At 35.8% G+C, this 60,948-nt stretch overlaps 4 protein-coding genes and 3 pseudogenes across 4 annotated transcripts; 6 read left to right on the forward strand and 1 right to left on the reverse strand.

Annotated features, from left to right (window-relative positions):
- Positions 1–10,199: 10,199 nt before the first annotated feature.
- LOC127904424 (scarecrow-like protein 26) lies at positions 10,200–15,683 on the forward strand (annotated as a pseudogene).
- Positions 15,684–16,959: 1,276 nt separating this feature from the next.
- Positions 16,960–50,313, forward strand: LOC7460390 (lectin-domain containing receptor kinase VI.3). The gene is made up of 2 exons (XM_052448065.1): positions 16,960–17,060; positions 47,805–50,313. Exon 2 carries the CDS (start codon positions 48,160–48,162, stop codon positions 50,140–50,142), a length of 1,983 nt encoding a protein of 660 aa, XP_052304025.1. The 5' UTR covers positions 16,960–17,060; positions 47,805–48,159; the 3' UTR covers positions 50,143–50,313.
- On the forward strand, positions 17,410–19,554 carry LOC18109690 (probable L-type lectin-domain containing receptor kinase VI.1). Its single transcript, XM_006387914.3, has one exon. It carries the CDS (start codon positions 17,416–17,418, stop codon positions 19,396–19,398), a length of 1,983 nt encoding a protein of 660 aa, XP_006387976.1. The 5' UTR covers positions 17,410–17,415; the 3' UTR covers positions 19,399–19,554.
- On the forward strand, positions 30,153–37,730 carry LOC18106326 (ABC transporter C family member 10-like; annotated as a pseudogene).
- On the reverse strand, positions 39,672–43,211 carry LOC18106328 (uncharacterized). Its single transcript, XM_024587429.2, has 3 exons — positions 43,149–43,211; positions 42,324–42,739; positions 39,672–39,897 (listed from the first exon to the last, which is right to left on the reverse strand). Exons 1-3 carry the CDS (start codon positions 43,209–43,211, stop codon positions 39,792–39,794), a joined length of 585 nt encoding a protein of 194 aa, XP_024443197.1. The 3' UTR covers positions 39,672–39,791.
- Positions 43,210–44,457, forward strand: LOC7493194 (protein NODULATION SIGNALING PATHWAY 2-like; annotated as a pseudogene).
- Positions 50,314–56,352: 6,039 nt separating the features above from the next.
- Positions 56,353–57,006, forward strand: LOC112324489 (protein NODULATION SIGNALING PATHWAY 2). Its single transcript, XM_024587430.1, has one exon. The coding sequence runs from the start codon at positions 56,353–56,355 to the stop codon at positions 57,004–57,006; it is 654 nt and encodes a 217-aa protein (XP_024443198.1).
- Positions 57,007–60,948: the final 3,942 nt, after the last annotated feature.

Raw genomic sequence — 60,948 nt, forward strand, 5'->3', positions numbered from 1 at the left:
GAAGATATGCCAGGTTTGGATACAAATATTGTAGTACACAAGATACCGTTGGAAGAAGGTTGTAAGCCAGTCAAGCAAAAGCTGAGGAGGGCCCACCCAGATGTCTGGATCAAGGTCAAGGCAGAACTTGAGAAGCAATGGGATGCTGGCTTCCTAGAAGTTAGATATCCACAATGGGTATCTAACATTGTTGTGGTGCCTAAGAAGGAGGGGAAGATTAGAGTTTGTGTGGATTTTCAGAATTTGAATAGAGCTAGCCCTAAGGATGATTTTCCCCTACCACACATAGATGTTTTAGTGGATAACGCTGCCCGGAGTTCCACTTATTCCTTTATGGATGGTTTTTCAGGATACAACCAGATAAAAATGGCTCCGGAGGATAAGGCGAAAACAACTTTTGTCACACCTTAGGGGACGTTCTGCTACAAGGTCATGCCATTTGGATTGAAGAATGCAGGAGCAACCTATCAAAGAGCAATGGTGACTTTGTTCCACGACATGATGCACAAGGAAATTGAGGTGTATGTAGACGACATGATTGCCAAGTCTAAAAGGGGAGAGGATCATGTTGAAGTTTTGAGGAAGTTGTTTGAGAGGTTGAGGAAGTATGAACTAAGGCTTAATCCTGCAAAATGTTCATTCGGAGTTAAATCGGGCAAGCTGTTAGGATTTGTGGTAAGTGATAGAGGTATAGAGGTGGATCCAGATAAAGTAAGGGTCATCCAAGCTATGTCATCCCCTAAGACGGAGAAAGAAGTAAGAGGATTCTTGGGAAGGTTAAACTACATTGCTCGGTTCATAGCTCAGTTAACAACGACGTGTGAACCTATATTCCGACTACTAAGGAAAAAGAATCCTGGAACCTGGAATGAGGAGTGTGAGGAGGCATTCAATAAAATCAAGCATTATTTACAAAATCCACCTTTACTGGTTCCTCCGGTATCAGGAAAACCTCTAGTACTATATCTAACAGTAACTGAAGCAGCCATGGGATGTGTATTGGGTCAGCATGATGAAACTGGAAGGAAGGAAAGAGCTATTTATTACTTAAGTAAGAAATTCACTGAATGTGAGTCTAGATACACGGAGATAGAAAGGCTTTGTTGTGCGTTGGTGTGGGCGGCAAAGAGGTTGCGACATTATATGTTATACTATACCACTTGGTTGATTTCAAAAGTGGATCCTCTGAGGTATATTTGTAACAAGCCCTTTCTCTCAAGTCGAATTGCAAGATGGCAAGTTTTATTAGCAGAATATGACATAATATACATGACAAGGAAAGCCGTAAAAGGAAGTGCAATCGCGGACCATCTGGTCGATAATGCTGTTGAAGATTACGAACCTTTGGATTTTGACTTCCCTGATGAAGATATATTGTCAATAGAGAAAGAAGAAGAGAAGACAGATTGGTGGACAATGTTTTTTGACGGTGCAGTGAATGTATATGGTAACGGGGCCGGTGCGGTAATAATCTCTCCTGATAAGAAACAGTATCCAGTTTCGGTTAAACTGCATTTCGAGTGCACCAACAATACAGCTGAGTATGAAGCTTGTATCCTCGGTTTAGAAGCGGCATTAGAGTTGAAGATAAAGAAGTTAGATGTATATGGAGATTCAATGTTGATTATCTGTCAGGTTAAAGGGGAATGGCAAACCAAGGAGGAAAAGTTGAGGCCGTACCAGGAATACCTATCCACGCTAGCAAAGGAATTTGAAGAAATTAGATTCACCCATTTGGGAAGGGAGGGGAACCATTTTGCGGATGCTTTGGCCACGCTAGCTGCTATGACTACCATTGATCTCAAGTGTAAGGTACAACCGGTACACATTGATATTAGAAATGACCCAGCTCACTGTTGCTTAGTTGAAGGAGAGATAGACGGACAGCCTTGGTATTATGATATCAAGAACTTTATGCAAAATCATGAATATCCAGTGGGAGCCTCCAAAACGGATAAGAAAACCTTAAGAAGGTTAGCTACAGACTTCTATTTAGATGGAGAGATTTTGTACAAAAGATCATTTGATGGAACCCTGCTAAGGTGTTTGAATGAGGCAGATGCTAGGAAGGCATTACGGGAGGTCCATGAGGGGATTTGCTCAACCCATGCTAGCGGGTATATGATAGCGAGGAAAATCCAGAGGGCTGGTTATTTTTGGATGACACTAGAGAAAGACTGTATCGACTATGTCAGGAAATGTCATAAATGTCAAGTTTACAGTGACAAGGTCAATATGCCACCAGCTCCTCTATTTAATCTAATATCTCCTTGGCCATTTGCAATGTGGGGAATCGACGTGATCGGACCTGTTAACCCAAAAGCTAGCAACGGTCATAGATTCATCCTCGTGGCTATTGACTACTTTACCAAATGGGTGGAAGCTAATTCGTATGCCCATGTAACACAGAAGGTAGTGAAGAGGTTTATAGAAAAGGACCTGATTTGTCGATATGGTCCTCCGGAAAAGATAGTGACCGATAATGCACAAAATTTCAATGGCAAAATGATAGTGGAGTTGTGTACCAAGTGGAAGATCAAGCATTCGAATTCCTCGCCATACCGGCCAAAAATGAATGGCGCAGTAGAAGCCGCCAACAAGAACATCAAAAAGATTATTCAGAAAATGGTAGTCACATATAGAGATTGGCATGAGATGTTGCCGTTTGCTCTTCATGCATATCGCACTACTGTCAGGTCCTCGACAGGAACTACTCCATATTCTCTGGTGTATGGTATGGAAGCAGTGATGCCTTTGGAAGTAGAAATCCCGTCGTTAAGAGTGTTGATGGACTCCGAATTAGAAGAAGCCGAGTGGGCCAAAGTGAGGCACGAGCAACTGAACCTGATCAGTGAAAAGAGGATGGCTGCAATATGTCATCACCAACTTTACCAAAAACGAATGGCCAAGGCATATGATAAGAAGGTTAGACCGCGGTTGTTTCGAGAAGGGGATCTAGTATTGAAGAAAATATTGTCACTACCTGGAGACGATCAAAGCAAATGGGCACCGAATTACGAGGGTCCTTATGTAGTAAGGAAGGCATTCTCAGGAGGAGCGCTGAAGTTGGCTAGAATGGATGGAGAAGACCTAGCTCGACCTGTGAATTCTGACTCTGTAAAAAGATATTATGCTTGATGTAGGCTCTTAAATCAATAAAGCAAAGTTTGGCCATTGACTTCTTTCTTTTTTGCATTGATCTCACAACAATCATTTTTGCATTAATCCCAACAGTGCATGTCTTGTTGTTATCGCACCTAAAAAAGTTTAGCATCGGCTGAACGAATTCCTTCTCTATACAAAAGCCTAGACTAAAATCACACCCCTACACTGGGGGCAATAAGAGATGTTTTCATGAAAAGTTTTACGAAAACCTATAGATTTGAAAACCAAGATAAAGTATTTGACAAAAGCATGACAAAGAGGCAATGACAAGTCATACATTTTGGGAAAAAGGACTACATGAAGAAGGTCAGAGACTTCTTCTCCAAGAATATGATAGGAGGCAACACGAGAGATGAATCCAGCATACGACTTCAAAAGCAAGCTCATGTTAAGAGGGAGTCTCATGAATTGGAAGAAGAGGATGGGGCCTATGTTTCAAAACCAGGTACGAATGCATGCATGGCATCTAATCATAAATCATTGCATATATGTTTTTTTTGGATCGTTACAGGAGGAGACCTTAGTGCATTCCAAACAAGATTGTGGACGAGGAAAGAATCATTGAGTTGATTTTAGAACAACGAGAAGAGAAATACAAATTTTCAAAACCCTGTTGAAAAGGGAATCGCCAGATGGGATTCCAGGTTGACCGATTTACAAAAAAAAGATTTTTTTTGGTTTTTGATTAAAAGAGATCGCCAGAAGGGATCTCATTATTTCAGCTTCGAATAAAAGGAATCGCCAGATAGGATTCCAAGTTGTTTGAGATCGCCAGAAGGGATCTCGTATTTCAATATTGGTCAAAGGAGGTCGCCAGAAGGGACCTCGTATTTCGTTTGAATAAAAGGAATCGCCAGATTGGGATTCCAAGTTGATAGAGATCGCTAGAAGGGATCTCGTATTTCGCTATTTGGAGGTCGCCAGATGGGACCTCGTATTACCTGTTGAATAAAAGGAATCGCCAGATGGGATTCCAAGTTGGATAAAGGAGATCTCCAGAAGGGATCTCGTGTTTCACTATTTGGAGGTCGCCAGATGGGACCCGTATTACCTGTTGAATAAAAGGAATCGCTAGATGGGATTCCAAGTTGGATAAAGGAGATCGCCAGAAGGGATCTCGTGTTTCACTATTTGGAGGTCGCCAGATGGGACCTCGTATTACCTGTTGAATAAAAAGAATCGCCAGATGGGATTCCAAGATTGAGGAGATCGCTAGAAGGGATCTCGTATTTTGCTATTTGAAGGTCGCCAGATGGGACCTCATATTTCATGTTTGTTAAAAGGAATCGCCAGATGAGATTCCAAGTTGAATAAAGGAGATCGCCAGAAGGGATCTCGTGTTTCACTATTTGGAGGTCGCCAGATGGGACCTCGTTTTCCAAGTTGATTAAAGGAGATCGCCAGAAAGGATCTCGTATTTCGATATGCATCCAAGGAGGTCGCCAGAAGGGACCTCATATTTCAACATTGATTACAAGGAATCGTCAGATGGGATTCCAAGTTGAGGAGGATTGTTGTAAAAGACAAGTTTTCAGATCAATCAAGCTTCAACCAGATCAGTTTCAGGAATTCCGTTTTGGGTTTATCTTTATAAAACTTACTGCGCAAAACCTCTGCTCCGTAAGCATTATAAAGAGGGGGCATCTGTTGTAACCCATTTTTGGGTCCCCACAAAATATATATAAAAATATATAGCCAAAGGAGGTTAAAAAAAATAAATAAATAAATAATAGGAGGCAGAAGCGCTCAGAAAATGGTTGGAAAAGTGGTCAATAAGGTTAAAAATACAAAGATTGGATTTTTGACAGTATAGTCTTGAAGGAGGAGAACCCTGTTGAGAAGGAAAATTTGAAAGTTGAGGAGAAAAGCCCAAATTTGGATGTTTATGGACTTAATTGGATTTTTAAATGAATTTATAGGAGATTTGATTGTAAGAAAAATTGATTTTTAAGTCAATTTGGGCTTTAATTAGAAGAAATTTAAGTTCTGGGGCCAAAATATATTTTTTAGGAATTTATTAGGTCAAATCAGGGGCCTAATTGCATAAATATTGAAGTTTAAGGGCCAATTGGGGACTTAATTGAGAAAATCCGAAACCAGGGACCAAATTGGAAGAGGCGCGTAAATGGAGGGGCTGGAATTAATTGATTCAGGGGCCTAATTGAAGAAATTGGAAGTTTTTGATCAATTAAGGGCTCAATTGCATAAATCAGAGGCCAAGGACTAAAGTGAAAAACGCGGCTAACAAGAGGGGCGGAGACCGAAATTGGCAGGGATGCAATTGAAGGAAAAAAGATGATTAAGGGCTGATTTGGAATTTGGCGCGTTCTGGCGCCACATTCAAATGAAATGGCGCGTTTTCTCCAAAACGACGCCATTTCATACATTCAAGAAAAAAAAAGAAAAAAAGAAAGAGCAGAACGGTGTCGTTTTGAACGACACTGTTCATCTTCTTCCCCCGATCACGCAGCGGGGAAGAAGGAAAAAGTTTTGCTTTAATTTGAATTTTTGCCGGCCACTCTCTCGCCTGGAGCCCACCGACCGGACACAATGGCCGACCACCCACCGCGCACCTACCAGAAAGCCGGGGAGGGGGGCCGGACCTTGGCAGTCGCGCCAATGGCCGACCAGCCGGCTGCTCCCCATGAGAGCAGTACAAAGCCACGCCCTTGGCTCTATAAATAGGACCCCAAGAGCGCTGGTGAGGAGGACCGGAGAGGGGAGGAGACGGAGGAGAAGGAGAAAACAAAAAAACAGAGGAGAGAGAGAGGAAGAACCGAAAGAAGAGAGAAACCGAGAGGAGAGAAAAACATAAAAAAAAATAGAGGAAAGAAAAGCAGACTGAGAGAAGAGAGGGAAGGGAAGAAAAAGAGAAGACCGAAACATAGGAAGAAAAGGGAAAAGCTGGAAACGGACGTTCGGAACAGCTGCAGCGCCGCCTGGAGCCGCCGTCCGTGAGCTACGACACCGCCACCAGCCTCTGCCGCAGCACCGCCAGCGACGCACAGCCTCCTCCGCGCCAGGTAACTTTTCTTCCCCCTCTTTCTCGCGTTTATTTTTTTCGTTTCCTTCTCCGCATGCAGAACGAGTAGCGTTCTGCATGCAGGGGTGGGGGGGGAAAATAATTCCCCCCTGCCCCGTTTTGGCTTGGGCCAGGCGGATCCTGGCCCAGCCCTCTCTTCTGGGCCGGGTCTGGCCCAGAAGAGAATGTTAGTTTTTTTTGGGCCGAGATCGGCCCAACCCATTTTGGGCCGAAATTGGCCCAACAATTTTGGGCTGAGTCCGGCCCAGTCGGTTGGGCCGGACCAGCCCAGCCCATTTAATATTATATATTATATATATATATATATATATTATATTTTGTATTATTTATATATATATATATATATAAAAAATTATAAAAATTTTGCAAAAATTATAAAAAAAATATATGTGATTTTGTTGTAATTTTATTACTGTATTTTGATTAATATCGGTTGGTATTTTTATACTGTAAAGATACAAATCCGGTATTAACATACCCGGTTTTCATCAAAACATCAAAGATTTTCAAAATAAAAAATGTCTTTTGCTTTCAAAAATTTTCTAAAATATCTTTGAAAATATTGTTGTTTTTTCTGCATTTGTTTTATCAAAGTGGATTAATATTTGGTTGTATTTTTATACCGTAAGGATACAAACCCAGTATTAAAATACCCGATTTGCGTCAAAACGTATAAAAATACATATTTAAAAAATGTTTTGTTTTAAAATACGGCCTAGTCTCTCCAATATATACATATAAATATTATAACATCATCTTTTTCATATAACAAAGAAAATTTCAAAACAATATATGTATTAGCATGCATTTTGGCTTTAATAACCAGTTTATTCAAGCCATGAGAACTAGGCCAATATTTCAAAAAATTCTAAAAAATATTTTTGTCCTCTTTTAGTATTTGGGATTACGAATTTATACGTAAAACGTATTCTTGATATTAAAATATGAGTTTTTTTTTACATAGACATTAGAACGGTTAGGCTTTACCCGATAAGATAAGGACCTCCTTATTGAGGAGGACTTTTCTTGAACCATAGACGAACCAACAATTAGGAAACACAACGAAACCTTGAATTTTATCAGACAAATAAACCATGCAGCTTACCTTAGGTAGGGCGTATTTGGGGTGCTAATACCTTCCCTTTACGCAACCAGTCCCCGTACCCAATCTCTGAGACCAGTTAGGGTTCCTAGTGACCAAAATACTAGGTGGCGACTCCCATTCCATTTTCCACCAATAAAAGACTGGATTTTCTTATCCCTCATATTGGCCAAATAAATAAAGATAGATACCATATACACTTCCTAGATTTTTAAAAGTGGAATTTTCGCCGCGACGTCGCTCACGTGCGACAATTATTGAATAATTTTTTGAATTGTAATTGTTAATGTTGAATTTACCTTAGTATTAGTAATTGAATATTTTCGAATAATTGTTAATTTTACTCTATTATTGCATGATTTATGTTTAATTTTTTCCATTAATTTTAATTGTTAGTCTACAATTTTTATTTATTTATTGAATATATTTTATTGTTGTATTGACATAATTATTCAATAATTTATTGAATTGTAATTCTTAATGTTGAATTTACCTTAGGATTAGTAATTGAATATGTTGGAATAATTAGTATAGATTGGGTCAATTGGTTGTGGCTTTTGTTAATATGTGCAGGTTTGTGGATTTGGGTAGTATCCAGTATAGGGGAGGTGCTGTCGAATTTTTTTTAACATTTGAATTTAATTATATAATTATTTGTATAAAATTGTGTAGATGCGTAGAATGAAAACCAGAGCTGGTTGCTTACGTACGGTCGCAACTAGTTCATCTAGCAGCGATGATGATATTTCCTTAGGTGCCTCTCAAGAAGAGGCACCTACACCACCTGCGCCGTCAACCGATGCTGCCTCTTCCAACGCTACTTCACAGCGCAGAGGCGGGGTGCCTTCGCAGCGAAATCAATTTACCCGCAAGTACGAGGCACAGTGGAAGGACAACCTTTCAATGTAAGTTTGTTAAGGTTTTAATTTTTTTAAAAAAAAAATTACAACATAATTTATGAAGTAATCACTATTTAATTTATTTCATTTATTTTCAGGTTCACAAACATTGAGGCCGCCCGAGTAATATCATCGGCGTTTAAATCGTCGATGGAGATTCCATTGTTTCAATGGAGTCAGATATCCAAGCATCCTGAATGGATGCCTCAAATCAATGCATGGTTTGACAGATTTCAGGTTGGTGTTAATTTATAATTTTCAGCTTATTTCTAATAAATTATTAATATAATTGTAAATAAATTATTATTTTTATTTAAACTTGTTTATTTATACACAACACAAACTCTGCTGGGACAATAAGCATAACACTGTTGTGAGGAGGGTGTGGGAAAATCACGCGACAACTAGGTAAGATAAAAAACAATACAAGATTTTTATTAGACAAAAATTTATGTTTTGAAATGTAATTTTTGGTTGTGTGAAGTAGGTTGCGTGATTTTTTGTATGAAGAACAAAAAAGGACAAAAAAACCCGCGAGGGATAGGGGTTTCCAAGGCTGGAACGATGTTGCAGTTTGGAGGGATTTCAAACCGATATACATCTCGGAAGATATATGACCGCACTATCTTGAGCACGTGACGTCTGAGCGGTTCACACGACGCTCACAGTCCGGTGCTGGCAACTGGAATCGGCCAATTCATGGCTCGGTGACAACGCACACTGGCGGCTCTGTTCCGTTTGCTGCACATGCGAAACAGATGGTAAGATTAATTTAAATGGAATATATCGTTAAATTAAGTTTGTCGCACGTCAAAAAATCAGCGCGACGTCCGCTGGCGATTTTTCTCTTTATTTGTGTTTTTGCTTGGTTCTTTGGAGTCGCCACCTAGTATTATGGTCACTAGGAACCTATGGTCTGCGAGAGTCTGAGTAAGGGACCGGTTGTGCAAGGGGAAGACGCATTACCCCCAGTGCACCCTACCTAAGGTAAGCTGCATTGTTGTTTGATTATTTTTTCTAGGTCGAGGTTCTATTCATTGGTCTTTTCTAAGGTTCAAGGCAGATCTCCCTTCATGAGGGAGTCTCTACCTTATTGGGTTAAATCCTAACCATTCTAAAGTCTGAATTTTAAAATTGCTTTTATTTACACCTTGTATCTTTAATACCCGAGAGTGTACTTTATCGTGTAATTTTACACCCCACAAATATTAAAGTCTACATCTGAATCCTAGAAAAAAAAAAGTTGAAATAAAAGTTTTTGACATTTTGGCCAAACCCTAACAGATGATCATAAACTAGTTATGATATCCATTTTTTTTTTATTTTTAAAACGTGAGAAAGATGTAAATTCTTTAGGACTTGGCCGTATGCAAAAATTTTTTTTTTGAATATTTCAGAGAAAACCGGGTATTTTAATACCGGACTTGTATCTTATCACGTAAGTATACAACCCAATATTAAGCAAACTTGGTAGAAAAATATTTAAGAAAATCACAAATTTTTTGAAATGATTTTTTGAAATTTTTTGAAATTTTTTGAATTTTTTTTTAATACATAATAATTAATTAAATTTATTAAATATGTGGGCCGTTCCGGCCCAAACAGTTGGTCCGGTCCAGGACCCTTGGGTTGGGCCGGTCTCGGCCCAACAGATCCTTCTCTTTTTTTTCCGGGCCGGGCCAGAACCGGCCCGACCTCTTGGGCTGGGCCAGAACCGGCTCGGCCCAAGCAAGTGGCTAATTAATTAGCCGCTGCATGCAGAAATGAATTCTGCATGCAGCCACGGTGAAAGGAAAAGGAAGGCGCAGCAGGGGAGGGGCGAGTTACCTGGCGTGGAGAGAGTCGGCGGCCTAGCTGGTGGTGCACGGTGTAACTGAAGGTGGTGAGGCCGGCGGCTTGCACTGTTCACGGCTGGAAGAAGAAGGAGCAGATTCCTGCAGAGGAGAAGGAAAGCTCACAGCTGGAGCTGTTGGTATGACTGAGGAAGGAGATGCTACTCTGGCTGCTGCTGGTAGGAGTGGAAGCCGCTGGAAAGGGTGGTTGCCGCCGCTGCTGCTGCTGGAGTTGCGGTGGTGGAGAGGAAAAAAGTTTTGCGGAGAAGAGAGGTAGAGAGAGAGGTACTGTGACTATGGTGAGGTTGCTGGGTGATGGATGGGATGTGGTGTTTCGTGGGAAGGACGGTGGCGAGATCAGTGGTGGCGGCTGGAGGCCACGGCGGAGAGAAAAAGGAAAGAGAAGGCTGGTTGCAGGAAAACCGGGCAGGAAAAGCTGATTTTTTGCCAATTTTGAGCTCAATTTTCTCCTCTCCTTTAGCATGAAATTGGCTCCTATTTATAGGGCTGGAAAGAGGGTAATCTTGTCTTCAACGGGGAAAAAGTATCAGCCCTTGATTCGACTCGAGGAATCCAAACCGTTGGTTCAAAGTGTGCACCTCGAATTGCCAAATTTGGCAATCCAAGGCTGCAGACTGAACGAGGTGGTCACTTTGGGCCAATAAACGGAGTCGTTTCAAAGTTTTTCTGCCCGACCGGACCATTCTCGAGGATAAAGGTGTTTCAGGTGGACATGTTGGTGCATGCTTTGTCGAATTTGCGGTACAAACGAGGCAGAAGACAAGGCTTGAAGTCGGCCACTCGGGCAGCTCAGTGGAGAAGAAGATGAACAGTACCAGGCGACGCGTCGCCTGGTCCTGCCCCTTTTTTTTTTTTAACGCATGAAACGGCGTCGTTTTTCCCAAAACGCGCCGTTTCATTTAAATGAAAACTGGCGCCAAAGTGCCAGATTTCACATCAATCCTTCCTCTTGCGCGCGGTTTGCGTTTTGGTCCTTGGTCTCAGATTGCTTCAATTAAGTCCCTAATTGGCCCCAAAATTTCAATGTTCTTGCAATTTGACCCCTGATTTTGTCAATTAACTTGGTAAAAATTAAATTTGATCTCTTAAAATTCCAATCTTCTCCATTAAGCCCAAATTAGGCTCCCAAACTTAATTTTTCACCAATTAAGCCCCAAATAAAATTAATTTGACCCATTTAAAGTATAATTAAGTCCTTGCACTTAATTAAATCCTTTATTTGGACCTAAATTAATTCTTAAACATAATTAAAATTTAATTTGGCCCATGATTAAATCAAATTGGCCTATTAAAAATTTAATTATGTTATTGGACTTAATTTTTATGCAAATTTATCCAATAATCATTTAATTTGACCTTGAATTTGCATTTTTTCTCCGATTTTGGGCACAATGGGGCGCCGAAAGGCCTTGAATTTCCTCCGAAAATTGCGGATTTATTTTTACCTATTTTGCCTATTTTTCTTGATCAGCTTTCTCCACATTGCCAGCCTGTATTTTATTTTTTTGATTTTTATTTTGAAAAAAGATGAATTTTGGGTCATAACCCAGAATTGGGTTATGACAAAGTTGTTGTTAATATATCTTTTTTCATTATATGCTGCGTCTCTTGGACGTGAGCGGAGCCCGATAGAGCTGTTTGTGGAGACGCACGTGCAGAGTCAAGACCGCCAAAAGGGGGCGCAACAGTTCGTTGATAACCGTGCTCAACATTTCATGGTATGTTTGTTCAACCATTTTATTTTGTAAGTTATTATGTTTATTGAATTGAATATGATGATTACTTTTTTTTATTTTCAGGAGACCTATAATAATCGGTTAAGGGAGAGATACGGGGATGATATTTTGACCCATTCGGAATTCGATCCGGATTTGTGGATGGAGGTTGGATCGTCAGGTGGACCCAATAAAAATCAGGTTTACGGGCTCTCCAACACTACGGCCGACAACTTGCGGTTGACCCGTAGTGTTTCAACCGTTGGGAGCTCCCAATCAATATCAAGCTCTCAATCTAAGGAGTTCGTAGCCTTGCAGCAACACACGGCTCAGCTCACCGACAAATACGACCACCTATCAGCGGAGTATGCACAACTCAAAGCGTCTCATGTACAACAAAGAGCGGAGTCTGAACAAATCAAAGTGTCTCAAGCACAATAAAAAACGGAGTATGAACAACAAAAAGCGGCTTATGAACAACAAAAAGCGGCTTATGAACAGCTTCGCGAAATGGTCATGAACATGGCAACACATAGTGGAACATGTGCGTCTAATCCTTTTTGGCCGTATAACCACCAGCCTCCTCCTCCAGGATCTCCTCCTCCTCCTCTAGCTCCACCTTTATATTAATTTGTAATAAACATTATTTACCTTTAAAACTTCATTTAATATTTTTTTTGAAACATATTCAGTTTGTAATGAATATTATTTAACTTTGAATTTTTTTTATGTTTAATATAATTTTTATTTGCATAATTGGTTTTTATTACCATTAATTTATATAGTTTTATATTATATATTCTAAATAATTTTTTAAAAACAAATTTAGAAAAAACTATTACCAAGGGTTTTACCGACGAAATGAATTCGTCGGCATCTGACAGTAGCATTCACCGACGCATTTACAGACGGATATATTCGGTCGGTATTTTAAACACTCGCCGACAGCCTTACCGACGGACTTAATCCGTCGGCATTTGACAGTAGCTGCCACACTTACCGATGAATTTACAGACGGATATATTCGGTCGGTATTTCATACACTCACCGACAGCTTTACCGACGGTAAGTAGCCGTCGGTCAATCACGATATCACCGACGGAATAAAAATCCGTCGGTATATTTCAAGCGGGAATCTTTTTTTTTGGCACGCACATTCCGTCTGTAAAACCATCGGTCAATGATTTTTTTGTTTTTCCGACCGATATAGCGACGGAATGGGGAATCACCGACGAAGGGAAAGCCGATGGATAGAATCCGTCGGTGAAGATGTCGGTAAATAAATCACCGACGAACTTCTAATCACACACCAATAGAATATTTTCGTCGGTAAAACTGTGAAATCTTGTAGTGAATGGAGATAGAGAAGACATGTCTCCATGAACTTCTATTTTAAAAGAATAAATTCATACCCAAATTATCCTAGAAAAATATTTATTTTAAGTTTTTGTCTCCTTCATTCCAACCAAACATGTTGTATTCCTTTTATCTTGGGATATTAATCAAGCATAATCATAATCAATTAAAAGATATATTTAGTAGTTTAATCTTATTAATAAGTGATCATCAAGGGTGGCAAATCAATCACAAACTATTTGTCTTTTAAGAGAACAAGAAGAAAACAAACTGGACATGAAATTTCAAATTTGAAACCCAAATTTGAGATTTTGGTAACAAATTTTTATAACAATTCGACTCTTTTTGTTTTGGCAATGATGCTCGATCTCAAGGGTTGAGATAGGTAGTAATTAATTTGGATATGAATTCAGGTCGTCCCTTATGAAAAAGAAAAGCATAATATATAGTGAATTTTGCATGCCTAAATATGTTGCCTGAACTTTTGGTAACTAAGATAGAAAAGGCCAAAGCATGAATCTACCTACCTATACCTACACGTTAATTAATTAGCAAACATAAATTTAGTGTTTTGAACGTTGCATGAAATCTTGAGAAAAATCCTTTTGACAATATTATTTTACAAGGAAGGACAACTTGACTAAAGTTAATATTAACCTTAATTCGATTGGATAACCATCAATCACAGTAAAGAAAAACAACAAATTAATTAACTTTGTGAGATTAAGATGTGTTTGCTTTTGCTAAGACAGTGCTGGATAAGGTGCAAAATTTCAATTAGACGGGAGATCGATCGAATTCCTCAAGGGAATGAAAATTTGTTTTCCTTTATTTTCTATATATAATCCAACTCCATAATTATAGTTAATGTTCTCATCATCATCCAAGTTGTCAAATAAGGTGGTTTAATTGATATCAGCCCTTCTTAGTTAGCCAATCAATATGAGAGACTCTGAGTTCTTTCAGCTTCCAAGCCCACAATGCTACTCTAACAACATATAAAGGCATGACTATTTATATTTTGAACCAGCCATGGATGCTGATATACACCCTTTTGAGTCCTCTCCTCCTCTCGCAACAATTGATTCCACTTCCAATGAGTTGGTAGATTTTCCTGTTGATTCTGATTTAATGAATATTGATGAATATTCACCGCTTGATTTTGAGGAGTTTGAGCTCATTTGGAGGGACCAAAATGGGTACTTGTCAAAGGGGCTCGAGGAAAGTTGTTCTTTTCAACCATATATATTCTAGTGAAGGAAAGGTGACCGAAAAATGCAGCCCTAGACCATCCACTATTTGGAGTGCTGGTGCAATATCAATATCAACCATGGATGCTTCTTTGATCCAGCAACCGCTAACCTTGCCAACAGGAGACATAGAGATTGATAATCAACTTAGTGTGCATCATCTAGTCAAGGCTTACAAAGAAGCCATGGAGAACAAAGAGGCAGAACTTGCAGAAGTGCTCACGAGAAAGATTAGTAAGAAAGTTGGTCCAACGGGGGAGATAGATGAGCACCTTTTGTTTACTCATTTCAACCCTTAGACAAGGAAACAGATTATCTTACACAAGAATCTGCTAAGAACTTTGATAGGAAGATTTTCCCCGATGGGATGATCTCTCATTTCACAGCTAACTCGGTCATTCTTGAGGCTAAGCCTCGTGATACTGACGTTCTACACATAATAGACTTTGATATGGGAGAAGGGATGCAGTGGTCTTCAATGATCATGGCTCTTGGTCGAAAACAAAAGGAGCTACAAACACACAACACTATGGTCATATTCCACACTACACGACCCTAAAATTCACAGCAATCAAGTGGAAAGATGAGGGTTCTGGTCATCTTGTACCTTCATGGAGAAAGTTCGAGGAGACACAAAAAGGAGGCTACATGATTGTGCAAACCCCTTTGGTTTAATATTGGAAGTGGAAGAGGTGGAGCTACAAGATTTGGCGAGGAAGATAAAGGGAAAGAGAAAAGGTGGAGAAAGAAGAGAATGGCTGGCCTTCAATTGTATGTGGGCTCTTTCCCAAATGGGGAGAAAGAGGAGTAGAAGGCATGTATTGGACTTCGTTAGGATGGCCAAGGAAATATTAGCCAGTATTTCTGTCTATAGCAATACTAGTAATGGAGGTATATTAACATTTGGTGATGGAGGAGCATGGGAATTATTCAAAGACTGTCCTGGTTTGGATTTTTCTTTGACAATTGTATGCAACATTATCAAGCCCTGCTGGAATCAATCGAATGGAAGTTCCCTAATTGCTTTATAGAGGCAAGGATAGCTATGGAATGCCTCTTTGTTGCACCTTATGCCTCTTCTAGGGCTTGGATACAAGAGTGAGAGGAAATAGAACAATGTTGCGATTTTAAGACAGGATTTAGGCTTGAAGGGTTGCGACTAAGCAATGAGAGTTTATTGGAAGCAAAAGAAATGGTGAGAGAAGGAGAGGCCCCATATGCAGTGAGGATTGAAGGAGAGAATTACATTGAGATGGTCTGGGAATTTAGAGGAACTCAGTTGATCAAATTCTCTGCCTAGAAGTTATGATGTACTTTAGTATAGGGCCTAAAGTATATATAAAGTCGACCGAATTTCTCAATTTCAATATATTAAGAGATTAAACAAAACAAATAAAATGTACTCCATTCAGATTTTAGCAAGGAAAACTTTAATTTGCACCCTCAAATCTCAGTTTATCTATTAATTGGCCCATGTTGTTTTAACATTTTTATTTTGATCTCAAACTTTATTTTTTTATATTTTAATCCTTATATGTTAAGAGATGAAAAAGAAAAATTTTAAAAAATATTAAGACTAGAGAAATTGTTGGATGGCTGCATTTTAATCACTAAAAAAACTAATCTTTGTGTTATTAAATTTGTTTTCTTGGGCAAAGGAAGTAGTGTCGTCCTTTCATCATACTTAAAAAAGTAAATAGATGTTCTTAAAGTAAATATGCTTAAAAAAATAAATTGAGGTTCTTAAAGTTTTTTTATTCATTTAATTCTTGCATTTAGAGACTGTGAAAAGGATTGAAAATTGATTTATTAAGATTTTAAAGTTGTTCTTAAAGTCTTTTTAAGTGAAAACAAATTAATATGTCATTGTTTTGGAGAAAAAAAAAAGCTGGAGTGGAATTCAAAAAAACATTAATCAACCCTTTGAATCTTAGCCTGGCATTTAAAAAAAAGACTTTTGATTTTTTTATTTGAGATTTTAATTATTACCATATCTTTTATTTATTTATTTTTATTAGTTTTTTTTAAAATTATTTAATATATATCCTCTCACTTATTTTTTTAAATTTTTTTAGTTAATCTTTCATAAAATATATAGTAATTATTTTTTAAATTTCATAATATTTCAAAGAGATTAGTATAATTTATCTTTATTGTTTCTCTTATATTTAATATAAATTAATTATAATTATATGACGGACTTATAAAAATAACAATCATTTATTTTTAGCAATCAAAATTAATCTCTAAAAAAAAAAAACAAGATTATATATTTGAATGTGCATGTATTTATTGCAAGTATGTTGAGATTACGGTATATGATATTTTTTATTCAAAAATATATTAAAAAAAAAATTTATAGATTTTATTTAATTTTTAATATTCAAACATCAAAACCGTTGAAAATGAATTAATATCTTGTCAAAAGTATTACAATGTATCGTCATTTTCAAAAACCTCTTGAAACCGTACGTGTCAAATGTGCTAACAGGAACATACCCTCCTCCCTTCATTTATTCCCTACAAGACTTTATGCAATTTAATGGAACCCTAATATTGTAGTTCTAGAAACAGTAGAATCAATGATTTTACTTTTAGGAAGAAGGAAGAGTAAGAGAATTAAGTTGCTTGTTGGGCTATCTTACGTGTGGTTCTTGTTGTCAATCTTGCTTGAAAGGTTTTTGCTTATTCACAAGTGTCGAAATCACTTTGAATTTCCTACACTCCATGGCCGGCTCTCGAGGTTGACGACATGAGAATTTTCAAGTCTTTCCAGCCAGCCAAAAATGCCACGAATAATCTTCTTTGGGTGTACTGTGTTCATGCATTCCATCCTTTTGTCTAGGCAGCTTTGATATTTGATTTATTCTTTGCCTGTCCTACGCCACATGTTCTTGAGATAGGCTTGGACAATTCCAAGTCTTTATATCTTCCCAGTCATCTTGGGGGGTTCTCACGAGCTCCATCTTTTTGCTTAAACACTATTCTTGTCTCAAAAGTTAATTTCCCAGTTGCAAGTTTATCAAGATTCCATGGCCTCCACGATTTGTTTGTTTTTGTTGTACTTGTTCATTTCTATGATTGTTGAGGCTCAAAGTGTAGAGTTCATCTTCAATGGATTCAATGCAAGTGAAAAAGACCTCTCAATTGATAGAGCTTCTATTATCAAGCCTAGTGGTTTACTAAGGCTCACCAACAAAACACAATATGCTGTAGGGCATGCATTTTATTCCAAACCAATACAGATGCTTGACACAAGTTCAAATTCTTCTCCAAATGCTTCATCTTTCAGCACAACCTTTGTCTTTCAGATAGTCTCTCCAAAAGGAAAAGGAGGCTTCGGCCTTGCTTTCGCCTTAGCTCCCTCCAACCAGCTTCCCGGGGCTGACGCGGAGCATTACCTAGGTCTTTTCAACTCTTCAAATGATGGTAATAGCTCGAACCATATTTTTGCTGTTGAATTTGACACGGTTAATGGGTTCAACGAGAATTCAGACACTGAAGGAAATCATGTCGGAGTCAACATTAACAGCATGCGTTCGAACTCATCGAGGGCAGCTTCCTATAGCAAGGATGACAACTCAAACCTGTTTGAAGATTTGATGTTGGAGAGTGGTGAACCTATTCAAGCCTGGATAGAATATGATGGCGTGGCTAAACTTGTTAATGTAACAATAGGTCCCATGGGGCAAGGCAGACCGATTCGACCACTCATTACTGCTACCGAAGATCTAAGCGCAGTTGTTAAGGATAACATGTATGCTGGTTTCTCTTCCTCTACTGGTAAAAAGACAAGCTCTCATTACATACTGGGATGGAGTTTTTCCACTGAAGGACCAGCCCCTCAGCTCGATCTTTCTCGACTTATTCCCGTCGCACCAATATCTGAGGAAAGTTCATCCTCTTTCCAACCCTCAGAGATTGCTATTATCGCTTCTTTATGCGGTGTGACCACTATTCTGTTTGCAATACTGTTCTTTCATGCTGTGTACAGAAAGTGGCCTCAGTCTGAGGCTCTTGAAGACTGGGAATTGGATTGTCCACACAGGTTTCGCTATCAGGATCTACATACGGCAACTAAGGGTTTTAAAAAGAGTGAGATAATTGGGGCTGGTGGGTTTGGTGCGGTGTACAAAGGTAGATTGCCCACAAACGGAAATGAAGTTGCTGTTAAGAGGATCACTACCAATTCAATCCAGGGTTTGAGAGGATTCACTGCGGAGATCGAGAGCCTGGGACGTTTACGGCACAAGAACTTGGTGAATCTCCAAGGATGGTGTAAGAGAAATAATGACCTCCTCGTGGTTTATGACTACATCCCAAATGGATCCCTTGCCGGTCTCCTTTTCAGTCGGGGAAACAACTTTGTACTGAGCTGGGAGCAAAGATTCAATATTGTTAAAGGCATTGCAGCAGGGCTTTTGTATCTGCATGAGGAATGGGAACAAGTGGTGATTCACAGAGATGTCAAGTCAAGCAATGTCCTGATAGATGCAGGAATGAACGGGCGGTTAGGAGACTTTGGTCTAGCCAGGTTGTATGATCATGGCACCATGTCGCACACCACAAATATTGTTGGCACGGTAGGGTATATCGCACCTGAATTGACACGGACCGGTCAGGCTTCTACCAGTTCCGATGTGTACGCATACGGTATTTTGCTCCTTGAAGTGGCTTGTGGCAGAAAGCCCGTTGAAACGAGTAACTTCATCCTGACAGATTTCGTGATTGAATGCCGTCAAAAGGGTAGAGTTCTTGATGCAGCTGATCCAGAGCTGAACTCTGCCTTCGTGGTCAAGGAAATGGAGGTGGTGCTGGGGTTGGGTCTTCTGTGTTCTCATCACAAGCCTGAAGCCAGGCCAACCATGAGAGAAGTCATACGGTATCTCAACTGGGAAGACAAGCTCCCAGTGATTGATGATCTGGGCTCTTCTGATTCTCCATGTAGGAGCTCAAGATATATGGGAGAGGTTTCCATTGAAATGATGACAAGTTCCATAGATGCTGGCAGATAGCAGAATCCATCTTCCTCCTGTTTCTTCCTCGTCAACAGCCTTTTTAGCTTACAGTTTTATGTACGTTGACAAGGGTTAATTTTCAAGTCTTGTATTGCTTCCATCATTAACCATTTATTCCCTCTCAATAATGCAGAACAGAACATTGATTCTTGACTTTGTCATCATGATTTTAATTTGGTCTGAACTCAACTTGCATGGGTTTACCAAAAGCGCCAACACGTTGTTACCACCGGTATAATAGAATATTAGAATATTTATTCCGGTTGGCTTTGTATTTTAAAAATATTTTAAAAAAAATTAAATTTATTTTATTTTTTTGTTTTAATATAAATTTTTTAGTGTTTTTATATTATTTTGATATGCTAATATTAAAAATAATTTTTAAAAAATATAAAAATATTATTTTAATATATTTTTAAATAAAAATTATTTTAAAAAATAATCACTACTATATTCTTAAAACAACTTAAATTCATGACTCAAGGAAGCCCTTCGTCCAGTATTTTAATAATCACAATTCACAACAATTGCTTCTGTCTTTTGCCAGAATTTTATGTTGAATTGGAAGTCACACTGAAAATAAAATATATACGACCAAATCATAAATAGAATAATATTTTATTGAGTAAAATGCATTAGTTCCTGGTCTAAAATACTGAAAAATAAATTTATATTGGTTTGGGAAAACACAGATTTTCAATAGTTTTTCTTTATGAAGTTTTCATTTTTTCAAAAAAAAAGCGTAAAATGATCAATAATAAAATTTTAATATGTACATATACAAGATTGTTAAAATTACAAATTAACTAGTAAAATTATATGATTTTACAAGTTAACATATATATATAATATATAAAATCAAGTTAAAAACTTAAAAATCTGCAAACTCAATTAAACTCGTTCCAATCAATAAACTCGGATTGAATTTACGAGTTTACCCAAAGCAAAAAAATTAATTGACTCCCCTTATAAAATAAGGATCAGGGCTCTCAAGTAATGATGTAATATTTATTCCTCTTCCTCATGTACGGGTTTTTGCTTCTTTTTCTCTGCAATGATCGATCAGCATCATTCTTGCCACTTTCTTTCTCCGACAAGTTTACTCTGCACATAAATTGTTGCGCCCAACTGTTGTGTTAGCTAAAGGTGATTAAAAAAACCAAAAAACAAATTAAATTAAAAAACTAAAAAAAAATAATAGAAAAAATCGAATCATGAAAAAAAATCGATTAAACTGATTAGAATTTTTAAAAACTGACCGGTTCAGTTTTGGTTTTATAAGCCTGAAACCGAAAAAAAAAACTGAATCCAAACCGAAAAAAACTAAAAAAAAAACAAGTCAAACAAAAAAAACAGAGTTAAACTAAAAAAACCGAGTCAAACTGAGAAAAACCGGTTTTTGTTCTAAAATAACCGAACCAAAACCGGTCGGTTTGAAACAGTTTCGGTTCGATTTTGGTTTTTTTTTAAAAAAAACTGGTTTAGTTATTTTTTTTTGATAAAAATCAAACCGAACTAAAAATAATCACTCCTGGTTTAGCTGTTGTGTTGCCGTGAAAACTAGCAAAAACCAGAGTTCTAATATCAAATGTCTAGATTCCAGGACAAAACTATGTCTTTTGCAAGAGGAGAGGGACTGGAATGTAAGTTGTTGCATACAATTTCTGCACTTCTAGAACGCTTCTCAACGCCCAAAATCACCTAATAGATATTCAATAACCATAAATATTTTACCTTATCCCAACCCCTTTTTCTAATGAAATATTCATTACTTTTTTCGAGCTAAAATTAGTCATCAAACTAATCCACAAAACGAACACTCCTAGAAACTAATTCATTACTTTTTCTAATGAAATATTCATTACTTTGAGATGTGTAGCACTAATTAGTAAGTTATAGCATAATTTTTAGATTAGGTAAACGTTTTTGTATACAAGAGAGGAAAATAATGGAGATAGACAAGACATGTCTCCATGAACTTCTATTTCAAAAGAATAAATTCATACCTAAATTATCCTAGAAATATATATTTAGTCTTTTAATAAGTGATTATACAATTTGTATTCTTTTTATCTTGGGATATTAATTAAACATAATCATAATCATAATCAATTGAAAGATATATTTAGTCTTTTAATAAGTGATTATACAATTTGAGGGTCTCAAATCAAACACATACCTAAAGCTTCATGTTTGTGTATTCTGCATGCTGATAATGTTTTCCCTTTTCCTTTGCATTCTAATCATGGAGTGCACATTATTTAATGCGTCTGATATGTGTGCACTAGCTACTCTTTGGGTGTATTTGGCAACGTGATGTTGATTGTATTCTTAAAAATTTTAAATTTGATTTTTTATTAAAAATTAAATTTTTAATATTTTAAAATCGTTTTGATATGCTGATATTAAAAATGGCTTGTAAAAATAAAAAAATTATTTTGATGTATTTCTAAGTGAAAAGTAATTTGAACTGTCACCACTACTATAATTGGCAAAGTGATGTAAACCATATTCTAAAAAATTAGAATTTTGTTTTTTACTTCAAATGATTTTTTTTATGTTTTAAAATCGTTTTGTTGTGCTGATGTTAAAAATAATTTTAAAAAATAAAATAAAATTATTTTAATATATTTCTAAGAGAAATATATTTTAAACCGTCACTGCTACCACAATTCGAAACAGTCTCTTTAAGGCTATGTTGTGCTTTTTAAAATTTTATTTTTATTTTAAAATTAATTATTGTGAGTATTTTTGAATTTTTGGAGTTATTAGAAATAAATTTTTAAAAATAATAAAAAAATTATTTTAAAACAATTTGAAATAAAAAAGCATTTTTAACAGTGTGTCAACAATTGTTACAATAGTATTCATTGTTTGTTTTCTGCTTACCCAGCTCAGTCGCATAAAGTAATATTTGACTGAAATCGTGGTAACTTTGAATTCATTAGAAGAACAGCCCAGTAAACAGCTCAGGGACTGCGTCGTGAAAAGAGCAAGGGCTCCTTTTATGTTCAGTCCACGAGTTGTCCATTTTTTTGCCCTTATTTTTATCAAAACTATTGACTGGATTTGATGAAGCTAGTGTTGGTTTCTTAATATTCATATAAGCAGTGGAAATAATGAAAAAATTATTTTAGATTTTCTATGATCTTGATATATTTAGAGTGGTATAAAATTTACCTGAAGATATAATTTTCAGCTTTGATTAAATTTTTAGGATTACGTTGTCGTAAATTACAAGTTGTCTAATTGTTCGGTCTCGAATGATAATCCACACAAATCACCAGTAAAAAATAAAAAAATTTGATAGATCTAGAGTGCTAACTCTAATTTTGTGTTTATATTGTTTTTCTTAAAAATTGTCTAACATAACTTTTTCTCTCTCAAAATAATAGACTTAGTTTTATATTTATAGGGAATTCTAAAAACCATATAAATAACAAAATATCAATTTGTCCATTAAATAATATCTATGTATTATTTAAAGATAATTCTAAAAATTTAATCAATCAACTCCCATGTTAATTAGTTTAGAACTAAAATTATAATATTTGAATTAAATACATTATAATGCTTAATTTCTAAACTTATTTTCAATCAAGTCACACTTGATTAATTATTCCAGTTTAATTTTTTACTAATAGTTCTTAATGAGTGTGACCCATTAGGTTCTAATATGTTGACTTAAATATAAATTATAATTTTAAATAAATAGAGTTAATAAATAAATAAATTTTAAATATCAAGTGCATCATTTAACAACATGTCATAATTTCTTAAATATTAAGAAAATCATAAATAATTTGACTTAACAAGAATAACATTTGAGTTAAAGTTGAGTGTTTGTTTAAGTGTGCATCTAACATAGTGGTGGTTTTTGCGGTTGTGATTTGAAAGAATAAATTTTAAAAAAAATTATAAATTATAATTTTTTTATAATCAAGATTTTAAAAGAAAATTTTCAATAAAATCTATATAAAATTATAATATATATTAATTAACTAAATACCAGAATTGTGATAGTAAAGGCAACTCCAATGCAGAGCTAAATAGAGAGCAAAAAATAAAAAAGTTATATTTTAGCTTTCCTTTGCTTGTTTTTTATGCTAAAGGGAAAAGTTAAACAAAATGCTAAAATATCTTTTCTTTCCATAAATGTTATTCCTACGAGTATGTTTGAGATTGTGGTAGCGGTGGCGGTTCAAAGTATTTTTGGTTTAGACATGCATCAAAATAAAGTCCTTTCTATTTTTTAAAAAATATTTTTGATATCAGCACATCAAAACAATCCAAAAATAAAAACAAAATTGAATTTTGAGGGAACACGGTTTGCACCGCGTTCCCAAACGGTGCCGTACATATCTCTTAAAAAGCCAAAACCAACAAAGTGGGGCCAATAAAAAAAATAAACCAATTAAATGTAGCCATGTGAAAAAAAATGACATCAAAATCATTAAGAAAAAATAAAACACTTATTTATTCCATTCCAATACAATTAGCTTTTCAAATAGCTTTTTTTCATTGGAATATACATGGCAAAAAATTCTATATTTATACTATTTAAAATGTTATTTTATCAATTTATTTCTTAAAAATAACATTTTCCATTAGAGATACTCTAATAAAACACAGTTGAAAGCATCGCACCGCACTCTCTTGAATAGAACAACGTGTTTGGGAACACGGTCCAACTCATGTCCCAAAAAATTTTAAATTTTTTTGTTTAAAATTAATATTTTTTAATGTTTTTGAATTATTTTGATACGCTAATATAAAAAATAATTTTAAAAAAATAAAAATATATTATTTTAATATATTTTAAAATAAAAAAATACTTTAAATTACAACCCTTATCATAAAAAGTAAAATCTGATGGGATTGATACCAGAATCTGACGCCAGGGTAAAACTTGATTCGCCCCAGGAGACTCATTCAAACTTTGATGGCATATTTTACGAGTGTTATGCACAATTCTTCGATGACAATGATCAATTCCATCACAAAGAGACACAATAATCATGATGCAATGCACTAAGACCAATTCTGACGATGCATCACAAAGAGACACAACTACTTTTCTAGATAATTTATTAAGTACAATTATTTCACCTGGGAATGCGTTATTATTTGTTTTATACAGTGTTATAAAACCCGGACTGGCCCGGCGGGCCGACCCGGAACCTGGCCGACCCGGGTAAGATAAAAGACCGGCCAAAGGAAAAAACCGGTCAAACCCGGTCAACCCGGTAGATCGACCCGTGAACCGGTCGACCCGGGCTAACCCGAGTGAGACCCGGTATATATGTTAACTTTATTGAAAGATCACTGACTCAGGGAAAGCAAAAGGAAAGCTAGAGTTTTTGCCCTAATTTCTTGCAGAATAGACAACAACCAAGAGATTTACTTCTGTTGGTATTTCCTGCAGAATAGACAACAATCAACAGAGAGTTCATTGGAGAAATCTACAGGTTCTCTATCTCTTTTACATTGATATTGTGTCCAAGTTAAATTATTTGTTTTTATGATTTTCGCATCTGCAGCTCTGCTACTTGCTTTTCACATTTGGGTTTTTTTCTTTGAATCTTCTAGCCCCTGTTGGATCTCCCATTTCACAACTTACATCATTCCCTTTCTGTCATTGATTTATTATTTGTTAAATTCATGTTTTTTTTTAAACTTTCTCATAACAAACATTCTCAGGACAGTTTCATAATAATTTGTTAATGAATATACATTATAAAAAACATGCTCCTCTTGGTTTGTGCTCTGTATGATAATCTGGAATAATTAATGTTTTTACAAGTCTTTTATCTGATAATGTTTTTACATTATAATCTGGAATAATCCAATTTGTGCACATTCATTTAAACCAATTACTGCCATACATGTCTATCATTACTCTGTACCATGAATCAATTATTACTCTGCCGAATTGAAATTGCCTGTATGCTTTTTGGCAAGATGAATATCAAATTATTATGATGATGAACAGTTATTCTCATTGCTTCTATGAGTTCCATATTGCAAGTTTTTTAATTTTGTTATTTGAATTAATACTGAGTAAGAAGTTGATTCATGATGCAACAATAATGGGCATGATGTTGAATACAACATAGTGATTTCTTCTCTCTACATTCCCAGTCTATCATAGTCCCAGTTTCCCTAATTTCTCATCTTGGTTTATTTGATTGCTCGTCCTGTAAGGGGAGGGGGAAAAAACAAAGAGAATATTGTTTACACGGGATGCTCCCGTGATTAAAATTTGAATTTTTTTTAAGAATATATTTATCTTAAAAAATTATTAAATTAATATTTTTTTAAATGTATTTCAATAATTTTGATCTTTTAATATAAAAAAAATTAAAAAAAAATTAATCATATCCTATACTACAATACAAAGACACGCTAGTACTATAAAAATTTAGTTAAGGATAAAAATGAAAAGATTGTTAAAAAGGAACGACCTTCTCAATTGAATATAAAAAACTTCAGTAAATATTTTAATTTTAATTGAATGAATCAACAAACAAAAACTATTTTAAGATTCTGTCAAAATCATATGCTTTGGAATTAATACATTAGGTAAGAACAAATTGTGGAGGTGCTTTTTATATACATGCATAGATTTCAATAAGATTTTGTTTAGCAGTGAAGTTATGATTGCGATTTAAAATATTTTTTATTTAAAAATATATTAAAATAATATTTTTTTTATTTTTTAAAAATTATTTTTAAAATTAACACATCAAAAACAATAAAAAAATATATAAAAAAATTTAATTTTTAATCAAAAAAATTAAATCTTTTAAAAATACAAGTTCACCCATGTTTCCAAACAGGCGTATTTTATACTTTTAGTCTAAAATGCCGTCTGTCTATATCTATCTAAATCATGCATTCCATGTCTTGCAAGTCTTCTCAAAATAATTAAGTAATATTCTAAAAGGCATGGGAAAGCACTGTAGCTTTCCCATGCCTTTTAACTTTCCCCATCATTTCCTCATTATTAATATATTATATTATTATAATTATTATATTATATTATATTATATTATTCTATTTTATTGTAACATATCCTAAAAAGTAATGTAGTTGTCTTTTTTTTTTAACGAATTTTTTTTGTTTAATTTAGTTTGTTAATGTTAATTTTTTTATTTAGTTATCAGATTTTTATGATACAATTTTCAGGTTTGGTGGGTTAACCTAGTTTGATGAGTTAACCCGGAATTTTTTTTTCTTTTTAATTAATTTTTTCGTTTAGTTTAGTTTGTTAATGTTAAATTTCTTTATATTTAATAATCAGATTTTCATGACACGTATTCCGAGCTTGACGGGTTAACTTGGTTTGACGGGTTAACCCAGTTAATTCTGGGTAAACCCGTCAATTTTTTTTTCTATTTAGTTATCAAACTTTCATGACACGGATCCCAGATTTGACGGGTTAACCTGGTTTGAAGGGTTAACCCGATTAGTTGAGATTTTTTTTTCTTTTTCTTCATTAGTTTTTTTCTTCCTATTGGTTTTTTTTCTTTGTTTTTTTCTTTTTAATTAATCTATTTAGTTATCACACTTTTATGACACGACCTTATAGCCAAACTCACATTCAATGCTCTTGGGTTCGGTGTTGCAGCCAGACTCACTTAAACTTAAGTTACATAAGTTTAATATTATTATTAATATTATAAATATTACTCTTGGATCAAGCGTTGCAGCTAGACCCAAGACTTTTGGGTATATCTTTGCAGAAAGACCTAACACTCTTAGATCTTAGCCTTTTTTGATATTTTTTATACACGAAAAAAATTAACCCGTGGCGTATGCCTTTGGTTTTTTTTCCTTTTTAAGCCTTTTATTGTGGACTGAACAGTGCAGTCCACAGTGAAAAATCTTATGCCTTTAGTTTATTTATTTTTTCTATAGTTTCTTAATATTAATTTTTTTCTTCATTAGTTTAGCCCAGTTGATTCAGATTTTCTTTTTCTTTTTCTTCATTAGTTTTTGGCTTCCTGTAGGTGTTTTTTATCTTTGCTTTTTCCTTTTTAATTAATCTTTTTTTTTTAATTTAATTCATTAATATTAAATCTTTTTTCTATTTAGTTATCGCACTTTCATGACACGGATCTCAGGTTTGACGAGTTAACCTGATTTGGCGGGTTAACCCAGTTGATTCAGATTTTTTTATTTTTTCTCATTAGTTTTTTTCTTCCGATTTCATCTTTTAATATTGCATGCAGTCAATAGTGAAAAGGCTAATGCCTTTACTTTTTTTTTTTTATGCCTTTCACTGTGGACTGCACAGTGCAGTCCACGATGAAAAGGTTGATGCCTTTTTTTCTTCTTCTTTTTAATTAATTTTTTTATTTAGTTTGTTGATATTAAATGTTTTTCTATTTAGTTATCAAACTTTCATGACACGGATTCCGGGTTTGACGGGTTAACCTGATTTGACGGGTTAGTCCAATTAATTATGGGTAACCCATCAGTTTTTTTTTTTTCTATTTAGTTATCAAACTTTCACGATGTGAATCCAAGGTTTGACGGATTAACCTATTTAGAAGGGTTAACCCAGTTCATTCAGATTTTTGTTCTTTTTCTTCATTAGTTTTTTAAAGAAAAACTTATGGATTACTACAATGTTTCCCTACATGGCTTTTTTTATGAATTGTTTCTTCTTCTTTTTTTCCAAAATAGTCTTTGTCGATTTTGTTTCGTAGTTTTTAAAAAAAAAAACACTGTGAATTGTTGCAATAATTCCCTATATTATTTTTGTTTTACTATAGTGTTTTCCCACATGTTTTTTTAAAAAATTATCTTTGTCGATTTTTTTTTAATATTGAGCTAGTTAAGAATTCAGCTTTAATTTTCCCACATGTTTTTTTCTTATTTTTTTCCATTTTTTTATTGCTTTTTTTTTTTCCAAAATTGTCTTCTTCTTTTTTTATGTTTTTTTATTTTATTTTTAAAATATCGAGCTGGTTGAGAATTTAGCTTTGTCGTTTTTTCTTTAAAACATTGTAGATTGCTACAGTGTTTCTGCACATGGTTTTTTTTTCTTTTTTATGATTTTTTTTCCAGAATAGTCTTTGTCGATTCTATTTTTTTCATATTGAGCTGGTTGAGAATTTAGCTTCGTGGTTTTTTTTCTTAAAAACACCGTGGATTGCTACAATGTTCCCCCACATGAATTTTTTTTTGTTATGATTTTTTTTAAGATTATCTTTATCGATTTTATTATTTTAAATATTAAGCTGATTGAGAATTATAACTGTAGATTTTCTCATGAAACACTATAGATTGCTATAGTGTTTCCCTGCATGTTTTTTTTTCCTTCTGATTTTTTTATGATTTTTTCAAAATTTTCTTTGTTTAATTTTGTAAATATTAATCTGGTTGAAAATTTAGTTTTGTAGCTTTTTCCTTGAAAAGATTGTGGATTGCAACAGTTTTTCTACATATAATTTTCCAAGACTATTGGGTCTGGTATTGCAGACAAACCCACTTAAACTTGGGTCATGCAAGTTTAATGTTATTATTAATATTATAAATATTACTCTTAGGTCATGCGTTACTGCCAAACCCAAGACTTTTGGGTATAGCTACGCAGAAAGACCTAACACTTTTAGATTTTAGTTTTTTTTTTTATATTTTTTATGCAAAACAAATTGACCCGCAGCATCTCGCAGGTCATGTAACTAGTATATTTCTATAATTGATGGTTTAGATAGGACAATCATGATAAGGCCAACAGTTTCTCTATACAATCTTTTATTGTGTATTATTTTTTACTTATTTTTGTCATAGATTCTCAATTTTGTTAAAAAAAAAATAAATTTTATCAATTTCTTCATCAATGCATTAGAAACTTCATGATAATAGCATGCGAGAAGTGTTATTTTGTTGTATGAAATAATATTTTTTATTTAAAAATATATTAAATTATTTTTTTAAGTTTTTAAAATTTATTTTTGATATTAACATATCATAATAATCTCAAAATATTAAAATAATTAATTTTAAAAAAATTAAATCTTTTTTAAAACATTTTTACTTCACAAATAAAACAAAACCATGGAGAAGCCAATTGGAATATGAATATGAAACAAAAGTAGAATAAAGAGGACGAGTAATAAAAAGGAAAGAGACTGGTCGGCCAGCAAGATCGGCCTCTTTGTTCGAAAGCCAAAACAAGGCATCGAGGCTTGTGGCCAAATGATATCGGCAAGCTTTCCTTACCTATGCATCATGTATTCAAGTCTTAGTGTGTATGTTTGTCATTCTTATAGTGTTTTATTTGTCTATTAAACTTACAGGGTGTTCAGTGAATCCAAAAATTAATTGTAGTGTGTATATACTAGCCCGAAAATTCCAGATTATATATAAAAAAAAACAGGTACATGTCAACATACCGATCTTACGTGAGCCATGACGATTAAAGAAAAAAAAGAGATCCTTTTTCTTCTTTCTTACCTGTATATCGATATTCATAGAAATTGAATTCGTATCATAATCATGAAATAATAGAATATTTAATTATTTTTCCATCCCATGCATGCCTAGCAACATCACAATTCCTCCCTCCTTTTCCTATCTTGCAACACTACTAATATATCCAAGTATTTGTTAGTGGAAGCTCTACAGGTTATGTTTTGAATTTACTCTTATTTTAGCCACTAAAAATTAATTTTAAAGTTTGTTAAATTAATCAAAATACATACAAGTGGGCTAATATTCATATTAATAATAATAATAAAAAAAGGTATTTAACAACACTGCAGCATCACTTTCTCTCTGAAATTCTGGTTCCACTCCGTGTCCTAAACTCTTAACACAGAGGGAGAGACCTCAAAAACTCTGAAATGGAACATTAATAAATCTTGGCTTGTAAAATTTGAGGTTTGGTGCAATTTTCAGGTTAATCTTCTTATTCTTTTAAATGTTATCCAGGTGTGCCATACCGCTGGTTGAATGAATGCAAACCTGAATTCTTTTATTTCTTATGAACTCAAGATTGGCTGACAAGCTTGTTTTCTTTAATTTAATTATGATAATAAGGTTTGATTTTTTATAATATCTTTAGCAAGACTTGCTTGTTAAATATTTTTGAGGATCTCACATCGTCTGTTGGTCATTAAGAAATATTATTTTATCGTGTATTAAAGGTAGACATTTTTTTTTGCCCAAAAAGAATTGGTAATGAACTAATGATGAATTTTTTATCTTTTCGTAGGATTACTTCTCTACCTTTTGTTTCTCCTTTCTTGCTTTTTTATGATCACATTTTCTTTAATCTTTAGTTCTTTGTGAGTGATGGTACTTGTTATTGTGGGGTGTGTGTAAAAAATGCTTCTTCTTCATTAAAAAATCACTGATAATTAGCTAGATATTGTTAGATGGTTTTAAAGATTTGATTAATTGATGATTTTTCTTGTAACACATAGCATTGTTTTTTTACATTGTATGCCAAAGCAGGAGTTGAAAAGTAAGCAGGAAAGGAAAGATAATGGAAGACCTGTGGACGTTGTTTTGTGGGGAATCTGTCAATTCGGATACAAGTGGAAAGCCATCTGGTTCTAGCTTGGTATTTCAACCAACTTCATGTATCAATCACGCGCTGATCATTTGCTTCGATGTTTTGCTTCTAATCGTGCTCTTGTTCACTTTCATGCGAATATCTTCAGAATCTTCAAAAATATATAAAATAACACCTCGATTTAGAGGCTATTCGAGTCTACAGATAGTTTCTGTTATACTCAATGGTGGTATCGGATTTGTGTACTTGTGTTTGGGCATATGGATTTTGGAAGAGAAGTTGAGGAAAAACCAGACTGTCTTGCCATTGAGAAGTTGGTTAGTGGTGCTGTTTCAGGGATTTACATGGCTTTTGGTGGGTTTGACCATAAGCCTTCTAGGGAAGCATCTTCAAAGAACACCATTGCGGCTATTGTCCATTCTTGCTTCCTTGCTTGCTGGTATTGTCTGTGCTTTGTCCATATACAATGCCATTTTAGGTGAAGGAATGTTGGTTAGGATAGCTTTGGATGTCCTCTCCTTTCCAGGAGCAATATTGTTATTGTTATGTGTTTACAAGGTTTATAAACACGAAGGGAATGAAGAAAGGGACATGTATGCTCCATTGAATGGCGAGGCCAATGGTGTAAGTAAAACCGATTCCGTTGACCAAGTTACTCCATTTGCTAAAGCAGGATTCTTCAATAAAATGTCATTTTGGTGGTTGAATCCACTGATGAGAAAGGGTAAGGAGAAAACTCTAGAGGATGAGGATATACCAAAGTTGCGAGAGGCAGAACAAGCAGAAAGCTGTTATATGGAGTTTTTGGAGCAACTGAACAAACAAAAACAAGTTGAATCATCTCAGCCATCTCTCTTGTGGACAATTATATTTTGCCACTGGAAAGACATTGTAATTTCAGGATTCTTTGCCATGCTAAAGATACTTACTTTGTCAGCTGGGCCTCTGCTTCTGAATGCATTCATTTTGGTTGCTGAAGGAAAAGCAGGTTTTAAATATGAAGGTTATGTACTGGTTCTGACGCTCTTCTTTTCAAAGAGCTTAGAGTCCTTATCACAAAGGCAATGGTATTTTAGGAGCAGGCTTGTTGGTTTGAAAGTCAGGTCTTTGCTCACGGCTGCAATATATAAGAAGCAACAGAGGTTATCCAACGATGGTAGGTTGATGCACTCGGGTGGTGAGATCATGAACTATGGTACTGTGGATGCTTACAGGATAGGCGAGTTTCCCTTCTGGTTTCATCAGACATGGACAACAAGCTTTCAGCTTTGTCTCTCTCTTGTAATTCTTTTCCGTGCAGTGGGACTAGCAACATTTGCTGCCTTAGTGGTTATAATAATTACTGTGCTATGCAACACTCCACTTGTAAAGTTACAGCTTAAGTTTCAGTCTAAGCTTATGGTGGCACAAGATGCGAGATTGAAGGCTTGTACTGAGGCTCTGGTTAACATGAAGGTATTGAAATTATATGCTTGGGAAACGCATTTTAAGGATGCCATAGAAAATTTGAGAAATGTAGAGTATAAATGGTTGTCAGCAGTGCAAACGCTCAAAGCATATAATGGTTTTCTCTTCTGGTCTTCTCCTGTTTTGGTCTCTGCTGCTACCTTTGGAGCATGCTATTTCCTGAAAATTCCTCTGCATGCTAATAATGTTTTCACTTTTGTGGCGACTTTGCGTCTTGTTCAAGACCCAATTAGATCAATCCCTGATGTTATTGGAGTGGTTATTCAAGCAAAGGTAGCTTTTGTACGTATTGTGAAGTTTCTTGAAGCGCCAGAGTTGCAGAACGGAAATGTTCGGCACAATCGCAACATGGGGAGTGTGGACCATGCTATTTTAATCAAGTCAGCTGATTTTTCATGGGAAGAGAATTCTTCAAAGCCTACATTGAGAAATGTGAGTTTTGGAATTCGGCCCGGTGAAAAGGTGGCCAATGTGGAGAAGTTGGCTCTGGCAAGTCTACCCTTTTAGCAGCAATTCTTGGAGAAGTTTCACATACACAGGGAACTGTAAGTGTATCTTTTTAGAACTTCCATTTTATTCTTCTTAAATGTATCTTGCCATTCTCTTCCAGTCCTTAACCTTTTGGAGTTTCTTAAGAACAAATGTGCCTTAATGCAAATTTTATTTCCTATTTCATAAGTGAGCCTTTTTTTGGTCTTTATGACCTGCAGATTCAGGTTTGTGGTAGGATTGCCTATGTTTCTCAAACAGCTTGGATCCAGACGGGATCGATACAAGAGAACATTCTATTCGGTTCGGAAATGGATAGGCAACGATACCATGACACACTTGAGCGATGCTCTTTGGTAAAGGACCTTGAGTTGCTTCCTTGTGGTGATCTTACTGAAATAGGTGAAAGAGGAGTCAATTTGAGTGGTGGTCAAAAGCAGCGAGTTCAACTTGCCCGGGCTCTCTATCAGAATGCAGATATATATCTCTTTGATGATCCATTCAGCGCTGTGGATGCACACACAGCTACAAGTTTATTCAATGTAATCAAATTTTCCTGATAGAAACCTCTGTCTCCACTCTTAGTTGCTATCCTTCCCTTAATTCTAACTTGATTCTTTACAGGAATATATCATGGGAGCACTTTCAAGGAAAACAGTCTTGTTTGTGACTCATCAAGTTGATTTCCTGCCAGCATTTGACTCTGTTATGGTTAGTATCCTTTGATTCAATCACTTTTAGGAAATAATTAGTTACTAGCTACAATTCTATGGCTGATTAAACTTCATTTTCACGTTAAAGCAATTTTTCCATAAAATTTGTTTGTTAAAGCTTTCACAAAAGAATTACCTTGAGACAGCTTATCTTTGTAAACAGTTGATGTCGGATGGAGAAATCCTACAAGCCGCTCCTTATCATCAGTTATTGTTGTCTAACCAAGAATTTCTGGACCTTGTCAATGCACACAAAGAAACAGCTGGTTCTGAAAGGCATACCGAGGTTGATGCTTCGCAGAGACAAGGATCATCTGTTAGGGAGATCAAGAAGAGTTATGTAGAGGGGCAGATTAAAACCTCTCAAGGAGATCAACTGATTAAGCAGGAAGAAAAGGAAGTGGGAGACACAGGGTTTAAGCCTTATGTGCAATATCTAAATCAAAACAAAGGATACGTGTACTTCTCCATTGCTGCTTTCAGTCACCTGTTGTTTGTCATTGGTCAGATAACACAGAACTCTTGGATGGCAGCTAATGTTGATGATCCTCATGTCAGCACATTACGTTTAATTGCGGTCTATCTGTGTATTGAAGTTACCTCAACACTTTTCTTGCTATGTAGATCAATCTCTATAGTTGTTTTGGGTCTTCAATCATCGAAGTCATTATTTTCCCAGCTACTAAATTCTCTTTTTCGTGCACCCATGTCTTTCCATGACTCCACACCTCTTGGAAGAATACCGAGTCGGGTAAGCATCTCACCCAGAAAATGTTGTTTCCTTCTTGAGGAATGATGTGTAACTGTTTATCTGGACCTGTGTTTATTTTATGTCTCATAGGTCACGTCAGATTTGAGCATTGTCGATCTTGATGTTCCTTTCGTTTTGATCTTCACCGTTGGTGTAACCACAAATGCTTATAGTGACCTGGGAGTACTGGCTGTTGTCACCTGGCAAGTCCTGTTTGTCTCCATACCAATGGTTTATTTGGCTATTCGCTTACAGGTAATTATGTTATCCTCTTACATGAGTGGTTTGGAATTGTGAGAAGCTTGGCAATGGCCCAATCTAAATAATCAGGAAAGCAGACTTGGGGCTTCAAGAATAATAAGAAAAAAAAGGCTAAAAACAATTCTTAATTTCTTACAATGAGCTGTTCAATTCACCCAAACTGCCTGGAGTGTGGTTCTTCTGAAACCACAGGATAGCGTCTCCTCTACATTTAAAAAAAAATTCCTTACAACTTGTGACCATGTAATAAGTTCAATGCAATGAAACGTAACTAATCATTTTTTATAGAATAATTTGATGTTTATTGTCTTACATTGCCACATGTAGGAATGTAGACCGTAGGCTTAAAAAAAAGGCTAAAAGTTTTCTTGCAGTGAGCTTCAAATTGACCAAACTGCCTGGAGTTTGTAATTCTTCTGAAACTGGTTATCATCCCAACTTTTTTTTAAAACAACTTTCTTACTACTTGTGAAGAATCAATGCAATGTAACGCAAGTAATCATCGTGTACAATTTAACACATGAACTTTCAATTGTATTAGTAATGTTTATATGATAGGTAACCAGTTTAACAAATCAAGGCATGTATAGTGTACACATTCACGAGGGAAATCTTGTTTTCAAGCTGAGAACAAATCTAAAGATTACAGTAGTATTGGCATAACTTCTACAAGAATGGATGCCTCAGTTAGTCTAACAAAGTTGAACTGCTCAAATATAATGCATAAATTGATTATATGGCTGGAAGTGGCAGTATGCTGTTATGATCTCCTTCTTTTGAGGACCATACTACCATTAAAGATGATTTTACGTTTATAAAGTGGATTTAAGGATTATCTCATTCTTATCTGCAGGCATATTACTTTGCCTCTGCTAAAGAATTGATGCGGATCAATGGCACAACCAAGTCTTTGGTGTCAAATCATCTAGCTGAATCTATAGCAGGAGCCATGACAATAAGGGCCTTTGAGGAGGAAGAACGTTTCTTCGCAAAAACCCTTAACCTCATTGACATAAATGCTAGTCCTTTCTTCCACAGTTTTGCTGCAAATGAGTGGTTGATTCAACGGCTTGAAATATTTAGTGCAACTGTTCTTGCCTCTGCAGCACTCTGCATGGTTTTACTACCTCCTGGAACTTTTAACTCTGGTGAGCATTTATGTTTACTTTTCTTCAACTTTTTTTGAACACATAATATTACGAGCTTCCCGATTCTGACTCGTTGTAATACTTCCATTACTGTAGGATTTATTGGAATGGCACTTTCTTATGGACTTTCATTAAATATGACGCTGGTGTTTTCAATTCAAAGCCAGTGCACATTAGCAAATTACATCATTTCTGTTGAAAGGCTTAATCAATACATGCGCATACCAAGTGAAGCCCCTGAGGTGATTAAAGATAACCGACCTCCATCGAATTGGCCGGAAAAGGGTAAAGTGGATATTTGTGATTTGCAGGTTAGTCTTACTCCTATGATTTATTGGTATTTAATGAGACAATTGGTGAAGGCTAACGGACTGAAAAAGTTAAGTATCAAATAGATTAGATACAGGCCTGACGCACCACTAGTTCTTCGAGGAATCAGTTGCACATTTGAAGGAGGGCACAAGATTGGAATTGTTGGTCGAACCGGCAGTGGGAAGACTACACTTATAGGTGCTCTATTTCGACTGGTGGAACCAGCTGGAGGAAAGATCATCGTAGATGGAATTGACATCTCTAAGATTGGACTTCATGATCTGCGGTCACGACTCGGAATAATACCTCAAGATCCTACTCTCTTTAGCGGGACTGTGAGATACAATTTGGACCCCTTATCCCAGCACACTGACCAGGAGATATGGGAGGTAACTTTTCCAGTTCATTAGACATTTTAATCTAGTAATCATTGTCTATAAACTAGCGGAACTGTTGTTTTCTACCTTCATGCTTTCTAACTCGAAAGTTTGTTCCATATTTTCAAGGTTCTCGGAAAGTGTCAGCTTCAAGAGGCTGTACAGGAGAAAGAGCAGGGTCTAGATTCTTTAGGTATGCTTTCTTCCCCTGCATGGAAAATAATGAGTGTATGCTTTCGATTGTAATAGTCAGTGAATGATTAACAACCTGCAACACAGTTGTGGAAGATGGATCGAATTGGAGCATGGGGCAGAGACAATTATTTTGCTTGGGCCGTACCATTTTGAGTAGGAGTAGGGTACTGGTGCTTGATGAAGCAACCGCATCAATTGATAATGCAACTGACTTGGTTTTGCAAAAGACTATTCGGACTGAATTTTCAGATTGCACTGTAATCACAGTAGCTCACAGGATACCAACAGTGATGGATTGCACAATGGTACTTTCCATTAGCGATGGTAAGTTTCATTTCTTTATTTCTTATATAAAAAATGCACTTATCTGTATCTTGCACATCGTGACTTTGAGGATATGCACTGATTTGTCGCCACTCCAAGAAAATCTCATGTAGCTGATCTTTCATCCATGCCATCCAACATCTTAACAGAGGCTTATTTTTCTGGAGTGACCCCAAAATACCAGAGCTATAAGGCGATCTATTGCCAAACCTTGGTTTCCATTTGAAAAAAAAAAAGACGACAAAAACACAACCTAACACTTAAGAACGAGAGACGACTGTAGCTGCAACTTCACGTAGATAAATCTCAAAAGAAATTCCAAGATGTATCACTAAGCTGTTTTTGTTCTATTTTAGGAAAACTAGTCGAGTTCGACGAGCCGGAGAAGTTAATGAAGATGGAAGGTTCACTTTTTGGACAACTTGTGAAGGAGTACTGGTCTCATTTACACGCTGCAGAATCACATTGAAGCTAAATATTATTTATCGTGTATCCCACTTCTAATTTCACCCTACCTTTTCAGCAAGGAAAAGGATGCTAGGACCAGGTAGGAAGTATGATGTATGATATTGCAACAATATTACAGGGCTAGAGAGGAAAAATGGAGAAGAGGAATATCAGTTCCTATCCTTAGTTTTGCACCTGTATTCAAACATCAAGCTTGCTAATATCTACTGGGAAATTGACTTGTAACCAGGATGATGGATGCATGTAAATTAGTGGATGCAAATTATTTTAATAGCAATAATTTTTTTTTGGCAATGCTATGTTCTTTATTAGAAGTTTCTAAGCGATATGTTGCAGACATATGCACAAATAACAACTTTTTTTATTTATTTATTCAATAGTAACCTTATTTTTAGATTAGTTTTCGATTCAACTGAGACAAAATCCCTTCCAGTCAGGGGCGGAACCAGAAAAAAGAATTAAAGGGGCCAAAATGTTAGTTGTTTTATTATTTAGGCTAAATATATTAATATTATCAAGGGAGGGGCTGGAAAAAAAATTCCTTGCAGGGGCCCCGGCCCCTGCCAGCCTCCCCCTGTCTCCGCCCCTGCTTCCAGTAATTTTAAAATTACATTTTTATATTATTTTCATGTATTTAAAAAGAATTTCATAAATTTTCATAGCTATTGGCCTTAAAATATAAACTTGAGAAATTAAGGAACATGGTTAATCACCTTAATTATCATATCAACCTATGCCCATGGGGATTATGAACTTAGCAACATGATCATATATAGTAGCAAGTTACTAGTTAATAATATATACCAAATATAAGAAAATTGTAAAATTAATGAGATGGGAATATTAAGCTGTACATAAAAAAAAATTAGCAAACCTCAAATATACCATAAACTATTAGGGTAATATCAATTTACCTTAAAATTATTTTTTATATCTATTTTATTTTTGAAGTATTTTGATTTCTCAATTAAGAACTTTTAGAGAGAATAAGAGAAATCTTTTAAGCAAGAGAACATTAAATCAATTTTCTTAGAGTATGTTTGTATATGCTTGTTAAAGTATTTGCATCCAAAATGTTAAAATAAATTCCAAATTGTCCTAAAACATAACTTAAAGTTATAATAAATTCTCCACTCATATGGATTGGTGAGGTAAAGGGAAATTTTTTATACTGAAATTGTCGTTTAGGGTAGACTGACAATTGATGGAGGTAAACAGGGCTGAAAAGGTTCATATGAAACAGATTAGAAATATACCTAACACACCACTAGTTCTTCGAGGGATTAGTTTGGTATTGTTGGTCGAACTGGAAATGGAAACACTACTTTTATCGATGCTCTATTTCGGCTGGTGGAACCAGAGGGAGGAAAGATTGTAGTGGATGGCGCTGACATTTCTGAGATTGGACTTGATGATTTGAGGTCACGATTTGGAATAATACCTCAAGATCCTACTCTCTCTAAGGGGACAGTGAGGTGCATTTTGGACCCCTTTTCTCAGCATACTGACCAGGAGATGTGGAAGTTACTTTCCAATTCTTGCTCATATATAGTTTTTAATCTGTATATAATCATGATCTAACCAATGGATGAAAAACACTTTCTACCCCCATGCTTTTTGTACTTGTATTAGTATAAGTAGGTCGTATAGTATTGCAACAATACTATAGGTCTAGGGAGGGAGAAATGTGGAGGAGGAACTGAAGTTCCTAACATCAATTTTGAACTAGATTCAAATATCAAGTTTCGCAAATTCTTCTTGGCAATTCAATGAAATTGGCCACTTTTTGCAAGAGCATCAGGTTGCAGGCTTGTTGCCACTACACTATGATTTTCCTGTATCTATCCACACTCCTGCAGCTAGCTCCTTAGTGTGGATAGATACTGGGAAATCACACTGTCAAAATCATCAGTGATAACTATCATCTGGAGTTGAATCCAGGAGCTCTACGAAGAATACAAAAGGTGGTGCTACTGAAACTTGAACTATAGGATTTTTGCTTCCTTCCTCTTTAGCTGCTGCTTTTGTCCTGAAAAATGATGCAGAAGCTGTAGATTCTGATAGCGTAAAAGCATGTTCCTCTGTTTTCCAATGATGAATGGTGAAGCAAAAGGAGAGCATGCTTGATCAAGACCAGAGACCAAAGACGGATGCATTTAGCAATCATCAAAGCCCATTGACAAGGAATTGGACAACTTGGGATACATCAAAAGAATTTTATTTTTTATTTTTAAAAAAAAGAGAGCGTATGCTCAGAATGAGGATATAGAATGAACACCATGCAAGTCCTATGAGATATTCCCATGAATAAACAATGACACCATTCAAAAGATGAAATGATCACTTTCATTTTCTTTATGGTCCTCCAAGAGTAGCGTTTTCTATATCTTCTCTGCTCAATGCGTAACTGAATCTCTTCTCCACATCCTTTTCAAGATTCCCTGGTCTATTCTTCAAGTACCTGCATCACAAGATACAGTCTGTTTAGCCAAGCAATAAATCTAAAAGGATGAATAGTGTAACTGAGTATAAGACTTATTTCCTCGCTTTTACGTCAAATTAGCATTTCAGAATCCATCTCCAATGGTAAAATCTAACTACCCTGGATAAACAATGATATCTTAATTTGTGCAATTTGATAAATTAATCCATTAGTCCTAACAGGTTGAGAATTTAAAATTTGAATAGCAAGGGAGAATAGGGAAGAGTCAACTCTCAGGCAAGCTGCAGAACCAATTAAACCTTGTTTCCCACTTGAAGTTATCCAGCTTTCTCCACCATTCATTTCCTTTTATTGAATCCCAACCAAGATTCAATGAGCACAATGTCATCATTGCATTGGTCTTACTCTTGAATAGGTGCCATCATCTTCATATTTTAGAAGATTGATGGTTGAGAAACTTCAATTGTACATAGTTCAAAGAAGTCTGCACAAACCATTACAATAGTAAAAAAAAATACATATATAAAATATGTAAGCTGCTGTTTAAAATGAGAAATCATCTTCTTAAAGAACAGAACATGATATGAAAACCATACCTTATGTCCCAAATTTCAGAAGGGCACTGACTAGCCCAAACGGAATCAATCTTAACCAATTGATCTGCAGGCTATGAGCCTATGAGCTAGTCCCAAATTTCTGCACCAATGACATTAGACCCATTGATATTTGCTGGACAGGGCTAACCTTTCTATTAACTTTCCTATTGTCATTGATCACACGACCTCCAACTTCCGACATATTGGTACCAATTTCCTTCACGCAATCACTAATTCATCTTGACTTTTGATCATGCTTAAATACTTTTATTTACATGATTTATTAGCATGAAACTGTTTTTCTATATGATCATGAAGAAGAAGCTTGTGATGGTCCCATAACTTCTCTGTATTGTGTAGGTATATGCCATGCAATCATCTATCTAACTCCATCTCCAGTAGCACTGTAATTTCAATTCCCGCACACATTATTTATCCAAATCAACACAAACTCATCACGTTTATGTATCTCTGTCATCAATTATTCCTTAGTTACTTCCACTGAAAAGTGAATAGATACTCTTACAATTGTTAATTTTGAAACTCTAATTTATACATAGTTGCATCATTTCTGATCTTATCAAACCAACTACAATTTATTAATTCAAATCGTCCATAAACTTCTAATATTTTGATAATATTGCTCCACAACATATTACTCTTCTTCCCCAAATGCAAACCTCATATGAGCACAAACCTCTTAACACATTTGCTAGATTACTTCTCTAGTGTACAACATGACTAATTGAGGAAATATGGATGTGCTCTTTTTTTAAATAAAATGAAAAGGTATTAACACTAATTCTTCAGCCTTTTGCTGCTCTAGAAAGGTTATCGTTACATCAACCAAAATTATCATATCATAGAAGCTCATCTATTCATCGAACCTCACTAAATCCCTATATTCAAACTAGTTGGGATCAGCTAGATCCTTTTTATCAATTCTTTCTGAGCAGCAGAGTTCCTATCACTAACAAGAATAATCTCACTTCCATCATTATACAAATATTTTCAATCGGGATTGTGTAACCAAAGATTGACAAACAAACTTCGAGCAATAGCTATAACAAAGCACACTTGACTTGTCAGATTACAGCACACGCCATTAAAAACTCTCCAGCATAATTTAATGGAAGCTATAATACATCTAACAACAATATTATCTGTTGTTCACTAATTCAAATCACCAATTTTTCATTGCCAGCTCAGGTTTCCTTCTTTTCTAAAAATTCCAAATTACATGTAGAAACCACTCAACCTAATAATAAAAATAAATCCAAATAATGAACATAATACAAAAACACAGTAATCATTCACAGTAAAATGTTAAGCTCAGCTTAACAAGATTAGAAAGAATAGAAAGAAAAGAGAACATAAATTGAAAAGGAACAGAAACAAGAGAGAGCAGAGGAAAATGAGCAGAGAAATGAGATTGATCTTCTGTATTTTCTTCTTTTTTCTCACACATTTCCATACTCCAGTTTATATACAAGCTTTTATTCTTCTACTGATTGTAACTATAATCAAGCCTACTGACTCTAACTACTTCCTTAACTAACTCAACTACTTTTCTAACTTCCAGCTAACATAATTCCACCAGACTAACCGTTATTCTTTCAGTGCTGTTGTTGCTTCTTGTTGCTCTCCTTCCAGCCTTCATCATGTCTCCTGGTTCGTAATATAAAAGATAACTCAAACAGACTACATCATCACCACACTAGTGGCAATTCACCAAACCACAATGATCGTATGCAAAGTTGAAAACTTGACAGCAATTACTCACATACACTAACAAACATAACAACAAAAACCCAGATGCTAAAACAACAATAAAGAACCAAACTTTACCTTATATAAAGATCAGTGACATCAAGTGATAACTGAGCATGCCAATCAGGTTTCTCAACAAACCAAACAGCATGGCTCTTCTTGCTTTGGTAAAACCCTAAACCCTTCAACCAAGCTTCAATGCAAGGCAAATTATGAGAGTACAAAGGCTTTTTCTTGTCAGGGAGTGTTTGTAGCCACTCATCTCCTGTTGATGATATCTCCTCTACTTCTGATGATTTTGAAGAAACTATTCTTTTGGGTTTTCTTGGAAACTTACATAGAGGATAAGGACATGAAGAAGATTTAGAGAAAAGGGATGGATGCAATGAGGAAAAGTGAGAGACTTTGGAAGCACGAGTAGAAGTTGAAGGGTGCGAGAAGAGGGGGATGTTAGTAGTGGCAAGGAAGGAAGAAATGGTGGTCGTGTTTTTGTTCTATTTCGGGTCCTAAACTTATGGATTCATTTAATTTTTGTTGGGATGGATTGGAGAGGGGAGGTTTTGGTGAAGCTTGGAGGGTATAGGGTGGAGAGCAAGGTTGTCAATTCCGTTCCGTTTCGCCCGGAATGGTCGATAAAAACATACACGAGCATGACTATTTATATTTTGAACCAGCCATGGATGTTGATATACACCATTTTGAGTCCTCTCCTGCTCTCGCAACAACTAATTCCACTTCCAATGAGTTGGTAGATTTTCCTGTTGATTCTGATTTAATGAATATTCACCGCTTGATTTTGAGGAGTTTGAGCTCATTTGGAGGGACCAAAATGGGTACTTGTCAAAGGGGCTCGAGGAAAGTTGTTCTTTTCAACCATATATATTCTAGTGAAGGAAAGGTGACCGAAAAATGCAGCCCTAGACCATCCACTATTTGGAGTGCTGGTGCAATATCAATATCAACCATGGATGCTTCTTTGATCCAGCAACCGCTAACTTTGCCAACAGGAGACATGGAGATTGATAATCAACTTAGTGTGCATCATCTAGTCAAGGCTTACAAAGAAGCCATGGAGAACAAAGAGGCAGAACTTGCAGAAGTGATCACGAGAAGGATTAGTAAGAAAGTTGGTCCAACGGGGGAGATAGAGGAGCACCTTTTGTATTACTCATTTCAACCCTTAGACAAAGAAACAGATTATTTTACGCAAGAATCTGCTAAGAACTTTGATGGGGCTTTGGAGGCATTCTATAAGATTTTCCCTGATGGGATGATTTCTCATTTCACAGCTAACTCAGTCATTCTTGAGGCCAAGCCTCGTGATGCTGAGGCTCTACACATAATAGACTTTGATATGGGAGAAGGGATGCAGTGGTCTTCAATAATCATGGCTCTTGGTCGAAAACAAAAGGAGCTACAAGCACAACAATACTATGGTCATATTCCACACTACATGACCCTAAAACTCACAGCAATCAAGTGGAAAGACGAGGGTTCTGGTCATGATGTACCTTCATGGAGAAAGTTTGAGGAGACAAAAAGGAGGCTACATGATTGTACAAACCCCTTTGGTTTAATATTGGAAGTGGAAGAGGTAGAGCTACAAGATTTGGCGAGGAAGATGAAGGGAAAGAGAAAAGGTGGAGAAAGGAGAGAATGGCTGGCCTTCAATTTTATGTGGGCTCTTTCCCAATTGGCGAGAAAGAGGAGTAGAAGGCATGTATTGGACTTTGTTAGGACGGCGAAGGAAATATTAGCCAGTATTTCTGTCTATAGCAATACTAGTAATAGAGGTATATTAACATTTGGTGATGGAGGAGCATAGGAATTGTTCAAAGACTATCCTGGTTTTGGATTTTTCTTTGACAATTGTATGGAACATTATCAAGCCCTGTTGGAATCAATCGAATGGAAGTTCCCTAGTTGCTTTATAGGGGCGAGAAAAGCTATGGAGTGCCTCTTTGTTGCACCTTATGCCTCTTCTAGGGCTTGGATACAAGAGTGGGAAGAAATAGAATAGTGTTGTGATTTTAAGACAGGATTTTGGCTTGAAGGGTTGCGACTAAGCAATGAGAGTTTATTGGAAGCAAAAGAAATGGTGAGAGAAGGAGAGGCCCCATATGCAGTGAGGATTGAAGGAGAGAATTACAATGAGATGGTCTTGGAATTTAGAGGAACTCAGTTGATCAAATTCTCTGCCAGGAAGTTATGATGTACTTTAGTTTCTTTCCATATTTTTCATTTTAAGTAGCTTTTTTCACTCATTAATTATTCATTTGATTAATTTTGAATATTAATGTAATCTAATAAGTTATTATAAGTGAAACATATGATGTACAATTTGTGAATATCAATGTAATATATATAATTTATTATTTTGATAGAGTATTATTGATTACCAACAAAGTTGTAATCCATTTTTTTTTAAATCGACTTTCTTAGCTCTGATATCTTTATAATTAACCCATCACTATAAATTAATTTTTTTATGGATTCAGCACCCTTCGTCATCCCATGACATGCCATAAACTATACGGGAACAAAAGATTCATGTTTGCTTTTTCAAAAAACAAAAATGATAAAGGGGGTGTTTAAGAGTGCTGTAACGGTTGTTTTTCAAAAAAAAATTTGTTTAGAAATGCATTAAAATAATTTTTTTATTTTTTTAAATTATTTTTGATATTAGCATATTAAAACAATTTAAAAACACCTAAAAATAATTTTAAGAAAAAAACCTCAAATCTTGCTGAAACTTCAGTGTAAACGCAGCCCTACGACTTCGTTTGGAAACACGGTTGAAACCGCGTTCTCTTAAATTTCAAAAAAAATTATTAAAAATTATTATTTTACATTTTCAAATCGTAAAATAATAATTTTAAGAACAAAAGATCCATGCTTGCTTTTTCAAAAAAACAAAAATGATGATGGGGTGTTTAGAAGTGTAGTAGCGATTGTTTTTCAAAAACAATTTTATTCAGAAATATATCAAAATAATATTTTATCATTATTTTTTTAAAATTATTTTTAATATCAGCATATCAAAACAATTTAAAAATATCCAAAAAAAAATTTTTAAAAAAAATCTAAAATCTTGTTGAAATTTTAGTGCAAATGCAATCCTAAACATGCCAAAATCAAAACTGTGTCATGGGCCTAGCGTTGCAGTGTAAACGCAGCCCTCTTTGTTGCTTCTACGCGTTCCTGGGCTATCAAAGGTCAACGCCGGCTTAATAATGATGCGGACGATGATAAGATTATTAAACAAGGAAGAGGAAGTCTGTGTCTAGCAACCAAGCAATCACTTATTTATTTACCTTTTAAATATATCAAATTCAAGAATATCAGCTCAATTATGATATCACTAATCATGATTAATTAGCAGAGCTACAGTTTCCAGATTAGTCAAAATGCTATACACTACTTTTCACTAATCATGATTTTAATTATTACCATATCTCTTATTTATTTATTTATTTTGCTTTTTATTAGTTTTTATATTAGTAACTTTTGTTTATTTGTTAATTACTAATTGAAATAAAAAAACACATAAAGGAATTATATTTACTTGGCAATATAATTTCTACTCCTGCTACGAATGGGACTTTTGGTCACTCGAAGAAGCATCATTGAAATTGCTCGTGATCATGGCTATCAGGTCTTCTTTTTATATATTTTTTTTCTTTTTTCTTATGAAAGAAATTAAGCTTGCATGTATCAAAGAAAACTAAAATGGCGCCAGAGCCCAATACAGCACACAAAAACAACAGGGAAAGGGCTCCCTGCAAACCAAACGGATCAAAAAACTAGTCAACTTAAATAAAAACTCTTATAAAATCCATCTCAAAATATGGAGCATCAAAACCAATTTTATCATTTTGGGCACAATTACGTATCAGGATTGCTACTGTCAGAATTAAAAAAGAATTGTTAAAGGCAAGAGCATCGATGCTTTTCCTTTAATCTTAAGAATATCTAAAAATGCCTCTTTTTATTTCAATTAGTATCTTTTTTTTCCAATTAATAACTCTTTTTTATTTGCAATCCCATCTTTCCACATATATATATAAATGTCGACCAATTTCTCAATTTCAATATATTAAGAGATTAAACAAAACAAATAAAATGTACTTCATTCAGATTTTAGCAATGAAAACTTTAATTTGCACCCTAAAATCTCAGTTTATATATTAATTGGTCTATGTTGTTTTAATATTTTATATTTTGATCTCAAACTTTATTTATTTTAATCCCTATATGTTAAGAGATGAAAAAGAAAATCTTCAAAAAAAAAATATTGGGACTAGAGAAATTGTTGGATGGCTGCATTTTAATCACTAAGACTAATATTTGTGTTATTAAATTTGTTTTCTTGGACAAAGGAAGTGGTGTCGTCCTTTCATCATACTTAAAAAAGTACATAGATGTTCTTAAAGTAAACATGCTTAAAAAGTAAATTGAGGTTCTTAAAGTTTTTTTTATTCATTTAATTCTTGCTTTTAGAGATTAGAGACTGTTAAAAAGATTAAAAATTGATTTATTAAGGTTTTCAAGTTGTTCTTAAAGTCTTTTTAAGTGAAAACAAATTAACATGTCATTGATTCGGAGAAAAAAAAATTGAAGTGAAAACCTTCAAAAAAAAAACATTAATCAATCTTAGCCTGGCCTTTTTAAAAAAAAAATTGATATTTTTATTTGAGATTTTAATTATTACCATATCTTTTATTTATTTATTTATTTATTTTTTATTAGTTTTAAAAAAAATATTTAATATCCTCTCACTTATTTTTTTAATTTTTTAGTTCATCTTTTATAAAATAGTAATTATTTTTTAAATTTCATAATATTTCAAAGAAATTATTATAATTTATCTTTATTTTTTCTTTTATATTTATTATAAATTAATTATAATTATATGACGGACTTATAAAAATAACAATCATTTATTCTTAGCAATCAAAATTAATCTCTAAAAAAAAGAGAGCCAAGATTAGAAATTTCAATGTCCATGTATTTAATTATTGCATGTATGTTTGAGATATTTTTTATTTAAAAATATATTAAAATATATTTTTTATAGTTTTTTTTTTAATTTTTAATATTCAAACATCAAAACCGTTGAAAATGAATTAATATCATGTCAAAAGTATTACAATGTATCGTAATTTTGAAAAGTAATTTTCAAAAACCTTTTGAAACCAAGATGGGAATAGGGTTGTGGAAGCTAGCAATTAATATCCCATCAACTCGATCACGCGGATGAAAGAGATGCATGTGATTCCTGATAACTAAACTATCAATTGAATTGGAAAGAGATTGGAATCATTGATTGCACAGGACAAAAATATTTGCAATAGCGGCCAAATGGGCTAACAGGAACATACCCTCCTCCCTTCATTTATTCCCTACAAGACTTTATGCAATTTAATGGAACCCTAATATTGTAGTTCTAGAAACAGTAGAATCAATGATTTTACTTTTAGGAAGACGGAAGAGTTAGAGAATTAAGTTGCTTGTTCGGCAATCTTACGTGTGGTTCTTGTTGTCTATCTTGCTTGAAAGGTTTTTGCTTATTCACAAGTGTCAAAATCACTTTGAATTTCCTACACTCCATCGCCGGCTCTCGAGGTTGACGACATGAGAATTTTCAAGTCTTTCCAGCCAGCCAAAAATGCCACGAATAATCTTCTTTGGGTGTACTGTGTTCATGCATTCCATCCTTTTGTCTAGGCAGCTTTGATATTTGATTTATTCTTTGCCTGTCCTACGCCACATGTTCTTGAGATAGGCTTGGACAATTTCAAGTCTTTATATCTTCCCAGTCATCTTGGGGGGTTCTCACGAGCTCCATCTTTTTGCTTAAACACTATTCTTGTCTAAAAAGTTAATTTCCCAGTTGCAAGTTTATCAAGATTCCATGGCCTCCACGATTTGTTTGTTTTTGTTGTACATGTTCATTTCTATGATTGTTGAGGCTCAAAGTGTAGAGTTCATCTTCAATGGATTCAATGAAAGTGAAAAAAACCTCACAATTGATGGAGCTTCTATTATCAAGCCTAGTGGTTTACTAAGGCTCACCAACAAAACACAATATGCTGTAGGGCATGCATTTTATTCCAAACCAATACAGATGCTTGACACAAGTTCAAATTCATCTCCAAATGCTTCATCTTTCAGCACAACCTTTGTCTTTCAGATAGTCTCTCCAAAAGGAAAAGGAGGCCACGGCCTTGCTTTCGCCTTAGCTCCCTCCAACCAGTTTCCCGGGGCTGCCGCGGAGCATTACCTTGGTCTTTTCAACCCTTCAAATAATGGTGATAGCTCAAACCATATTTTTGCTGTTGAATTTGACACGGTTAATGGGTTCAACGAGAATTCAGACACTGAAGGAAATCATGTCGGAGTCAACATTAACAGCATGCGTTCGAAGTCATCGAGGGCAGCTTCCTATAGAGAGGATGACAACCCAGACCGGTATGAAGAATTGACGTTGGAGAGTGGTGAACCTATTCAAGCCTGGATAGAATATGATGGTGCGGCTAAACTTGTTAGTGTAACAATAGGTCCCATGGAGAAAAGCAGACCGATTCGACCACTCATTTCTTTTCCCGTAGATCTAAGCGCAGTTGTTAAGGATAACATGTATGCTGGTTTCTCTTCCTCTACTGGTAAAAAGACAAGCTCTCATTACATACTGGGATGGAGTTTTTCCACTGAAAAAGCAGGCGCCCGTCCGCTCAATCTTTCTCTACTTCCCAGAGCACCAATATCTGAGGAAAGTTCATCCTCTTTCCAACCCTCAGTGATTGCTATTATCGCTTCTTTATGCGGTGTGACCACTATTCTGTTTGCAATACTGCTCTTTCATGCTGTGTACAGAAATTGGCCTCAGTCTGAGGCTCTTGAAGACTGGGAAGTGGATTGTCCGCACAGGTTTCGCTATCAAGATCTACATACGGCAACCAAGGGTTTTAAAAAGAGTGAGATAATTGGGGCTGGTGGGTTTGGTGCGGTGTACAAAGGTAGATTGCCTACAAACGGAAATGAAGTTGCTGTTAAGAGGATCACTACCAATTCAATCCAGGGTTTGAGAGGATTCACTGCGGAGATCGAGAGCCTGGGACGTTTACGGCACAAGAACTTGGTGAATCTCCAAGGATGGTGTAAGAGAAATAATGACCTCCTCCTGGTTTACGACTACATCCCAAATGGAAGCCTTGCCGGTCTCCTTTTCAGTCGGGGAAACAACTTTGTACTGAGCTGGGAGCAAAGATTCAATATTGTTAAAGGCATTGCAGCAGGGCTTTTGTATCTGCATGAGGAATGGGAGCAAGTGGTGATTCACAGAGATGTCAAGTCAAGCAATGTCCTGATAGACGCAGGAATGAACGGGCGGTTAGGGGACTTTGGTCTAGCCAGGTTGTATGATCATGGAACCATGTCGCACACCACAAATATTGTTGGCACGATAGGGTATATCGCACCTGAATTGGCACGGACCGGTCAGGCTTCTACCAGTTCCGATGTGTACGCATACGGTATTTTGCTCCTTGAAGTGGCTTGTGGCAGAAAGCCCGTTGAAACGAGTAACTTCATCCTGACAGATTTCGTGATTGAATGCCATCAAAAGGGTAGAGTTCTTGATGCAGCTGATCCAGAGCTGAACTCTGCCTTCCTGGTCAAGGAAATGGAGGTGGTGCTGGGGTTGGGTCTTCTGTGTTCTCATCACAAGCCTAAAGCCAGGCCAACCATGAGAGAAGTCATACGGTATCTCAACTGGGAAGAAAAGCTCCCAGTGATTGATGATCTGGGCTCTTCTGATTCTCCATGTAGGAGCACAAGATATATGGGAGAGGTTTCCATTGAAATGATCACAAGTTCCATAGATGTTGGCAGATAGCTCATCGCAGAATCCATCTTCCTCCTGTTTCTTCCTCGTCAACAGCCTTTTTAGCTTACAGTTTTATGTACGTTGACAAGGGTTAATTTTCAAGTCTTGTATTGGTTCCATCATTAACCATTTATTCCCTCCCAATAATGCAGAACAGTACATTGATTCTTGACTTTGTCACCATGATTTTTGGTCTGAACTCAACTTGCATGGGTTTTACCAAAAGCGCCGACACGTGGTTATCCTAGTACAGTAAAATATTTATCCTTTTATATTTTAAAAATATTTTAAAAAAAAATTGAAATTAAAATTTTTTTGTTTCAAAATATTTTTTTAATATTTTTATATTATTTTGATGTGTTGATATTAAAAATAATTTTTAAAAAATATAAAAAATATTATTTTAATATATTTTTAAATAAAAATTATTTTAAAAAATAATTATTATGGTATCAGCATTTTAATAATTACAACAATTGCTTCTATTTTTTGACAAAGTTTTATGTTGAATTGGAAGTTACACTGAAAATAAAATATATATGACCAAATTATTCTATATTTTATTGAGTAAAATGCAATAGATCCTGGTCTAAAATACTGAAAAATAAATTTATATTGGGTTTGGAAAACACAGATTTTCACTAGTTTTTCTCCATGAAGTTTTCAATTTTTTCAAATAGAAAAGCTTAAAATGATCAATAATGAAATTTTTAATATATATACATGTAAAATTATTAAAATTATGTAAAAATATATAATTTTATAAGTTAATATATATATATATATATATATATAAAAATTAAAAAATCAGGTTAAAAACTCAAAAAACTGTAAAAACTCGATGAAATCAATAAACTTGGAAATAAGGATCAGGACTCTCAAGTAATGATGTAATATTTATTCCTCTTTTTCTCTGCAATGTAAGTTGTTGCTTCTTTTTCTCTGCAATGTAAGTTGTTGCATACAATTTCTGCACTTCTAGAACGCTTTCTCAGCGCCCAAAATCACCTAATAAATATTCAATAACCATAAATATTTTACGGTGTTTGTTTCTCAGTAAAAAACATGTTAAAAGGAAAATATTTGTTTGAATCATGCATTAACGTAACAACTATGTTATATATATATATATATATATATTATCAACATATTAAAATCATCTATAAATACCTAAAAAATATCAATTTGATATTTTTTAGATGAAAAATAATTTGAAAAATACTTTAAAAAACAAGTTAAAATACAAAAATAAACATTCTATAGTTTGCTGTAAAAATAGATATATAAAAGATATTTTAATATATAACAAATTGGGCTGTAGAAAGTGTTTTTTCTATCTTTAAACTTCAAATAACATGCTTACAATTTAATGATTTTATCAAAATATTCTCTTAACTTTTTTTATCCATAAGAATTCTTTTGTTGTTTTAATAAATAAAAGCTACGTATTGTTATTGTTGCTGATGTACAATTAATATTAATTAATGTTAATTAGTTACCGGAAAGAAAAGATTTCAGTCGACATTAATTATGCCATCGACAGTTATGGCCTGTGAATATGATTCATCGATCGATTTGTTGATATAGTAATAATAATTAATTAATTTAGTGCAATTAATTAACAATATTATTTAAGTGGGAAAGATGGATAAGATTAAGAGAGAGTGATGGCAACATTTGCAGCCCAAAGTCTTCTTGCATGCATTGTTTATGCCATTAATGTCCTGCCATAGGATCTCCGACATGCCCCCTTAAATCAAACAACAAATATAGCATTGATCTTCCCTAGTCTCTTATCTTATTCTAGTTGTTTGTTTATGAAGGAGATTAGGTAACGTTTTCCTCGGGGAAACCTTATCCGAACCCTTTTTTTTTAATGAAATATTCATTACCTTTTTCGAGCTAGAATTTGTCATCAAACTAATCCACAAAACGAGCACTCCCCTTAGTAAGTTATAGTATTATTTTTAGATTAGGTAAACGTTTTTGTATAGAAGAGAAGAAAATAATGGAGATAGACAAGACATGTGTCTCCATGAACTTCTATTTCAAAAGAATAAATTCATACCTAAAGTCCTAAATTATCCTAGACATATTTTTATTTTAAGTTTTTGTCTCCTTCATTCCAACCAAACATGTTGTATTCCTTTTATCTTGGGATATCAATCAAACATAATATTAATCAATTAAAAGATATATTTAGTAGTTTAATCTTATTAATAAGTGATCAAGGGTGGCAAATCAATCACAAACTATTTGTCTTTTAAGAGAACAAGAAGAAAACAAACTGGTCATGAAATCTCAAATTTGAAACCCAAATTTGAGATTTTGGTAACAAATTTTTATGACAATTTGACTCTTTTTTTTATTTTTTTGGCAATGATGCTCGATCTCAAGGGTTGAGATCATACAAAAAGAGATCCCTATAAAGGTAGTAATTAATTTGGATATGAATTCAGGTCTTCCCTTATGAAAAAGAAAAGCATAATATATAGTGAAACTGATCTACAATACTCTATTTTGGATAATATATGATGATAGTGTGTAGGGGTGAGCAAAAAAATCGAGAAAATCAGAAAAAAAAAAAATTAACCGAAAAAACCGAACCGTAAAAAAAACTGATTAAAATTTTAAAAAAATCGACCGGTTCGGTTCGGTTCGGTTTCGGTTTTATAAGCTTGAAACCGAAAAAACCAAACCGAACCCAAACCGGAAAAAAACCAAGACAAACCGAAGAAAACCGATCCAAACCGGAAAAAAACGAGCCAAAACCGATCCAAACCGGTTAGAACCGGTTTGTCCTAAAAAACCAAACCGAACAGAAACAAGTCATTTTTAACCGGTTTCAGTTCAGTTTCGGTTTTTTTTATAAAAAAAATTTCGGTTTGGTTATTTTTTTTCGATAAAAACCAAACCGAACGGAAAATGATAAACTCTAATAGTGTGTGTGTGTGTGTGTGATTATATAAGATCAAGTTGCTTCAAACTTCCAAACTTGTTAGCAATCATTAATTATTGGTGAGTATGGAATATGGATTCAGCCTATAATTTAGTCCTTAACTCTTCATTGATTGGTTTGAACTTTGAATTTTGCATGCCTAAATACGTTGCCTAAACTTTTGGTAACTAAGATAGAAAAGGCCAAAGCATGAATCTACCTACCTATACCTATACGTTAATTAATTAGCAAACATAAATTTAGTGTTTTGAACGTTGCATGAAATCTTGAGAAAAATCCTTTTGACAATATTATTTTACAAGGAAGGACAGCTTAACTAAAGTTAATATTAACCTTAATTCGATTGGATAACCATCAATCACAGTAAAGAAAAACAACAAATTAATTAACTTCGTGAGATTAAGATGTGTTTGCCTCTGCTAAGACAGTGCCGGATAAGGTGCAGAATTTCAATTAGACGGGAGATCGATCGAATTCCTCAAGGGAATGAAAATTTGTCTTCCCCTATTTTCTATATATAATCCAACTCCATAATTATAGTTAATGTTCTCATCATCATCTAAGTTGTCAAACAAGGTGGTTTAATTTATCTCAGCCCTTCTTAGTTAGCCAATCAATATGAGAGACTCTGAGTTCTTTCAGCTTCCAAGCCCACAATGCTACTCTAACAACATACAAGGGCATGACTATTTATATTTTGAACCAGCCATGGATGTTGATATACACCATTTTGAGTCATCTCATCCTCTCGCAACAACTGATTCCACTTCCAATGAGTTGGTAGATTTTCCTGTTGATTCTGATTTAATGAATATTCACCGCTTGATTTTGAGGAGTTTGAGCTCATTTGGAGGGACCTAAAGGGTACTTGTCAAAGGGGCTCGAGGAAAGTTGTTCTTTTCAACCATATTCTAGTGAAGGAAAGGTGACCGAAAAATGCAGCCCTAAACCATCCACTATTTGGAGTGCTGGTGCAATATCAATATCAACCATGGATGCTTCTTTGATCCAGCAACCGCTAACCTTGCCAACAGGAGACATGGAGATCGATAATCAACTTAGTGTGCATCATCTAGTCAAGGCTTACAAAGAAGCCATGGAGAACCAAGAGGCAGAACTTGCAGAAGTGATCACGAGAAGGATTAGTAAGAAAGTTGGTCCAACGGGGGAGATAAAGGAGCGTCTTTTGTATTACTCATTTCAACCCTTAGACAAGGAAATAGATTATCTTACGCAAGAATCTGCTAAGAACTTTGATAAGGCTTTGGAGGCATTCTATAAGATTTTCCCTGATGGGATGATTTCTCATTTCACAGCTAACTCAGTCATTCTTGAGGCCAAGCCTCGTGATGCTGACGTTTGTCGCACGTCAAAAAAATCCATGCGGCGTCGGCTGGCGATCTTTTTCGTTGTTGCGTTATTTGCTTCGTTGGAGTCGCCACCTAGTATTTAATTGAGGGTTACTAGGAAACCCGAATGTACTAGTCTTGTCAGAGATTCGCGGGTAAGGGACTGGTTGTGGTTAGGGAAGGTATTAGCACCCCTAACGCACTCTACCTGAGGTAAGCTGCTTCGTGACTTTGATGTGTTAAAGAAGTTTTAATAATTGTCTTTTCATCGGATATTAGAAATACAACTTACATGTAAGTTAATAAATCTTGACCGTGATCCAATCAAAATATTAAATTCTTCTTTAATCTCTTCTTTAATCTTTACAATTTTATCTTAAATAAAAATAAAACATCCATAAAACAAATACAAACAACACATACACGTTCACTATATCTTTTCTTTTCTTTCCTTTTTTCTTTTCCCTTTTTCTTTTCTTTTCTTTACATCCACATTACAAATTATAAAAATTCAACAACTAACAAACATTACATCAAACATTTAGAAATTACAAAACAGACCCCCACAGATCCTTTACAGTGCAGGGAAGCCTTTTGGACCCGTATGAACAGTGGCGGCGCGTCCTCTCCACGCGCCACCGTCACTGGCGGCGCGTGGGTTCACGCGCCGCCGCGAACAAGGCCGGAAAACGGGTGGATCTGGCTCAGCTTCCTTTCCTTTTTCCTTCTCTGCTGGTGGTGACAACCACCGTCACCTGCAATAACAGAAAACGCACAACACAGTCGATTTTAATTTTTGTTTTTTGTTTTGCAGATCTGCTTCTCTGGTTCGGTTTTTTTCTGCAGCTCAGTGTTTTCTTTTTGTTTCCCCTTCTTCTCTGTTTTCAGGCGGGGGCTGTCGGCAGTTGTGCTTCTGTTGAGTCTGGCCGGCTGTGGGAGATGAAGACTTGGTTCGGTCGGCGGGTTTTGTGCTGATGGGGAGGAGATCGCCGGGTCTGTGCAGTGAGCGGCTGGAGGAGCAGAGGAGGGAGGAGCGGCAGACCGATCTGGGTCCGTGGGGGAAGCTGCTGCGGTCGGCCGCCGCTGGGTCCTTCGGTGGGAGGAGGCTATGAACGGGACTCCTGCTGCTGCTGTGTGGTGCTCGCTGGAGCTGGGTCGGCCGAGAGAGGAAAGAACGGTGGTCGGCCGAGAGAGCCAGAAGAAGAAGGAAGGTGCTGGGAGCAGGGGAGGAAGGAGCGACGGACCGATTTGGGTCCGTGAGGGATGTTGCTCGGCTGCTGCTGTAGTGGAAAGAAACGGCTGTGATGGAGAGTGAGCGGCAGCGGCTGGGAGAGAGGAGAGGCTGTCCGGTGGAGGTAAGGTGAGGTGAGGGCTGGAGAAGGGAGCAGCTGAGAGGGGAAGATGACCGGTTGGGGATGGCTGGAGGCCAAGGGAGAATGGCAGGAAGAGGATGATGAGCGGCGGCTTGGGAGAACCAAAACCGTGGGGGGCGGCTCCTTTGTTAGAGATAGGTTTAGCTTTAGGTTTAGGTTTTTTTTTTTTGTATTTTTCTGATGTTTCAAAATTGCCCCCCCTTGTTTGAGTTGTGGACCAGTATTTATAGGTAAAATGTTGCATGGATCTCAAAATTGGTCCCTCAACTTTCTTTTTTTTGTAAATTTGATTTTTCTTAATTTTTTTGTATTTTTTTGAAAACGAGTAATATCAATGTCGACTCAATGAAGAAAATCAATGATTTTAAAAATGATGCGTTAAAAGTTGAACGCGTTCCAAATATCTTTGAAAATTTAAATTCTTTTGAGACGATGCTAAAAATGATAAAAAAAACGATGCAAATGTATTAAAAATGTATTTTTTGGATTTTCAATGTTTTTCGCTATTTTTGAATTTTTTCATGAAAATTTATCAAACATGGGTCAAAAATTGGGTAGCAACAACGTTCTACACATAATAGACTTTGATATGGGAGAAGGGATGCAGTGGTCTTCAATGATCATGGCTCTTGGTCGAAAACAAAAGGAGCTACAAGCACAACAATACTATGGTCATATTCCACACTACTCGACCCTAAAACTCACAGCAATCAAGTGGAAAGACGAGGGTTCCGGTCATTATGTACCTTCATGGAGAAAGTTCGAGGAGACAAAAAGGAGGCTACATGATTGTGCAAACCCCTTTGGTTTAATATTGGAAGTGGAAGAGGTGGAGCTACAAGATTTAGCGAGGAAGATAAAGGGAAAGAGAAAAGGTGGAGAAAGGAGAGAATGGCTGGCCTTCAATTGTATGTGGGCTCTTTCCCAAATGGCGAGAAAGAGGAGTAGAAGGCATGTATTGGACTTTGTTAGGACGGCAAAGGAAATATTAGCCAGTATTTTTGTCTATAGCAATACTAGTAATGGAGGCATATTAACATTTGGTGATGGAGGAGCATGGGAATTATTCAAAGACTGCCCTGCTTTTGGATTTTTCTTTGACAATTGTATGGAACATTATCAAGCCCTGTTGGAATCAATCGAATGGAAGTTCCCTAGTTGCTTTATAGAGGCGAGAATAGCTATGTGTTAGTGAACTGGCATGCAAACCCGACAAGATAAAAGGCAAAGGATAGGATAAAATGAGAAATGAGACACACAAGAATTTACGTGGTTCACCCAATTTGGCTACGTCCACGGGCAAGTATAGAAGGATTTTACTAAGTAATGTGGGAATTACAACCTCTCTCTACTAATAGGATAACAACTGAAATCTCTCTATTACTAGGAGAAAACACCTCACTTACTATCTCACAAATACCTCATAATTTTGTGGGATTACTTTCCCTCTCTCACTCTCCTCTTCTCTCACTTGTAGTGTAATATATATGGCAAGGATACACTACCTATTTATAGGCAAGCATCCTTGCCTTTGTCTTGCAAAAGACGAGCAAGGCAAGTGGCACCAATTGGTGCTGCAAGTGGCACCGAATTGGTGCCCACTTTGTTGACTTAGCTTGCACCAATTGGTGCCAGCTAGTTTCATATTCTCCCACTTGAAGACTTTGATGATTTAATCAAGTCTTCACACTTGATCATTTGTAATTCTTCTATCCTTATACTTGTCATCTTCATGCTGCTTACGTTTCTGCTATGCCATAAGAGGATTTGCACCATATGTACTTGTTAGTGTTGACTGGTTTGGTCAAAGCATCTGTTGGGTTTTCCTTTGTGTGAACCTTCTAAAAATCTACACTTTCATCTTCCACCACTTCGCGAACAAAGTGATACTGAACATTTATGTGTTTTGTTCTTGAATGAAAAGTTGGATTCCTTGCAATATGCAAGGCACTCTGACTATCACAATACAAATGAATCTTCTTTTGTTTGTGTCCGAGCTCCTCCATAAGTTTCTTCATCCATATTGCTTCTTTACAAGCTTGTGTAGCTGCCATGTACTCAGCTTCTGTTGTGGATAAAGCTACAACAGTCTGAAGTTTAGAGACCCAGCTCACAGCTCCTTCTGCAATTATGAACACATAGCCTGTAGTGGATTTTCTTTTCTCAAGGTCGCCAGCAAAATCTGAATCAACATAACCTCTGACGGTAAATTCTTATCCTCCATAACATAATACGGTATCTGAGGTACCCTTGATGTATCTCAAGATCCTCTTAATAGTATTCCAATGCTCTCTACCAGGATTTGTCATGTATCGACTAGCTGCTCCCACTGCTTGTGCAATGTCTGGTCTTGTATATATCATGGCAAACATTAAACTTCCCACTACTGATGCATACGGTACTCGAGACATCTCCATCCTCTCTGCTTCATTGCTAGGAGACATACTTGAGGATAATTTGAAGTTAACTGGAAGTGGGGTGGAAATTGGCTTACAATCTTGCATGTTGAAGCGTCGCAAGATCTTCTTCAAATAATTCTTCTGAGAAAGCCAAATCTTCCTCTTACTTCAGTCTCGGTGAATTTGCATCCCTAGAAACTTGTTTGCTGGTCCCAAGTCCTTCATATCAAACTCCCTAGCCAACTGTGCCTTCAATTCTTGGACTCGATCTTTGTTGGGACCTATTACCAACATGTCATCCACGTACAAAAACAGAATGATGAAAACATCATTTTCTTCAAACTTCTTGTAATACGTACAATGGTCTGAACTGAGTCTGTTGTACCCAAGGCTAATTATGAAGGAATCAAATCTCTTGTACCAACACCTCGCCGCCTGTTTGAGACCGTATAGAGATTTGTTCAACCTGTAAACCAAGTTCTCTTTGCCTGTTTCAGCAAAACCCTTTGGTTGGAGCATATAAATTTCTTCTTCAAGTTCTCCATAAAGAAATGCAGTTTTCACATCTAACTGCTCTAAGTGAAGATCAAATATAGCACACATCGCCTAGACTACTCTGATTGTAGTAAGTCGTACCACCGGGGAAAATATCTCATTGAAGTCTATTCCTTCTTTCTGAGCATATCCTTTCACCACCAATCTTGCACGATACCGCTCCACTTGATCATTGCCATCACGTTTTATCTTGTAAACCCATTTGTTGCCAATGGCCTTCCTTCCTTGTGGTAACGGAACAAGATCCCAAGTGTTATTCTTGTGTAGAGCTTCAATCTCCTCTTGCATTGCTGTCATCCACATAGATACATCTGTGCTTTTGATAGCCTCATGGAAAGTTGATGGCTCTCCATCCTCTGTTAGAAGATAGTATGCAATGTTGCTCTCAGTAACATATTCTGAGTGCCAAGCCGGTGGTCTTCTTTCACGAGTTGACCGTCAAACTTCAGGAGTTTCAGACTCTATTTGTTCTTGTTCTTCATGCTCTGGTGCATCTTCAGAAGAAGTATGATTCTGAGTATTTTCCATCTAGACTGTTGTAGTCTCCTTTAGAATGCTATTATGTTCTTCCATTTGCATTTTACCTTCTGCAAATATGACATCTCTGTTGATAACTACCTTGTGGGCAGTGGGATCCCACAAGCGATACCCCTTCACTCCATCAGCATATCCCAAGAATACATATTTTCTGGATTTTGAATCCAGCTTGCTAACTTCTTGTGTATTGTACATCACATACATAGGACTTCCAAATATATGCAATCGAGAATAATCAGCTGGTTTTCCAGTCCACATCTCCATCGGTGTCTTCAGCTCAATTGCAGTTGATGGAGATCGATTTATCACATAACAGGCAGTATTGACTGCTTCTGCCCATAATGACTTTCCTAGACCTGCAGCCTTCAGCATTGCTCTTGTTCTTTCTAATAAAGTTATGTTCATCCGCTCTGCCACTCTATTTTGCTGTGGAGTGTATGCCGTTGTGAACTGCCTTTTGATACCTTCATGTTGACAGAAGTTATCAAATTCATCACTGGTATATTCTCCTCCATTGTTAGTCCTCAACACTTGATCTTCTTTTCAGATTCAAGTTCCACCCGTGCTTTGAAAGTTTTAAAGACTGCAAGCACATCTGTCTTCCTTCTAATTGGATACACCCAACATCTCCTGGAGAAGTCATCTATGAATGATACAAAGTATCTTGCTCCTCCCAATGATACAACCGGTGCTTGCCAAACATCAGAGTGAATCAGGTCTAAGATGCATTTGCTCTTAGTTGTTGATGTGCCAAACTTCAACCTGTGTTGTTTACTTATAACACGGTGCTCACAAAAAGGTAAAGTAACCTTTGTAAGCCCAGGGAGTAACTTCTGATCAGAGAGAACTTTCAAACCTTTCTCTGACATGTGGCCTAGTTTTTGATGCCACGTCATCGTCTTCTCTTCTGCAGGACTGGCTGATGCGATTGACGCTTCTGCCCCATGATGTGTTTCTCCCATTAATACAAACATGTTTGCAACTGTCTTTCTTGCCTTTAAAACCACCAGCGCTCCTTTGACAATTTTCATTATTCCATTGTCTGTTCGAATCTTACAGCCAAGACTATCAAATTGTCCTACGGACAAAAGATTCTCCTTTAAGTCTTTCACATGTCGCACTCCTGAAATAGTACAAATTAAGCCATCATACATCTTCAATTTAATGGTGTCAATGCCAGCAATCTCTAAAGCATGATTATCACCCATGAACACTGAGCCTTCAGAGATGGGTTCATATGTATGGAACCAATCTCGATTAGGAGTCATATGCCATGTTGCTCCTGAATCCATTAACCAGACCTCGGTGAGCTCTTCTCTATTTGTAGATATTGTCGCTGCTTCACTATATAAACCATCTCCATCTTCTGAGGTGCTTGCAACACATCCTTGAGGTTTTGATGACTCTGCAGTATTCTCTATACCCTTTTTAAACCAACAATCCTTTTTTAAGTGCCCTTTTCTGCCACAGTTGTAGCATTTCACAATCTTCTTACTTCTTGATTTGGACCTCCCTTGCCTTTGACTCCCACTGGAGCCACGCTCCGTTGATCTTCCTCTTGACACCAACAATGCCTCTGCTTGGTTTGAACTATTTCTATCTCCTTTATTTTTGCGTCTATTTTCTTCTTCCAAGATGGCGGC

Source organism: Populus trichocarpa, chromosome 16 (assembly GCF_000002775.5).
Source record: "Populus trichocarpa isolate Nisqually-1 chromosome 16, P.trichocarpa_v4.1, whole genome shotgun sequence".
NCBI lineage: Eukaryota > Viridiplantae > Streptophyta > Magnoliopsida > Malpighiales > Salicaceae > Populus > Populus trichocarpa.

Bases quoted from the DNA above. Each gene is read 5' to 3' on its own strand.
- LOC18109690 (XM_006387914.3), top strand. From the start codon at position 17,416: ATGGCCTCCACGATTTGTTTGTTTTTGTTGTACTTGTTCATTTCTATG.
- LOC18106328 (XM_024587429.2), bottom strand. From the start codon at position 43,211: ATGGTTGATATTGATATTGCACCAGCACTCCAAATAGTGGATGGTCTA. The intron at 42,740-43,148 runs GTCACCTTTCCT...GACCCGAAATAG, and splicing joins GTCTAGGGCTGCATTTTTCG to AACAAAAACACGACCACCAT. The intron at 39,898-42,323 runs GTAAAGTTTGGT...CTTGTGATGCAG, and splicing joins GTCACTGATCTTTATATAAG to GTACTTGAAGAATAGACCAG.
- LOC7460390 (XM_052448065.1), top strand. From the start codon at position 48,160: ATGGCCTCCACGATTTGTTTGTTTTTGTTGTACATGTTCATTTCTATG.
- LOC112324489 (XM_024587430.1), top strand. From the start codon at position 56,353: ATGGGTCAAAAATTGGGTAGCAACAACGTTCTACACATAATAGACTTT.